Source organism: Homarus americanus, unplaced genomic scaffold (assembly GCF_018991925.1).
Source record: "Homarus americanus isolate GMGI-L3 unplaced genomic scaffold, GMGI_Hamer_2.0 scaffold47654, whole genome shotgun sequence".
Taxonomy (NCBI): Eukaryota; Metazoa; Arthropoda; class Malacostraca; order Decapoda; family Nephropidae; genus Homarus; species Homarus americanus.
Window position 1 is genome coordinate 60001 of NW_024720364.1, and position 67500 is coordinate 127500.

Genomic DNA, 67500 nt, shown 5'->3' on the forward strand with positions numbered 1-67500 from the left:
GAGAGAGAGAGAGAGAGAGAGAGAGAGAGAGAGGGGGAGAGAGAGAGAGAGAGAGAGAGAGAGAGAGAGAATGGTTGTCATGGGAACCGACCATAAACAAAGAAATATGTCAACACGAGACGAGACGTAATGAGGCCTAGGTGTCTCCTCCCCTCACCCCTCCCTCCCTCACCCTCCCTCCCCTCACCCCTCCCTCCTCACCCCTCACTCCTCCTCCTCCCTCACCCCCTCCTCCCCTCACCTCTACACCCCTCCTTACCTTCACACCTCCTCCTCCCTCTCCCCACCTCCCCACCCTCCTCAGTTGATAATGGAAGGCCATAAAATGGTCTTGTACCGGTGTCTCGAGCCTTACGACCACCAGAGCAGCAGGGGCCATATTCAGGGCCATATACCCATCATGGGCCTAACGTCTGGGGGCCATTACCTGCTCATGGACCATTATCTCTGTCTTCCAGGTGACAGTTGAAGGCCATTGTACATTTCTGGGGCCATTGTACTTATTAGACGCATTTCTAGGCCATTTTTATCTATTAGGAACATTTTCTAGGCCATTTTATCTATTAGGGAACATTTCTGGGCCATTACGCCATTAAGGGCATTACAGGAGGGCTATTAACTACAAGGGACCACTTTTAGGGGCTCTTTAATCTACCCAACAAGACCATCTACAACCCAGGGCTAAGACTCACGGGTTTTAATCCTAACCCAACCAAAACTCCAACTAAAACCCAACGTAACCCAACCAAAAACCCAACGTAACCCAACCAAACTCAACGTAACCCACATATCCTGTGAGTTAATACAAATCATTTCTATAAACATCTGTTGTTATCAATATAAATAATGAAGGTGGGTGATATTTTTTGAGTCTATTCAGGTGTGTAAATACTACCTGGTCAACCGTAGAGAGAGAGAGAGAGAGAGAGAGAGGGGGGGAGAGAGAGAGACCTGAATGAGATATCGTATTTGTGTTCCTCTCTCTCTCTCTAGGCATATCTTCCTTCCTCTATTATCATTCTATTCACCCCTCCTTCACCTCATTCTCTCACCTCACTCACCCTCATTCCTCACTTCACTTTCTCACCCTACCCCCCAATCCCGGATCTGCCACATTAGGTGAACCATTCTGACCATCGGCTTCTACAACACGAGCTGTGATTGGTGGAAAGTAACAGGTAGGGAGGAGTAGTTATGGGCTAATTGGGCAGGTGTGATGGAGGTAGGTGGTGGTGGTGGTGGTTGTGGTGGTAGCGGTGGTGGTGGTGGTTGTGGTAGTGATGGTGGTAGTGGTGGTGGTGGTGGTGGTGGCGGTGGTGGTAGTGGTGGTGTGTGGGTGGTGGTGGTGGTGGTGATGGTGATGGTGGTAGTGATGGTGGTAGTGGTGGTGGTGGTGGTGGCGGTGGTTGTGGTGGTAGTGGTGGCGGTGGTGGTGATGGTGGTGGTGGTGGTTGTGGTGGTAGTGGTGGCGGTGGTGGTGGTGGCGGTGGTGGTGGTGGTGGTGGCGGGCGGGGGGGTGGTGGTAGTGGTGGTGATGGTGGTGGTGGTGGTGGTGGTGGCGGTGGTGGTGGTGGTAGTGGCGGTGATGGTGGCGGCGGCGGTGGTGGTGGTGGTGGCGGCGGTGGTGGTGGTGGTGGTGGTGAGTGGTGGTGGTGGTGGTGATGGTGGCGGTGGTTGTGGGGTAGTGGTGGCGGTGGTGGTGGTGGTGGTGGTGGTGGTGGTGGTGGTGGTGGTGGCGGCGGCGGGGCGGCGGTGGTGGTGGTGGTGGCGGCGATGGTGGTGGTGGCGATGGTGGTGGTGGCGGCGGTGGTGGTGGCGGTGGTTGTGGTGGTGGTGGTGGTGGTGGTTGTGGTAGTGGTGGTGGTGGTGGTAGTGGTGGCGGTGGTTGTGGTAGTGGTGGTGGCGGTGGTGGTGGTGGTGGCAGGTGGTGGTGGTGGCAGTGGTGGTGGTGGTGGTAGTGGTGGTGGTGGTGGTGGTGGTGGCGGTGGTGGCGGCGGTGGTGGTGGCGGTGGTGGTGGTGGTGGTGGTGTGGTGGTAGTGGTGGTGGTGGTGGTGGTGGTGGTGGTGGTAGTGGTGGTGGTGGTGGTGGTGGTGGTGGTGGTGGTGGTGGTGGTGGTGGTGGTGGTGGTGGTGGTGGTGGTGGAGGCCAGTGACAGGTAATGGACAGTAGTTGAGAGACAGTGGCTGACTCACACAGGTAACCAAGACACATCATTAGCAAGACAGGTGAGTCGATAGGGAGACAACCCCCTTCCCTCACCCTCCCCCCTCACCAACCTCTCCTCTCCTCCTCTCTCTCCCTCTCTCTCCATATCAAAATTCATCCATATTCCTTAATTAATTATCAAAATCATAACAACCCCCTTAATTACTCAAAGGTAATTAACAAAGGCTCTACACAGGTGTCAGGTGGGGGAAGGTATGCACTGTTAATTGGCCACACTGCTGGATCACCTGATGGCCACAGCGTTACCAGGACAAGGGCGGTTCACTACTAAATTCCTCCGGTAATGTTTTTTTCTGGTAACTGTGAGAATGTGAAGACGTGTCCAATTATGGTCGAGTCTCTGAGAGGATTAGGGGCCATTTTGCAGCTCTATTTTTAATGATGTAGCTTTAGTTAGGAGGAAAACTTAACGTAGGAACCTTTGAGAATCCATCTTGTGTGGTAGCTTAAGTGAGACAGTTAGATACGTTCTCACATCACCAGTTAGAGGAAAACTTAACGTAGGAACCTTTGAGAATCCATCTGTGTGTACTATGAGTCAGTTAGATACGTTCTCACATCACCAGTTAGAGGAAAAACTAACGTAGGAACCTTTGAGAATCCATCTTTGTGTGGTAGCTAAGTGAGTCAGTTAGATACGTTCTCACATCACCAGTTAGGAGGAAAACTTAACGTAGGAACCTTTGAGAATCCATCTTTGGTGGTAGCTAAGTGAGACAGTTAGATACGTTCTCACATCACCAGTTAGAGGAAAACTTAACGTAGGAACCTTTGAGAATCCATCTTTGTGTGGTAGCTTAAGTGAGACAGTTAGATACGTTCTCACATCACCAGTTAGGAGGAAAACTTAACGTAGGAACCTTTGAGAATCCATCTTTGTGTGGTAGCTAAGGAGTCAGTTAGATACGCTCACATCACCAGTTAGGAGGAAAACTTAACGTAGGAACCTTTGAGAATCCATCTTTGTGTGGTAGCTTAAGTGAGACAGTTAGATACGTTCTCACATCACCAGTTAGGAGGAAAACTTAACGTAGGAACCTTTGAGAATCCATCTTTGTGTGGTAGCTTAAGTGAGACAGTTAGATACGTTCTCACATCACCAGTTAGGAGGAAAATTTTTGACTTAGCGACCCTGGACCACTCGGCCGCTACCCTAGACCACTGGACCATGGCCTCTGGGTATCAATCAACTATGAAACCCTGATTTAAGATTCCTGACAGCGGGAAATGCCACGCGAGGAATCTCAAGATTTTTTTTAAGTGGTCAACTAGTGTCCTGATGTCAGCCGCTGTCCTGACATCAGCCTGTGTCCTGACGTCAGCCGGTCATGATGTCAGCTAGTATCCTTATGTCAGCTTGCGTGTAGTTACGGTATCTAGTTAAGGTAGAGTCTCAGTGTTAAGTGAAGGTATCTAGTTAAGGTAGAGTCTCAGTGTTAAGTGAACGTATCTAGTTAAGGTAGAGTCTCAGTGTTAAGTGAACGTATCTAGTTAAGGTAGAGTCTCAGTGTTAAGTGAACGTATCTAGTTAAGGTAGAGTCTCAGTGTTAAGGTAGAGTCTCAGTGTTAAATTCCCACCATATTTAAAAATTTTCTTATACAATCATTAACTCAACCTTTTAAAAACAACCACACGTTCACAATTACAATTAAAAATAACAACAAATATTCTCACACGTTCACAATTACACTAAAAATAATAATAAACTCTAAAAATACGATCATTTGAGAACTCACACTTACATGAACTGGTGTTAAAACTGACCTGACAAGTTAAGGTAAAAGAGCCTGTTTTACGTCGTAGCTTAAGGCTGATTATAAGGTGTGTGTGTGTGTGTGTGTGTGTGTGTGTGTGTGTGTGTGTGGTGTGTGTGTGTGTGTCGCTGGAGGTTTACATACATAGGTACACATTGATATTTCATATGTGTGTGTACCTTTATAAATATATTACACTAAACATATGTACAATTATATGTATGTATGGTATAAATACACGTACATGTATATCTATAGGTACACACAGATGCACATATGTCTACACACACATATATAAACATACACAAACACGTTAGAAAAAATTATTGGTATTATTTTACACACACACACACACACACACACACACACACACACACACACACACACACACACACACACACACCTTCCCCCTCACACAGACAGGTCAAAACACTACTTCCTGTCACCTCCAGTTTCTAGACAGTCAGACAGTCAGACAGGTTTGGCCCCAGTCTTATTTATTGCTATAAGTTGGTTATTTAAAAAGTGGTTTATTTTTGGGGGTGATTTTTTGAAGCAGTTATTTACATGTTATTGATTAGCTGTGATTGGTTAAGGATTCGAGTCAGTTGGTGATTGAAGAGAGAATTACCTAACCTAACCCAACGTAACCTAACCTAACCCAACCTAACCTCTTAAGAAACAATTAGACATATTTTATTTACCTTAACAAAATCGTAAGACACAAATTTCTAAAACTTTCACCTAAAAATAAAATCAATTTATAAGATGATAATAAATTTTATTGGCCCAAAAAAAATTTAAATTATCGAGAAATATTAATTTTTAACCTGAGAAAGTTTAGTGATATCTGACGGAGAGAGAGAGAGAGAGAGACAGAGAGAGAGAGAGAGAGAGAGAGAGGTAGAGAGAGACAGAGAGAGAGACAGACAGAGAGAGAGAGGGGTGAGAGAGAGACAGAGAGCCAGATTTATCGTCCAATAGGTGTTTAGACAGGTGGAACTAATCAACACAGACACACACACCCGTAGACAGATAGACAGGTATCATAGACAGGGGAGGTCACAAACACCCCTCCAGAGCCCACCCGTCACCCCTAAAGAGACAGAAACACCCCCCACCCCTCAAAACAGACAGAAACAGACACTTACCGTCCAAGAGAAGGTGAATGGAAGATGAATATGTGCAGCTGGTGGTGACTGAGCCAAGGTGAACGACGAAGGACCTAGGACCTTCGAAGTATCCTCCCCGTAAGTACACCCTACTCTCCTGCTGCTCTGTGGCTCACTAGCGGGGAGGCCTTCACGCCCCCCTGCTGAGCCACACTCTGGTACTCCTTCAGACACAGAGCCACTACAGTACGGCATTGGGTAGGGCAGGGGGCCGTGTTTGGCTCCCGACGAAGGGTGTTGACCCTCCTGTAGTGAGTCCTCCACCTGTTCCACCCCCACAACAGTGACCTGATCGGATTTCTGAGCGAGGATTTTGTACTTCGACCACTTCCAGTTCAAAGCGGCCTGACCCAGAGGCCATCTGTGGGAGGAGGTTGTTAGGTCAGGTCAGGTCAGGTCAGGTCATTTGAATAATAATAATAATAATAATAATAATAGTAATAATTTTAATACTATTGCTACTTCTTAGATTAAATTTGGTTAGGTTAGGTTACAATAAATGACAACCACATTATCCCCACCACCACAACTACCACAACCACCACCACCACAACCACCACAACAACCGCCACAACCACCATCACCATCACCACCGCCACAACCACCACCGCCACAACCACAACTACCACAACCACCACCGCCACAACCACAACTACCACAACCACCACCGCCACAACCGTCACAACCACAGCTACCACAACCACCAACACCACACAACCACCACCACCACCGCCACCACCACAACTACCACAACCACCACAACCACCACAACCACCACCACCACAACCACCACCACCACAACCACCACCGCCACCACCACCGCCACCACCACCACCACAACTACCACAACCACCACCACTTGCACCACGCCACCACCACCACAACTACAACCACCACCACCACCACAGCTACCACCACCACCACCACCGCCACAACCACCACCACCACCACAGACTACCACAACCACCACAACTACCACAACCACCACCACCACAACCACCACAACCACAACCACCACCGCCACCACCACCGCCACCACCACCACAACTACCACAACCACCACCACCACCACAACCACCACCACCACCACCACACTACCACAATGTAAACATACAATACTTAGAACAATATTAAGAAACCTCATCAATACAACGAACTTGACTATAAACGGGTGATAAATTACCCAGGTACACACAGGCACACACCGGTACACACACACAGGTATACACACACACACAGGTACACACACACACACATACAGGTACACACACACCCACACACACACACACACACACACAGGTACACACACACACACACACACACACACACACACACACACACACACAGGTACACACACACACACACAGTTACACAGTCAGTTAAGCTACTCAGTTATCATTATTTAGTAAGATATCTTGTTCATTACACTTACAACAGCTGTTATCTTGAGGCCTGATAACACCTGTGTAATTAATGAGTGTTTTAGTACATGTTATCATAGTGTGTGTGTACCTTCCTATGTCTACATCAACCCACACACACACACATACTTATAATCCAAGCACTGTGTGTGTACTGGTACAGTATGTGTGCGTGGAGCAAGATGTACACACACACACACACACAGATGACGAAATCACATCCAGGTAAATTTTGGACCTGAAATCGTGTGTACGTTCATTAAGTATTCTTAGGTGTACATATATTGTGGTGGCTGGTCGATACGCACACACACACACAGACACATGCATACTCTGTACATATAAACGCCATCTACATACATACATACACACATACATACGTACATACACACACACATACGTACACACACACACATACGTACATACACACACACACACACACATACGTACATACACACACATTCATACGTACATACACACACACACATACGTACATACACACACACATACGTACATACACACAGACACATACGTACACACACACACATACGTACATACACACATACGTACATACACACACATACATACATAATACACACACACACATACGTACACACATACATTTCACTTAATTTCTTAATATTTTTACTTTTAATCCGAAAAAATTAATAATAATAATTTTAATAATTTTTAAGAAACTTTTTTTAGTTTTATTAAATTAATTTTTATATAATTAACTTACTTTTATATAATTATCTCAATTATTGGGTTTTATTCTAGTGAAAAAATTTAGATAAGCATAATAATAAATTAATTTAGTATTTTGGTAATTAATTAAGTTTTGTTATATAATAATAAGTCTATTAATTATTTACATCGTTATAATAATTTTCTAATCTCTAATCGGCCACAATTAATTATTCCAATCATTAATAATCACAACTAATCGCTAAGCTTTAGAAATTATTTATAATAATCAAATTAATCGGTAAAATATATAGACGGCTATTTAATATTTATTTACAATTTAAATCCCGATTAAATTTGTCGCCGATTAAATATTTTTTTTATTTCATCCGTAATAATTAATTAAAATAAGACAAATTATCTGTAATTAATTCCCGTAATTATTCAAATTTCATCATTCCTATAATTTTATTTTTAATGTGTGTGTGTGTGTGTGTGTGTGTGTGTGTGTGTGTGTGTGTGTGTGTGTGAATTAGTTGATGTGTACGTGTTCGTCTGTGTGTCTGTATCTGTTTCCGTGTGTGTGTGTGTGTGTGTGTGTGTGTGTGTGTGTGTGTGTGTGTGTGTGTGTGGCACTGTACATTTAAATCTAGCGACAGTGCCAAGAATCAGACAGGCTGAGCGTGGCACTGTGCCGGCGGAGAGAGAGAGAGAGAGAGAGGAGAGAGGGGGGGGGGGGGGGGGGAGAGAGAGAGAGAGAGAGAGAGAGAGAGAGAGAGACTGTTGTACTGTACATGGAGAAATGAAAATAGGAATGTTCGTTATATCGAGGGTCCGTTAGATGTGAAACCTCCAGATAACGGATTATATATAGAACGAAGTCCGCTGTATCGAGGTTCCGCTATGAACAAACCTTTTACACCTGTTTCAATAGTGCAATTATCACACCTGACTTAAACACCTGTTGAGTCTAATTAAACACCTGTAGAGTCTAATTAAAACCTGTAGAGTCTAATTAAACACCTGTAGAGTTTAATTACACCTGCAGAGTCTAATTAAACACCTGTAGAGTTTAATTATTACACCTGTAGAGTCTAATTAAACACCTGTAGAGTTTAATTACACACCTGCAGAGTCTAATTAAACACCTGCAGAGTCTAATTAAACACCTGTAGAGTTTAATTACACACCTGTAGAGTATAATTAAACACCTGTCGCCATACTGTATTACAGGTGTTAAAACTACTATAATTCTTAGCCAAAAAAACGCCTCTTTTAACACGTGTTTTCAAGTACAAACACACACACACACACACACACACACACACACACACACACACACACACACACACACACACACACGCCATAACCGGTAAACAAACAAAGTACCTATTTCAATTATATAGACAGACAGACAGACAGACAGACACCTACCTGTATTAAAGCAGTAACTACCATAACAGCCAATAGCAGTTGTGTAGATCCCCATGGTGATTCGGTAGTTAAGAAACCCATTGTAAGTTATCTCTCTTCACTTTAATTTGTAGAGATACTGTGTTCCTATCTCTCCATTATTCCGCTATTGTACTCAGGAGCTGATCTAGAGTACGTAATGTGAGATGGTACTGTACTCTAGTTTGAATAAGGCTTTTAGATTTTCCGTACTCTTGGTTGAGTACTTAATCACTGGAGATGGTACTGTACTTTAGTTTATGAGTACTAAAATGATTGGAGATTGTACTCTACACTGAATTGAGTACTAATCTATAGTCCAATTATGAGTACCATTTCTTGAGGTTCCAACCTTTCACTGATTTTCTATATAATGATTCACCTTTACCAATGTAAGATTAGTTCACTGTTCCAATCGTTCCAATCACCGGTACTCACTGTTCCAATCAAAGTTTCTAAATATTCAATACTTTTTCTAGCTAATTTTAAGGTAGTTTACTTTGCATAGTTGTTAATTGTCCAATGTTAATTACGAAGAAACAGGTATATGCTAATTAGGGTAATTAATACACCTGTAGATGCTCTTATCACTTCACTAGTTTGTCGGTTTTTTTGGTTAATTATTCGTTTTATTCATAATTTTATTCACAAAGTTTAGTTTTTTTTTCATTTTTCAATTTAAAACTTTTTCTCGTGTATATAAAAAAAAGTTCCAGGTGTTTTTTCACACGATTAAAATCCTCGTAAATTATTTTTTTTTAATTAATCAGTTTTAAAAAATTCCTCTAAAAAGTTCAAGAAATCCATTTAAAAAAAAGTTTCACAGTTTTTACAAAATGTTTCTCACAATTGTAAAGTTTTATTCGATATATTTTCTAGAACTTTCATCATGTCATAGTGGAAAGTTTTAAAACAAATCACTATTTCCACTCAAAAGTTCCACCAAAGTCGAATTCTCACAAAAGTTCGACATTTTCTCACTAATTCCTTATAGAATAAACTTGTAGAGCGAGTGAGCGAGATAATGAGCGAGATAATGAGAGAACTATGTAACCACCACGTTCCGGAGGTGAGAGAACGAGAGGATCAGTGAACGAGAAGAAAGTGAGCTCTCTCTTATAACAGGGAGGACGGTGCAGCTGCTCCCCCGACACAGGTTCAAGACCAACTGAGGCAAGCGGTAGACCCGACCCGAGGTAGTAGTAGCCTTGTCGGTGGCGCTGGGGGCACACACACACAACACACACACACACACACACACACACACACACGCTCACACAGACCCAGCGGCCGTTTTGCAGTACACACACACACACACACACACACACACAACCTTTGGAGTTTGATCGCGCGTTGTATATTTTTCTAGCCTGTGTGTGTGTGTGTGTGTGTGTGTGTGTGTGTGTGTGTGTGTGTGTGTGTGTGTGTGTGTGTGTGTGTGTAATATAGCGCATCAATGCACAAACCAGACCCTCCAAGACACTTCCACTACCCTCCCAGTCCCCTACAAGAACCAGCCAGACCTCCACACCCTCCCAGACCTCCACACCCCTCCCAGACTCTCCAAGACCTTCCCTAGACCCTCTCAAGACCCCCTCCAGACCCCTCCACACCCCCCCACACCCTCCCCAGACCTCCAAGACCTTCCTAGACCCTCCAAGAGCCCTCCAGACCCTCCACACCCCTCCCAGACTCTCCAAGATCCCTCTCCAAGATCCCTCCTCCAAACCTCCACACCCTCCCAGACCCTCCAAGACCTTCCAGACCCTCTAAGACCCTCCAGACCCTTCCACACCTCCAAGACCCTCCAAGACCCTCCAAGACCTTCCTAGACCCTCCAAGAGCCCTCCAGACTCTCCACACCCTCCCAGACCCCCTCCAAGATCCCTCCAAGATCCCTCCAAGATCCTCCACACCCTCCCAGACCCTCCAAGACCTCCTAGACCTCTAAGACCCCTCCAGACCCCTCCACACCTCCAAGACCTTCCTAGACCCTCCAAGACCCTCCAGACCCTCCCGACCCTCCAAGACCTTCCCTAGACCCTCCTCCAAGACCCCTCCAAGACCCTCCCAGTATAGTGTTACAGTGAATCAATTGTGTAGATGAGATGTCAACAATGAGACAGGTCACCCAGGTCCCCCTCCCCCAGGTCCTCCCAGGTCCCTCCCAGGTCTCCCTTCCTCTCTAGATTAATCAATATTAATATCATTGAATCTGTAAACAAAAATCCGCTATTAATATTTTGGTCAATAGGTTTAAGTTTATTTATTAGAATTTATTGATTTAAACTGATGCTCAATTATTTTCTGGTGTATTTTTTAGTGTTTATATCCATGATTTTATACCTTGCTGTGATTGGTCCATAGGACACACGTAAAACAAATGAACATCAGACAATACTTCGCTGTGATTGGTCGAGACACACGTAAAACAAATGAGCATCGGACATTACTTCGCTCTGATTGGTCCACAAGACACACGTCAAACAATTGAACATCAGACAATAGATAAACACAAAACAATTGAACATCAAACAATAGATACACACAGACACAAAACAAATGAAGATCAGACAATACTTCGCTGTGATTGGTCGAGACACACGTAAAACAAATGAGCATCAGACAATACATCGCTCTGATTGGTCCACTATTAACTCAGATAAACAGACCGGCGCCACAGTTTGTTGAGAAATAATAAACTGGTCAGTCATTCAGAGAGAAAGCTTGACTGGTGGAGTAACTGGATACTAATTTTAACTGTTTGGGGGAAATAACATTGATAATGACCGTGTACCTGTTTAAAGTACTAATTAGAGGTCAGGTTAGGTTAGGTTAGGGTTAGGTTATGTTAGGTTAGGTTAGGTTAGGTTATGGTTAGGTTAGGTTATGGTTAGGTTATGGTTAGGTTAGGTTATGTCAGTAGTGTTAACAGTCGGCCTCGTTGTCCGGTAACAGGAAGGCTATTAACCACCTCGTCTTCCTCTGCTCAACCAACCACTGTCCGTGTCTTCCTGTGACGTCATCATCGTTCTCCCAAGAGGTCGACTCCTGTACACATTGACTCTTGACATAAACGTCCTAATCCAGGTTTTGACCTCATATTTCACCTTAGATATTAAATTCTTGGTTTAATTTGAGTTTTGTGATGGTTTTAGATGATGATATTGGTTTGAGGAGGTTTATTATAGGGAAAGTTAGTTAAATATGGGTTTTTTTGATAGTGTAGTGGGCGGTCATGGTAAACAGAGCTACAGTTCGAGAGGAGACTGGTGGAGCCTATCCACACATTCCTCACTTCTCTGCAACACATCCCCTCACACCCTTCATTCCTACATCCCCCACACCCTTCCTCTTCCCTCCCCACTAAACTAATCAACAAAGGAAACTGTCAAAATACCCCTCCCCAGCTTACCTGCCCTCCCTCCCCTTACCTCCTCCCCTCACCCCCTCCCTCACCTGGCCATTGTTCCTATATACATTATTTATTATCACCTGTCTCTCTTATTTGTTACATCTACTTTATGTTACCTTTCGTACCTGTGTCTAATTACATTACCTTGTTACCTTATTATCTACCTGTGTTACCTACCTGGCCTCTGTTACCTGGCTTGTTACCTGGCCTCTGTTACCTGGCCTCTGTTACCTGGCCTCTGTTACCTGCCTGTGTTACTTTTGTGATTATTGTTATAGTAATTATCACATACTTTAATTATAGGTCTTTCAATTACTACTACTACTACCACAATTCACCACCACAATCCCCACCACAACCTACTACCATCCCCACTACCACCACCCCCACCTACCACAATCACCACCACCACCCCACCACCACCTACCATTCCCCACCACAATCCAACCAACCACTACTACCACCATCACCAACCACTACTACCACCATCACCAACCACTACTACCACCATCAGCTACCACTACTACCACCATCACCAACCACTACTACCACCATCAGCTACCACTACTACCACCATCACCAACCACTACACACCATCAGCTACCACCATTCCACCGTCATTATACCCCGCAACATCTTATTAACCCAGGGTACAACCACAATTCAGACGTGTGTATGTTGTGTGTGTGTGTGTGTGTGTGTGTGTGTGTGTGTGTGTGTGTGTGTGTGTGTGATATGCGTTTAATTGTCTGCACGTGTGGGTCTGTGTCTGTTGTTGAGTGATTTTAGACAGACAGACAGACACAGACAGACAGACAAACAGACAGACACAGACAGACAGACAAACAGACAGACAGACCAACCCATCCTAACCCTAACCTAACCAAAGCCGGAAGGAAAGATGTTCTAGGCAGTGAAATCATCTTACATTTGTCACCTGAGTTAAGATGTCTGGTACGTGTAGACGGATTTAAATAATTATTGAAGTAATAAGAGGAATATTGATACATCTCTCTCTCTCTCAGCGGCAGGTGAGTGAGGGAGACTAACACCTTTATATCACTACGTCATACTGGTGATTAAGACCCGCCAGGTGTGTTGGTGATTATAATGCTTCACCCTCTCCAACACATCTCCATCATCCTCCCTCCAACACTTCCTCCAACGCTAACCATCAGAGGCCCATTATAACTTGGACCTATTGAAACTGGGGCCTATTAGAACTGGGGCCTATTAGAACAGGGCCCTATTAGAACTGGGACCTATTAGAACTGGGGTCTATTAGAACTGGGACCTATTAGAACTGGGGTCTATTAGAACTGGGCTTATTAGAACTGGGGCCTATTAGAACTGACCTATTAGAACTGGGGTCTATTAGAACTGGGGCCTATTATAACTGGGACCTATTAAAACTGGATCTATTTGAACTGAGGCCTATTAAAACTAGGACCTATTAAAACTGAGCCTATCAGAACCGGGGCCCACTAGAACCGGGGCCCACTAGAACCGGGGCCCACTAGAACCCTACCACAGTCACAACAGGACCTAGTGAACCAGTCACCTGTTAATTAAGACCCACCAGGTACACACTTGCTCACCTGTAATCAAGAACACACACACAGGTAGACACTCGCTGGCATGCAGAGTGGTGTGAAGAGGAACGATTTAGTATTCACCTGTGTGGTGTTTGGGTTGTCTGAAGCACACCTGAGTCTACCTGCGGGTAACAGGTGTGTGGGGGAGGTGTTGTGAGGGGTGGGGGAGGTTGAAGGGGTGGGGGGTGTATGGAGTGTGGGTAGCCTGTACGAGTCCTTCATACATACATACATACATACATACATACATACATACATGCTACATACTTGTCTGTTACCCCCCTCACCCCTTCCACTTCACCCTCACTTTATCATCACCCCTCCCACACTCCTCCTTCCCTCACTCCCCACCCCTCACCTCAGCAGGGAGACAATGCCATCATCATCTGAGTTCAGTCTCTTGGAACCTCCAGTAGGTCATTCAGCTCAGCTCAGAGAAGACAAAAAATGGCCATCTCTCTTTTGTTATTCGCGTCCTGGGGGGTCATGGAGGAGGAGGGAAGGAGGGAAGGGAGGGTAGGAGGAGGGTGGGAGGGGAGGGAGGAAGGAAGGAAGGGTAGGGAGGAGGAGGGAAGGAGGAAGGAATGAGGGTAGGGAGGGAGGGTGGGAGGGAAGGAGGAAGGAAGGAAGGAAGGAAGGGGTAACACAACACAACACCCACGGAACTCAAATCAACATTCTTATCTCTCAGTAACAGTAACAACAGAAACAACTCAAACGTTCCCTAAAGTAACACTCTTAAACTCCGCTTCTGTCTCTCAGTAGCAGGAACAAGAACAACTCAAACGTTCCCTAAAAGTAACATTCTTAAACCTGCCTCTGTCTCTCAGTAGCAGGAACAGGAACAACTCAAACGTTCCCTAAAAGTAACACTCTTGAACCTGCCTCTGTCTCTCAGTAGCAGGAACAGGAACATCTCAAACGATAACCAAACTCCATCAACTAGTTTTTCCAAGTCAATTTGTATGTAAATCTGCCTCAAGGCTCCAGGCGGGCGTTAGCAACATGTCCCTCTGAGAATGTCAACTTTTCTGAGCATTTAATTTTTTTTTGTGGGAGGGGGGTTAGGATGCGGTCTAATGGGCACAAGTTAAGTGTGTGTGTGTGTAAGTGTGTGTGTTTGTGTGTGGCTTCTATATCTCTCTCTCTCTCTCTCTCTCTCTGTTTTCTCTAATGGCCTCCAGTACTGACAAACGCCCCCATATCCAACCTAACCACCGGAATGACAAGAGCTCAATGACCAGACTATCGAGGTAACGGGAAGATGCGACAAAACGCCATTGTAAAAGAAAATAGTTTAGTTACCCCCTTCAAGTTATTAAAGTGCAGTAAAACGGGGTTGTAGAGGCGGTGGAAGGGGTGATGGGCTGGGTATAGATGAAGGGAAGAATACCCCATCCTTTGTCTCTGTCTGTCTCTGTCTGTCTGTCTGTCTGTCTGTTCCAGTGAGATATTTTATTAGTATTTTTTTAAACTTTTTATATAGAGAAAAAATGATTTATTAGCAACATATGAATTGGTTAAGTTAGGTTAGGTTAGGGTTAGGTTAGGGTTAGGTTAGGTTAAGTTAGGTTAGAGTTAAGTTAGGTTAGAGTGTAGTGTAGTGTAGTTGAATGGAATGCACCGGAAGCACAAGTGTACCAAGACTGATAAATAAACAGAGAAGACTGTACTGAGTGTGTCAACAACAAATGAAATGGAGAGGGATACTGAGGTGAGAGGGGTGAGAGAGGGAGAGATAGTGAGAGAGGGAGGGTGAGGGGGGTGAGGGGAGGGGTGAGGGGTGAGGGGTGAGGGAGAGGTGAGGGTGGAGAGGGAGGGGTGATGAAGAGAGGGGTGAGAGGGTGAGAGGGAGGGGTGATGAAGAGAGGGGTGAGGATAAATAAGGGTAACTAAATTAACCTCCACTTCGTTATACCTAAAAAAATCATAAGACCTTTTAAAGAGCGATGATCCTCCTCCCCCTTCCCTCCCCAACATATTATGCACATTTGGGATATAATTCATAACTCACCTCAGCGGCCATGGCCAAAGCTGTCACCTGGAAACCTCACTTAAATGGCCATGTTACGAGAGGGAAGACTTGGTTAGGCTTGGTTAGTGTTTGGTTAGGTTAGGTTAGTGCTTGGTTAGGTTAGTAGTAGGTTAGGTTAGAGTATACACAGGTTTCAGTAGGGATTTAATGGTTTTTAGAGACAGACAGACAGACAGATATACAGACAGACAGAAACAGACAGACCCCCAACTGTCTCATAAACCACACACTGTAATTAGTCGTTAACACACCCTCCTTGGCTGACTGGTAACGAAGAGTCGACCGTAGGGTGTGAGTACCCGTGTTCGACTCTCCTGGGACTACGCCACATCTGTTGTCCTGGTGAGAGAGAGAGAGAGAGAGAGAGGAGAGAGCCACCATGACCCCTACACAATTTTAATAGGATGAGCCCACCAAATATATCACAGTTCAGTACCGTCTAATTTGCCTACCGTCCCATCTGTCCTGGTCCCGATAATCTGTCCCGATTACGACCTATAGTCCAGATTACGACTTTCTTCCCGATAATGTGTCTCCCGATTTTAATAATAATAATAATAACAATAATAATAATAATAATAATAATAATAATAATAACTCTAAACGCCTTGGTTGTTCAGGTGACGGGCAGGTCGAAGAGAATGATTGAAACTCTCCTTTTGACTCATTCAATATGTATTAATGTGGTCAAAACCTGCAGACAAGGCGTTCATTAGTAATCTATCCGATATATAACTACCTTATTGCTCTAGATAAGGCAGGAACGAGTAGGGATAATTAGTCCACAATATTTCAGTACTGAGGGCATGTCATCGCTTTGGCTGTACTTACAAGCTCGGGTCAATGAATAAGTATGGTGATAACAGTGACACTAATAACAATAATGTTTAAATTTACTTCAGGTCAGGTCAGGTCAGGTGGCCGGCTACTGATGGTTACCGTAACATCACTCAGGTGTTACAGAACCGGATATACCAGGCCAGATACTTCACGGCTGACCGGCCTGATGCATCGTCTCTCTCTGCTGCCCTGACTAACCTAACCTGACCCTAACCAAGTGACAGTAAAATGCTAAGACAAAAAGTCGAAATAACCATACACAGACGTACACACACACACACACGTACACACACACACACACACATACACACACAGTATTAAAGTTAATTCCCAGTAATATAAGTGTAAGAAACTGACGGTATGACAATATCTAAATCGGGTACAAAATTTATCTTAACTTCAAGATAAGTCACAATAAAACTCCCTAGACATTTCTTAACAAACTCGTAAGTAAAGATTATCCATTGATCTCATAATCCAATGCACCTGGGGCCTGGTAGAGGTGAGTAAGGTTACACAAATAACAGTATTAAGGTGTTCACTCTATCATCTTAGGAGGAGAATGACAAGACTAATCCCGGGCATCAGGAACCTTGAGTACAGAGACAGGTTAAAGCATCTTAATTTACACTCCCTTGAGAGACGTAGAGTGAGGGGCGACCTGATAGAGGTGTATAAATGGAAGTCAGGGCTAAACAAAGGTGATATTACAAAGGTACTCAAACTATCCAACCAGGAGCGAACTCGTAACAATGGTTTTAAATTAGACAAATTTAGATTTAGGTGTGAAATAGGTAAACACTGGTTTGTTAACAGAGTAGTGGATGAATGGAACAAGTTACCAAATATCATCATTAACTCGAATACGCTGGATAGCTTCAAAGAATAATTTACCTTTGTAGTATATGTTAAAAATAAGTCTATATATATATATCGAGCTATGTAATGTGTGTAAGCAAAGGCGTACGACAACTTAAAAGTTCAACAATTTTTCAACATCGTCGTCGTCCACAACACCGACTTCTCTGAACCCGAATCGATAAGTACAAATCCAACACCAAAACTCTGAACCCTTGAGTCGATAAACGGGGCAATATTTCTCAGTAATTAAACCTTATGTCTAATAATTTGTGATAATTATGTTAACTATGAGTATAATTATCCATGTGTAATTCAGCTGGACTTAGCAGACATGGCCACTGTAATTATTGGAGGAATTATTCTTGATTAACGACCAATATCTGCCATGTCAGGCAAAGTTTATTGAATTTTAATAATTATATATTATATTTATAGAATAATTACCATAATCGGTTATAAATCATATAAGCTTTACTCATCGGGTTCAGAGGTCGGTTTACTGACGTCATCAGCCGTTGCGGGTCGCTTAATAAATATGAGTTTTGGAAATACAAAATTAAGCCTGTTACTGGAATGAAGGAAGTTAGTTAATATTAATATCTTTCTTCTGCCAATATTTCTTCACTTAAGAGGCCAACCACTTGGAGAATTGACCCGACCACAACTGGGGTCATATAACGTTTGGCGAAAGACTTGTTATTTGTGTCTTTTAGAGATAATAATGTTAACTCGTTTTGTTATCAGTTGTACTTTAAATACTATCAAATTATTCCTTAAGATTCACATAGAAAAATAATATTAATTTAATCGTTAAATATTTAATTGTGATAAAATCCGCCAGAGAAAAAATATCGTACGCATCGCATCTAATGTTAGCAGTAATACCACGAACATCACTACCCAACCAATTATTATTGTGAGTCGACATTTGAGAATAAAAACATATTTAGATTAACCTAATACAAAATAATATAAGATTAATATGTTATTATAAGTCAAATTTATTTATTTTACGAGAGGTAAGTCATTAATGATGGTGTTCGGTAGAGTTAACAACATTAAACATTCGGGTTCGGTGTTAAAGTGACTACAGACGTAAGGAAATATCCTCTTATTTCACATTATTAATCCTTATTTCTCCTTATTAATTGTCGTTTTCATCTGATTTATCAAAATTATTTAATCTAAAACGAGTTATATAGAGGACATTTTCTTATTAGTGAAGGTTTAAATATTAAATAAAGGAGACAAAGTTACGCACTATTGAGAAGTACAGTTTTCTGGACCCGCGGCTTCTTTAACCTTGAGCTGTGACCTCTTATCTACTGGCGTTTATTTTCACTGGCGTTCATCTTTATTGGCGATCATTTTCACTGGCGTTCATCTTTATTGGCGATCATTTTCACTGGCGTTCATCTTTATTGGCGATCATTTTCACTGGCGTTCATCTTTATTGGCGATCATTTTCACTGGCGTTCATCTTTATTGGCGATCATTTTCACTGGCGTTCATCTTTATTGGCGATCATTTCACTGGCGTTCATCTTTATTGGCGATCATTTCACTGGCGTTCATCTTTACTAGCGATCATTTTCACTGGCGTTCATCTTTATTGGCGATCATTTTCACTGGCGATCATCTTCACTGGCGTTCATCTTTATTGGCGATCATTTTCACTGGCGTTCATCTTTATTGGCGATCATTTTCACTGGCGTTCATCTTCACTGGCGTTCATCTTTGTGGCGATCATTTTCACTGGCGTTCATCTTCACTGGCGTTCATCTTTATTGGCGATCATCTTCACTGGCGTTCATCTTTATTGGCGTTCATCTTCACTGGCGTTCATCTTTATTGGCGATCATTTTCACTGGCGTTCATCTTCACTGGCGTTCATCTTTATTGGCGATCATTTTCACTGGCGTTCATCTTCACTGGCGTTCATCTTTATTGGCGATCATCTTCACTGGCGTTCATCTTTATTGGCGATCATTTCACTGGCGTTCATCTTTATTGGCGATCATTTTCACTGGCGTTCATCTTTAGTGGCGATCATCTTTATGGCGATCATTTTCACTGGCGTTCATCTTTATTGGCGATCATTTTCACTGGCGTTCATCTTTATTGGCGATCATTTTCACTGGCGTTCATCTTTAGTGGCGATCATTTTCACTGGCGTTCATCTTTATTGGCGATCATTTTCACTGGCGTTCATCTTTATTGGCGATCATTTTCACTGGCGTTCATCTTCACTGGCGTTCATCTTTATTGGCGATCATTTTCACTGGCGTTCATCTTTATGGCGATCATTTTCACTGGCGTTCATCTTTATTGGCGATCATTTTCACTGGCGTTCATCTTTATTGGCGATCATTTTCACTGGCGTTCATCTTTATTGGCGATCATTTTCACTGGCGTTCATCTTTATTGGCGATCATTTTCACTGGCGTTCATCTTCACTGGCGTTCATCTTTAGTGGCGATCATCTTTATTGGCGATCATTTTCACTGGCGTTCATCTTTATTGGCGATCTTTCACTGGCGTTCATCTTTATTGGCGATCATCTTCACTGGCGTTCATCTTTATTGGCGATCATTTCACTGGCGTTCATCTTTAGTGGCGATCATTTCACTGGCGTTCATCTTTATTGGCGATCATTTTCCAGCGTTCATCTTTATTGGCGATCATTTTCACTGGCGTTCATCTTTATTGGCGATCTTTCACTGGCGTTCATCTTTAGCGATCATTTTCACTGGCGTTCATCTTCACTGGCGTTCATCTTTACTAGCGATCATCTTCACTGGCGTTCATCTTTATTGGCGATCATTTTCACTGGCGTTCATCTTTATGGCGATCATTTTCACTGGCGTTCATCTTTACTAGCGATCATTTTCACTGGCGTTCATCTTTATTGGCGATCATTTTCACTGGCGTTCATCTTTACTAGCGATCATTTTCACTGGCGTTCATCTTTACTAGCGATCATTTTCTCTGGCGATCATTTTTACTAGCGATCATTTTCACTGGCGTCATTTTCACTGGCGTTCATCTTTACTAGCGATCTTTTCACTGGCGTTCATCTTTACTAGCGATCATTTTCTGGCGATCATCTTTACTAGCGATCATTTTCACTGGCGTTCATCTTCACTGGCGTTCATCTTTACTAGCGATCATCTTCACTGGCGTTCATCTTTATTGGCGATCATTTTCACTGGCGTTCATCTTTACTAGCGATCATTTCACTGGCATTCATGTTTACTAGCGATCATTTTCACTGGCGTTCATGTTTACTAGCGATCATTTTCACTGGCGTTCATCTTCACTGGCGATCATTTTCACTGGCTGGGGTGGTTAATCTTCAGGTGAAATAAGCTGGGGTGGTTACTCTTCAGGTGAAATAAGCTGGGGTGGTTAATCTTCAGGTGAAATAAGCTGGGGTGGTTACTCTTCAGGTGAAATAAGCTGGGGTGAGTTACTCTTCAGGTAAATAAGCTGGGTGGTTACTCTTCAGGTGAAATAAGCTGGGGTGGTTACTCTTCAGGTGAAATAAGCTGGGGATGCACAGCATTCACAGCTTTGGGGAGGCAGCTTAACTTGAACCAACAGCTCAGGGGTGAAGTAACTATGGCATCTGTACAGCATTCACAGCTTTGGGGAGGCAGCTTAACTTGAACCAACAGCTCAGGGGTGAAGTAACTATGGCATCTGTACAGCATTCACAGCTTTGGAGAGGCAGCTTAACTTGAACCAACAGCTCAGGGGTGAAGTAACTATGGCATCTGTACAGCATTCACAGCTTTGGGGAGGCAGCTTAACTTGAACCAACAGCTCAGGGGTGAAGTAGCTATGGCATCTGTACAGCATTCACAGCTTTAGGGAGGAAGCTTAACTTGAACCAACAGCTCAGGGGTGAAGTAACTATGGCATCTGTACAGCATTCACAGCTTTGGGGAGGCAGCTTAACTTGAACCAACAGCTCAGGGGTGAAGTAACTATGGCATCTGTACAGCATTCACAGCTTTGGGGAGGCAGCTTAACTTGAACCAACAGCTCAGGGGTGAAGTAACTATGGCATCTGTACAGCATTCACAGCTTTGGGGAGGAAGCTTAACCTGGAAACCACCAGCCAGGTGGAAGTAACCATGGCATCTGCACAGCATTCACAGCTTTGGGGAGGCAGCTTAACTTGAATTCAACAGCTCAGGGGTGAAGTAACTATGGCATCTGTACAGCATTCACAGCTTTGGGGAGGCAGCTTAACTTGAACCAACAGCTCAGGGGTGAAGTAGCTATGGCATCTGTACAGCATTCACAGCTTTAGGGAGGAAGCTTAACTTGAACCAACAGCTCAGGGGTGAAGTAACTATGGCATCTGTACAGCATTCACAGCTTTGGGGAGGCAGCTTAACTTGAACCAACAGCTCAGGGGTGAAGTAACTATGGCATCTGTACAGCATTCACAGCTTTGGGGAGGCAGCTTAACTTGAACCAACAGCTCAGGGGTGAAGTAACTATGGCATCTGTACAGCATTCACAGCTTTGGAGAGGCAGCTTAACTTGAACCAACAGCTCAGGGGTGAAGTAACTATGGCATCTGTACAGCATTCACAGCTTTGGGGAGGCAACTTAGCCGAACCAACAGCTCAGGGGTGAAGTAACTATGGCATCTGTACAGCATTCACAGCTTTGGGGAGGCAGCTTAACTTGAACCAACAGCTCAGGGGTGAAGTAACTATGGCATCTGTACAGCATTCACAGCTTTGGAGAGGCAGCTTTAGCAATGTTGTGTGGCTTCCATGACATATTACAGCTAATGGTGAGGCCTGGCATATCTATTACAGAATGATTGTGTCCTGAAATGTAATTGGTGGGAGATCATCTAATTTAAAAAGTGTAATTGGTAAATATTGAGTTTTATTACTAAATTTAACCAAGTTTCTACCTTCCCATTCAGAGATGCTGTACAGATCTGCATTGATAGATGTAATGATGTCAGCTCTAGTTTGACAAGGGAATCACCTTATTATGGGTTAACAGTCTATATATTATTCATTATTTATACTGTAATATTTTCTATACATTAATATTATGTTTATTTCTTTAGTTATGGTTGCTTATGGTGACCCCCAGGCTGTGAGTATTGTGGAAATGATTTAATTCTCGGAGAACTTGTGTTTTGTTATTGTTTAAAGGAAGGTTATTTTAATTAACACCAATAGTTTCACCAGGTTAGTAGGAGAGAATTGACATTGGAATCCCAGAGTCTCCGAGAATTGACATTAGAATCCCAGAGTCTCGGAGAATTGACATTGGAATCCCAGTCTCCGAGAATTAATATTAGAATCCGTCTCCGAGAATTGACATTGGAATCCCAGAGTCTCGGAGAATTGACATTGGAATCCCAGTCTCCGAGAATTAATATTAGAATCCGTCTCCGAGAATTGACATTGGAATCCCAGTCTCCGAGAATTAATATTAGAATCCGTCTCCGAGAATTGACATTGGAATCCCAGTCTCCAAGAATTGATATTGGAATCCCAGAGTCTCCGAGAAACTATTTAATTCTCGGAGACGGTGCTCAGTAGTGTTTAGTAATATTTAAAGTAAAGTCAAGTTAACTTTCACCCCTTGTCACTTAAACCACATCTCAAGGTTCACATTTTGATAATCTTTCACCTTTAGTTCTGTTGTGTGTTAATTCTTCAGTAATTTCTCCAGTTAGGTTAATTTAGGTTAGGTAATAAGGTCAAAAGCACAACAGGGAGGAAATTGCCTCATTAACTTGGAGATTTTTGTAACTCTGCATAATTAAGACCCCAATATATTCTGAGTTATCAAGGCCATAAAAAATAGATACATCATATAGACTACATTTACGTGTACTGTAAATGACCGTACTGTTGTAAATCATTCCGTAAACGCAAACAAACCATTTTTACGTAAATATTGTAAATAACTCATAAATCGGGATCAAGAAAAAAACCACAGCTCACGAAAGACTTAGTTTATTCGTTTACTGAGCAGTGACAACGATGGGGGCGGGCTTGACCTTTGCCGCGGCCTTCATCTGAGCGGCTATACGGTCCAGATCTCTGTGGCCCTGGGAGGTGAGACGTCGGCCGCCGCTGGGAGCCTTCTCGACCAGTTTGAGGGTTTCCAGGGTCTGTAGAGCCTTGCGAGCTACGGCACCTGAGCTCTTGCAGAAGTGGGAAGGAGCGGTGCCTCGACTCTGACGTGCTGTAAAGGGATCAGGGGTGCTTTAGGGTACGTTGGGGTTAGGTTATTCACACACATACGTACATGAACATTAAGATACTATATAAGCATTACGCACACACGACAAATATTATCAGGTACTACGCACATATTTTACTTTACACACGCACACACAACAAACATCATGTTACTACATACATAAACCTTACGTACATAACCTTACTTTATGTACACACACACACGAACATTATCAGAGACTACATACATAAACCTTACTTTACGCACACACTATATCAAACAAGAAATCCATTATAATGAGGTTTTACTCTACACATTATATCAAACAAGAAGTTCATTATAAGGAGGTCTAACTATCACAATTCCCAGATTTAATTTCCCGAGGTTGTAAATAAATTATCCGATAACATCCCCCAGACCCCAAAGGAAGCGACATAATGCTGACTCACCGCCGAAGACCTTCTGGACGCTTCCTACGCCAACGGGAGAACGGAGGTAGATGTGGCGGGCAACAGCGGCCACACGCGTATAGAACCAGTCGTCATCGTAGGGGGCAAGCTCCTTGAATTTGGCCGTCTGGGGGAGTAGAGAAATTAGTGAGAGAGAGAGAGAGAGAGAGAGAGAGATATTCCCCCCCTCTCTCTCTCTCACACACACACAGCCAGTCTCTCTTTCTCACACACACTACCTGAATCACCCAATAATTACCTTAACGAGATCAGCCCAGTCTGGCACCTTGACCTTTCCTGACCTGAAATAGAGAGAAAGGTCACTTATTGACACAGATAGATAGATAGATTTATGGGATAGACACACAATAGCTATGTTAAATAAGTCAAATGTATATCAAGGAATTTCTTCAATGCTAGCTTAAGGTTAGGTTTGGTTAGATTAAGATTAGGTAAGGTTAGGTTAGGTTAGCATAAGGGTAGTTAATCTTCAGGTGAGCGTCTCCATTAATTAACAACATAACCACGTCGTTCGCCTCACTTTTTAAGGAACTCTGCAAAAGCCTTCGTGAAACCTTGCTGGTTAACGTCCTTTACGCTGACACTCGGCATCTTCTGCAAAACAACAACAACAGTAAACAACAACAACAACAGTAAACACATAACTATCAGTATTCAAGAAACAATAATATATGTTTGGTTAGGTTAATATTTTGCTAACCTAAAATTTAACCCAATATTAACTTAACCTAACAATCTATTTTAACTAAACCAAACATAATCTTAATTCTATTCTAAATGCAAATATAACCTAACCCAACCCCATCTAATTCAGTGTAACTAACTTAACACTAATGGTACTTAACCTAATCCTAACCTGACTTGACCCTAACCTAACCTGACTTGACCCTAACCTAACCTAATCCTAACCTGACTTGACCCTAACCTAACCTAATACTAACCTGACTTGACCCTAACCTAACCCTAACCCTAACCTGACCCTAACCTAACCCCCTGAGGTAGAAATAGGGTGTCTAATCATCATGTGAAATAAACTATACATACAGGGGTGACTAATCATCAGGTGACCCCATAATTTGTTTGTTCTTTATAATAGAAGAAATTAATGATTTAGTTCCTTCAGTTAATACAAAGAACAATTTATTCTGCCAAGGGTAAATTATCATTGATCACATACAAGGGAACAATGTACTCAACGCCTTGGTGTGTGTGTGTGTATGTATGGTGTGTGTGTGTATGTATGGTGTGTGTGTGTATGTATGGTGTGTGTGTATGTATGGTGTGTGTGTATGTATGGTGTGTGTGTGTGTATGTATGGGTGTATGTATGTATGGGTGTATGGGTGTATGTATGGGTGCATGTATGTATGTATGGGTGTATGTATGTAAGTATGTGTATGTGTGTATACTGTATGTTATATGTATGTAAGTACGTGTATGTATGGTGTGTATGTATGTATGGTGTGTGTGTGTACGTGTGTAATATCAAAATTAAACCCAAAATAACACATGGCTATCTTATTTAACTTATTTCTCCCTTATTTAAACTTATCCTCTCATAAATAATACCTTAAAACATACCTAAAACCCTTAACTCGATCCTTAAATCCTTAAAATATCCTAAAATAGTTAAATAAGACGAAAAATATCAATAATAATAAAATATTTCCCTTAACTCCATCCTGGACCATGTGGGGAGGAATCATCTCACATTACCATCTTATTTAACTTATTTCTCCCTTATTTAAACTTATCATCTATTAAATAATACCTTAAAACATACCTAATACCCTTAACTCGATCCTCAAATCCTTAAAATATCCTAAAATAGTTAAATAAGACGAAAAATATCAATAATAATAAAATAATACCATTAACGTGTTCCACCATCCTCGACCATGTGGGGAAGGCATCAACCCACATGACCATCTTATTTAACCAATTTCTCCCTTATTTAAACTTATTTCTCTATTAAATAAAACCTTAAAACATACCTAAAACCTTAAATAAACCAATCAATACCTTAAAACACCATAAAATAACGGAATAATCGAGTTTTTAGACATTAAATGAGGATTTTTGGGGGGACTTACGGCGTCTTGTTGATGATGTGAGGGAAGGAGTCAGGCCTCTCTATGACGTCACGTCGTAGGGGGACAAGTGACCATCGTCTTGCGCACCGATAGATAGAGGGATAGATGGATAGATAGATGGATAGATAGATAGATAGATGGATAGATAGATAGAGGAATACATTATATAGATGTTTATATATATTGATAAATGGATAAATTCAGGCGTATATAGATAGATAGATAGATGGATGGATAGATGGATAGATGGATGGATAGATGGATGGATAGATGGACGGATAGATAGAATAGATATATAGATAATTATATATATAATATTATTTTAAAACTAAAGGGATAACAAAATTTTCTGGTAATAATGAATGCTGTTAAACCTCTCAATATATTAATTTCCTCAATTATTTATAACATTATTAACAAAATAAATACCATAATTAATTATATATATTTTAATACACTAAAATAAAGCTTAAACTACGTAATTAATTAATGTTTAATATAATTTAATATATAAAATTACATAGGTATTAATAACTCAAATATGGTATTAATATAAGAAAAATTATAATAGATATAATTAGTGTTTAATAATCCATAAATTAAATATAAATATAGTGTTAAATAATCGATAAATTAAATAAAAATGATTAATTAATGTTTTTTTAGGTATTAATGAATTCTGTTTTTGGCGGGAAGAGTTTGTTTACATGGTGGAGGAGGAAGGTAACGAGGCCATGAAGACTAACACTAATTACCACCTTATTACTGAGTTAATTACCAAGAATATCAAAGGTTATTGTAAGTAATGTAAAGTATAAGTTTATATTAAGTGTCTGGGGTGATATTATTAGTGTAAGTGGCTGTTAAGTGGTTAAATGGGGTAGGGTAGGGGATGGTTGTTTGGTTGATACAAGAATTAGTATTTTTAGTTAATTTACTAAGATTATTTGAGGATATTGTATATTAAGTAAAGTATAAGTGTATTTAAGGCTTTTTTGTTAAGTATAAGTGTCTGTAAAGTAGTTAAACTGAAATAAAACCCTTAAATATGTATTAGTTGTCTCCTGGTTGGTACAGTAATTCATATTTAATTATTTTTCATGAATATTAAAGGATTTTGTAAGTAAAGCAAATTATAAGTGTATATGAAGTAGTAGTTTAAGTATTAGTTATACGTTGCCCTGTATAACCTAACCTAACCCCCACCAGGTAGCATTAGGTTAATTAATCACCAGGTAAAGCCAACTGGATAAAGGCGGATAATCTCCATGTGATATAATCTATATAATTTATGCTGTAATCTATATAATTTATGCCATAATCTATATAATTTATGCCTTAATCTATAATTTATGCCATAATCTATATAATTTATGCTATAATCTATATAATTTATGCTATAATCTATAATTTATACCATAATCTATATAATTTATGCCTTAATCTATGTAATTTATGCTATAATCTATATAATTTATGCTTATAATAATCTATATAATTTATGCCTAATCTATATAATTTATGCCTAATCATATAATTTATGCTGTAATCTATATAATTTATGCCATAATCTATATAATTTATGCCTTAATCTATAATTTATGCCATAATCTATATAATTTATGCTATAATCTATATAATTTATGCTATAATCTATAATTTATACCATAATCTATATAATTTATGCCTTAATCTATGTAATTTATGCTATAATCATTCCCACAGACACTGGCCAAGTGAAACAAGCACAACAGAGTCTATACGCCTGGGGTTTTAAGTGTTATCGGAGCGACGAGTATGAGGGGATTGCAGCCGATGTTCCTGGCGGCTTCTCTCAGGGTGCAGCGGAACCTCCCATTTATGTGTGTAAATTCGGAGCGGGTGCGAATTACGGCCACATATTGGTGTTAGCGAACGAGGATGGCCAGATTGGATTGAGGGACACTCGGAAGATTGGTCCCGTGTCCCCCGTACCAGGTAAGAATAGCTATGGGGTGTGTGTGTGTGTGTGTGTGTGTGTGTGTGTGTGTGTGTGTGTGTGTGTGTGTGTGTGTGTACTATAGGGTGTGTGGTGTAGACTCTTCTCACTTCAGGATTAACCTAATACTATCACCTAAATTAACCTTCCCTAGGGCCTCACCATTAGCTGTATATGTCATGGAAGCCACACAACATTGCTAAAGTTGCCTCCCCAAAGCTGTGAATGCTGTACAGAGGCCATAGTTACTTCACCCCTGAGCTGTTGGTTCAAGTATATAAGGGATTAATTGGTCCTTCCTTGGAGTACTGCTCTCATATCTGGGGTGGCTCTTCAACTGTTAGAGAGGCTGGAATCAAAGGCTTATTAACTCTCCTCCTTTAGTTGATAATCTCTCTTCTCTTCACCACAATGTTGCTTCACTCTCTCTCTTTTACAGGTACTTTAACGGGCTGCACCGTGGGCTGGTGTCTTGCTCCTATCCCCCCCTCTCCCCCTTAGGCCCCATTGTGGGTCAGTGATCTGTCCCCGGGCGAGTTATTACCCATAAAAACACTAGGACAACTGACTCCCTCAGCCATGTGTCATTATAAGTATTTTTAGTCCTTTATATAACTTTAATATTCTGTTGTAATGATAAACGTTACATCCAGGAATAATCAGTAATTACTTGAACTCTTTTTCCTTCTCTGAATATCACTGCTAAAGGTCAGATTTGAAAAACACACACAAGCTTTGATCAGCCATTTAAGCTTTTATCAGTCATCTAAGCTTTGGTCAGTCATCTAAGCTTTGATCAGGGAAAGACTAAAGTTCATTTTAATTCATGGGAAAACTATTCTACTTTTACAGTTTGAAACTTTTAAAGATTAAACTGATGTCACTCCTGAGATGTCATGATGTTAGTTAATAAATAATTTATCTTCTACCAAACTGATGTCACACCCCAAGATGTCTTTCCCGCTAGATAATAAACAAACTCCTGCCTCACCCTAGGCCAACAGATCCACGACAACGCCATCTTTGACGTGTGCTGGGTGCCCGGCGCGGCTGAATTGGTGTCGGTGTCGGGCGATCAGAAAACTGCTGTGTTGTCTGTACGAGAGGACGGCACTCTGGACGCAACGCTCGCTCTGATTGGTCACACGAGATCCGTCAAGACTGTACATGTTAATCCCTACGACCCTTGTGAGTATCTGTCTAGGGGTGTCTGTTAGTCTGTCTGTCTGTCTGTGTTGTTAGTTTGATTACTGTGTTAGTCTGAGTACTCGTGTGTGTGTGTGTTAGCTTGCATGTACTCTGTGTTAGTTTGAGTACTCTTTGTGTTAGTTTGAGTACTCTTTGTGTTAGTTTGAGTACTGTGTCTGTTAGTCTGAGTACTCTCTGTGTGTATAGGTCTGTTTGTTAATATGTAATGTTAGATTAGCTTATGTAAGGTTGGATTAGTTTATGTTATTTAATCAGTGAATTAATCTAGGCTGGTTAATTTTCACGATATAACTACATCTCTCTCTCTCTCTCTCTCTCTCTCTCTCTCTCAACAGGTGTGATAGCAACAGGAGCTCGAGACGGCAATGTTATAATCTGGGACAAACGCTGTAAACCTTACCACAAGGCTGATGAAATAGCTCCAGCCCACCATAGTATTGGTAAGTAGCCCACCATAGTATCGGTCAGTAGCCCACCATAGTATCGGTCAGTAGCCCACCATAGTATCGGTCAGTAGCCCACCATAGTATCGGTCAGTAGCCCACCATAGTATCGGTCTTTACGGTGATCATTTATGAACACCCTGTGGCCCTGTTAGCTGGAACAATTGGTCCAGAACACTTCCAGGAATGACACATTTCCAGATAACCAGACGACTCTCTCAAACCTGGAAAAATATCCCCCCCCCCGTCTCTGGAATTTTCCGGTTACGTACTGGGATAATTTTCTCAGAATTTTCAGTAAAATCGTTCCCAAATCCGGAATTTTTTTTTTAAATTACGGATTTGGGAACGACGAGAAAAATTAAATTCATGCTATTAGAGAATTCCGGGTCTGAGGGATTCATGATCATCACTGTATTATTCACCACTGTATTAGTCATCACTATTATTCATCACTGCATTATTCATCACTGTATTATTCATCACTGTATTAGTCATCACTGTATTAGTCATCACTGTATTAGTCATCACTGTATTATTCACCACTGTATATTATTAACCGTTGTTTATTTTACGCAGCCAACAGAAGCGTAGCGTCTCCGAGCTTCCGTAAAGGCGCGGTGACGGCGGCGGCCAACGCGGCGGTGAACAACAGTGTGACCGGTGTCGTCTTCCAGAAACAACACGTCGTTATATCGTCTGGAGCTTCCGATGGGTAGGTTAGGATTTGGTTAGGGTTTGGTTGGGTTAGGTTAGGTTATGTTGGGTTAGGTTATATAATTCCTGTGTAATTTTTAATCCTGTGAAGAATAGGGTGATTAATCTTCAGGAGAAATATAAACTTAACTATGGGGTGTTGATCTCCGAGTACAGTGACCCATAACCACGTCTCCGGCAGGCTAATCAAACTGTGGGATCTCCGCAAGACTCACGGAGGAGGACGACGCGGCCCCCAGTGTCAGAGTTTCCTGGAGCACAGCGGGCGGTCGTCACACAAGGGGTACACAGCTCTCTCTGTCTCTCCAGCTAGGGACGTTCTCTACGCCTCCTGTATGGATAATGTGATCTACGCTTACCACCTGGCTAATCCGACCCCGAAGCCAGGTATGTTTTTGACCCTAACCAAACCTAAACCAAGCCTAACCTAAACCCAACGTAACCTAAACTAACCTAATCTAACCTTACTGAACATAATCTGATCTGACTTAACCTAATAAATGTAACTAATTTAACCTGATCTAACCTACCCTAACCAAAACCCAACCTACCCTAACCTAACCTAACCCAACCCAACCTAACCTAACCTGGTAACATAAGGTTGTTTAGTAATCAGATGAAATAATCTGGGGGTGTCTAATCTTCATGTGATTCTACAAAATATGTTAGTAGATCATATTATTTTACTTGTCACACACCCCACACACTCTACATGTCACACTTTACACACCCCACACACCCTATACACACCCCCACACACCCTATACACACCCTATACACACCCTATACACACCCTATACACACCCCACACACCCTATACACACCCCACACACCCTATACACACCCCACACACCCTATACACACCCCCACACACCCTATACACCCACCCCACACACCCCACACACACTCCCCACACATTGTTTACATCGTCGGTAATAACTAATATCCCGTTGACAGTCGCTGAATACACAGGCCACAAGAACCTGACGTATTTTGTCAAGTCATGCATCAGTCCCTGCGGCTCGTATATACTGAGCGGCTCCAGCGATAACTCGGCTTATATATGGTTGACTGATCGCCCGGGGAACCCCATAGCAAGACTCTCGGGACATTTTGCCGAGGTTTCGTCCGTCAGTTGGTGTCCCGAGGATGATGGGAAGGTAGGTAGGGTTAGCTTAGGGTATGGTAGGGTTATGTTAGGTATGGTAGGGTTAGGTTAGGTAGGGTATGGTTGTAAGAGGGGGTTGAAGGCTGTTTCATTTTAGTTATTATATTATTTTTATCTAGCTGTGTAAGATTGATTTGAGGTGTCATATTTTCTTGTGTATATTAATAATTAAATTTTTTAAGTCTTTCTTTCTATAAGTATCTATCTTATATTTCTTTAGTTATTTTCTATACTTTTATCTTATATTATTTAAGTTCCTCTATATTTATTCTTATCATGGCTTAGTTATTCTTACTATACCATTTATGATACTTACCACAGTAGCCACTCAGACTTATCAGAGTTTAACACAACTCAGTGATGTGTCAGGTAGAGTGGTAGACTCAACCTTTTGGCAGGTGAATTATAATGAATATTTTCTGAGAACCAAATATTGTAAGGAATAGAGCGGTGATACTCGACGTTTACTAAATCAATATTTATTAGGTTAAGACCGGATAAGGTGTCAGTTTAACACACTCAGCTAAGACTAGAGCCTTGGGTCTTACTTTACAATTCATAAAATAAATCTTCAATTCTTGGTTACAACTTTAAACAATCATTATATTACTTCACTGCCACTACAGATGGTTATATGACACACTTGACAATATCCCAAATTAACTTATTATTTATAACATCGTGTTATTTGGGAACGAACAACATGGCACTTTTACTAGACCTCAGTTGGTAGTATTAATAATGTACTCACAACCCACATGACAAACATTACTGGTACTGTCAATATTTATGGGTTCACTACTCAACAACTATATGTCTGGTAGTTATCCCCAACCAGGTACACCAATACTGTTTGGTACATATAACTGTGAGCAGCACACCAGTCACTGTGCTACACCAACAAATGGAGTGTGCTGTTAGGGTCAGTCCCACACTCCGAGAGGGAGCTCATCCCACGGGTTTAGTTCCCAGGGTGCGAGAATCTTGTAGTTTAATCGTGACGAATTAACGACATCCTGTAAGATAGCCAGTCCCCGGTAGCTGCTGACACCCACTCTGTGCCTGGAGGTGCGTCGAGGAATAGTCGCAAGCGTGAGTCTTCCTCGTATATTTGTTTGTATACGGGCAACTGAGCCATGCACCAGACACGCCAGAAGGGCTTATCACACAATGACAGAAACTACATTTAAATCAGCTGTTGTTGGCTACACCAGACACGCCAGAGGGGCTTATCACACAATGACAGAAACTACATTTAAATCAGCTGTTGTTGGCTACATTTAACTATGAAAATCAATGCCACGGGTCAGGTGAATTTATTATGTCTGTTGTTATAATCTAATCAGAGTTTGAGCTTCTCAGGAAAAGGTGAAATGGGCGTCAAATACACACACTGACAACACCACTTGTACAGGCTCGGCAACACTACACACAAGGAGCCTCTATAGTGATATACAGAGTTTGACAGATTATTGTCAGGAAATTAATTGCTTTCTTCAATAGACAACTGACAAACTACAAACCTTAGATTCTTTGGGCATTAAAATAATCTAACATCTGTAGTACTTGGAAGCTGATGGCTGTTCCCCACTGATGGTATGAGATGCCATTCTTACTGGCAGACTCGACGCTCACTTATTTGACAGATTTTACCAACAATAAAGACAGTTGAAGCTTTTAACATCACTCACAAGAGATCTTCTATGTTTCATCTGTAATCAGACATCTTTAATTTGACTTAACATATACAACTACAGACGCAATTTAAAATTTTGACTCGAGCCGCTGGATACTAAGGAATAACTGAGTCTCGGACGCACTCCAGGGGTGAGAGAAAACATACGCCTCAGATGGGAGACTCAGTAAAGAAAGCCTCGCTACGTGTTTTGTGGGCTATTGAGCGTAATGTGAACCGTCTGATTTTACGTTAACTGACGTGTACGACCGTGGTCATTACATGGTGAAGTAGGGTTAGGGTAGGATAGGGTAGGGTTAGGTTAGGGTAAAGTAATGTAGGGTTAGAGTATGGTTAGGGTAGGGTTGGGTAGAACAGGGTATGGTTGGGTAGGTCATGGTTAGGTTGGGTAGAACAGGGTATGGTTGGGTAGGTCATGGTTAGGTTGGGTAGGACAGGGTATGGTTGGGTAGGTCATGGTTAGGTTGGGTAGGACAGGGTATGGTTGGGTAGGTCATGGTTAGGTTTGGTTTGTTATTTGTCGTTTGTTTCTCATATTATTGTCTCTAACAGCTGGTAACCTGCGCCGACGACATGAAAGTCCGCATCTTCCGGCGGAAAAACTGCGACATGGACGACTTCGACGAGAAAATAAACATCCGGGGAACATCCGAGCCGTACGGAGAGGAACGCGGCGACGGGGAGACCGGCGGTGTGGCGGTGAGTCGAGAGAGAGTGCTGTCAGAGTGCCAGGAGTCACTACCCCCGCGGCCCGTCACCCCGAGCACGTCCGGGATACGACCGCCCGTCACCCCGTCCAGCACCAGAGGACGGGGCGGTCCGGGGGCGTCGGGTAATTCTCAGACGCCCCGGAACAGGAAAGGGGGTAAGACCACCCCGTGTACCCCTAAGACCAACGAGCGTAACACGTTACTCCAGTGGCTGTCGCTGGCCAAGACCCCCGGGTCCCAGGACTCTCCCAGGACGGCCGTCAGCGAGACCAAGAAGGCCGGTCTGAAGCGTAAACTGACCGACCTCATCCGCGAAGACCAGGAGAACGTCAAGACGGAGACCGAGCCCAAGTCTCCGAACTACGGTAAGAAAAATGTCCTTTGTTCCGCGGCCGACTCGACCAACCGGCTCTCCCCGCCGCCGAGTGCCGCCAAGATGCTCAAGTACGGCGACGACTCGGACGCGTCTCCGGGCCGTCGGGAGAAGGAGAACGACGGAGAAGTGACAGACAGCGTGGAGCCCATCGAGGCCCGAGACAAGGTGGTACTCGGGAACGGCTTCAGGACCCCGGTGACGAACGTTTCCTCCAGACTTGCGGAGAAGAACGCGGTCGGCGGCGACGCGAAAAATGATGCGGTCGTTAAATTGCCGGATCCCCTCGTTAGTAAACAGACCGTTTCCCCTCCCGAGCCATTTAAATTCGGACGTCTCTCGTCCCCGACGGCAAACCTACCCAACTTTATCGTAGACGGGCGTTCCCCACACAGCCGACCAGAGACCAGAGTCGAAAAGAAACGCAACACCGACTGGCTTACGTCCCTCGGCCACCAGAGGAAACTAAAATTCACGAGAACGCCGGACAAAGTCGTTAAAGAGGTAGCCACGCCATTAGGCTCGTCCCCACACAAACACACCGAGAGGAAGAAGGTCTTACAGATCAAACACAAAAAAGACTCGACCTCAGACGCCACAAAGGTTCCGTCGCTGGTAAACGATTCGTCTCGCTCGGACACAAACGTCAACTAGATCAAGAATTACAACGTCGGCTGTAAATACCAAAGGTCCATAGTCACTGTAGCTGTAGTTCCTGTAACCTGTACCTGTACCATAGCTGTAACCTGTACCTGTACCATAGCTGTAAACTGTACCATAATTGTATATCTTTGTAATTCTTGATTTTTATTGTTTACCGACTAAGCTCCGCCCACTTGTACCTCCCCAGTAGTGAACCCTAAGCAACGATGACTGCTTAAGGCCGTGAACTGGGGACAGAGGCCGCGTGTATGTGAGATCTCATTGGCCGTTAAGTCAGCAGTGGGCGGAGCTTTCTGTAGGTATGTTGATTATTTTTAGCGTTTAAATGGCGGCCATCAACAGTGGAAGTTAGCTGTAGGGACGGTGGCCATCATCAGTGGAAGTTAGCTGTAGGGACGGTGGCCATCAACAGTGGAAGTTAGCTGTAGGGACGGTGGCCATCAACAGTGGTAGTTAGCTGTAGGGACGGTGGCCATCAACAGTGGAAGTTAGCTGTAGGGACGGTGGTCATCATCAGTGGAAGTTAGCTGTAGGGACGGTGGTCATCATCAGTGGAAGTTAGCTGTAGGGACGGTGGCCATCAACAGTGGAAGTTAGCTGTAGGGACGGTGGTCATCATCAGTGGAAGTTAGCTGTAGGGACGGTGGTCATCATCAGTGGAAGTTAGCTGTAGGGACGGTGGCCATCCATCAATTTACACCCACGAGAGTTGTATAAGAACCTTTAACCATCAATTAAAGGTTAAATGACAAAATTAGCTTTAGTTAGTATTACCAGTAGCCATAATACTTCATAGTACTGTCTTGAAATTCTTCTATATGATTACATCTTTTATTTTAAGAGATTTTTGTAAACTGGTCAGTGCTTATTTATTATTTTACAAAGATTTTTTTTTTTTTTCAATTTTTAATGTTTTTTATGAAGTGGAAATTATTTGTTTTAATTAATGAATGGAAACATCTTTAGATTAGTCACCCCAGTGGTAACCTAACCTACCCAAACTTAATCTAACTTAACCTAATCTACCCTAACTTAATCCATCAACCATTAGGGTGTTCAATCATCAGGTGTGTGTAATCTTCAGTTAAATAAGGAACATTTTAACTCCATACAGATCTATCACTCAAATAAGTTCCTCTTATTAGTTTAGCTTAATATAATCCCACTGTAATCCTGAAATCTTACTGTAAGGGAAAGTAAAATACAAAGATACTACAGTACTGTAATATAACTGCTCAAGGGACTGTAATATATGGCTAAAAACATACACAGGCATTTCAGATCTGTATTTTGTAATTTATAAAAGGATTTCAGATCTATTTTGTACCTTAGTGGGATTTCAGCATTATAATTCATAGTACCATAATGTATCGTGTAATTTCTGTAGTTCGTTTACAATACAGTACTAATTTTATGTCTAGGTACAGTAATACATCATCACTGTATTTTTTAGGGGGATGAAAGATTTTTATTTGTGATTTGTCAATAAATTTTACTTTATATATTTTTTGTCGTTGTCCTTTGAGAGAGATGAGAGATAATGGTGGTAGTTAGAGATAGTGGTAGTGAGGGATGGTGGTGGTGAGGGATGGTGGTGGTGAGGGATAGTGGTGGTGAGGGATGCAGGTTGAAGATTGTGGTGACAACAATCGTACACACACACACACAGACACACACACACACACACACACAGACACACACACACACAATGGCTAAAAAAACCCATATTATTTTCATTATCAATTCAATTATAAACAAACAAATCCAATATAACTCAGAAGATTATACAAAAACATTTAAATCATCAGAAAAAATATCTATAATTAGACTTTGAATTATATCACAGATTATCGCTATATAATCAAGGCTTCTTATAATTATTGATAGATAATTGTGTTTAGTCAATTATTTTATGTAAAGTATTTAATTATGGTCCCAGTTAATAATAGTAGTAGTAGTAATAATAATCTTACAGGTATATAAACTACACAGGTAAACTTCATTATTATTATCATTATTATTTGAACATTACTTTATATTTCACTAACAACATTGTAAAGTATAAGTAGTACATTGTATATAAGTGTAAATTAGTAATGAATCTTTATCATTTAGTTGCCAGTTAAAGGCTAATCACATGGAACTTGCAACTGCATATGGTGGGACTTGCAACTGCATACAATGGTAGATTTCTAACTGCGAACGAGCTTGATGGGAAACGTCTCAACTACCAGATGATCATTGTCGAAGATGATAACGACGTTCAGCTCAAATTCTGTGGGGGAACGGAATACGAATTGTTAGTTTTTTGTTGCTAGTTATGGAAGGTGATTGAAACATTTACTAGTGTTTATCGATGGTTATTAACGCAAGCTGAAACACTTATCAACGCTGAAACACTCGCCAACACACCCCAACACACCCTAACACACCCCCCAACACTCACCAATCTTAAAACTGGGTGCTTCAGTGGTGCTACAGGTAAACAGGCGAGGAAACACCATGTACAGAGGTATGGCCACTCCCCTGCACACATCTCCTTCTGCGATCTGAATGTTCTGGATCTCTGAGGCTGGAAAGTAGGATAGTGTTAGGTGGATAGAGGCTCTGAGGTGGATGGATAGAGGCTCTGAGATGGATGGATAGAGGCTCTGAGATGGATGGATAGAGGTCGAGAGGTGGATGGATAGAGGTCGAGAGGTGGATGGATAGAGGTCGAGAGGTGGATGGACAGATGGATAGAGGTACTGAGATGGATAGATACAGGTCGAGAGGTTTATGGATGGAGGTCGAGAAGTGGATGGATAGGTAGATAGAGGTTCTGAGATGGATGGATAGGCAGATAAATAGATACTGTAGATATGTATATAGAATAGACAGATAGATTAATGGATAGTTATAACACCTATTCTCTCTGGGTTAATATTTCATCCGTGTATCACGTCAATAAACACGAATCAACGGACAAACTTACCCTCCCTGGTGTAGCCCTCGGTCGAGCCACACGTCTCGACACGGACCAGTTGGAGTTCGATGCTGCTTATACCTCGTTCGCACTCGCACACCGTTAGCTGTAAGTCGAGCGATAGTTAGTTTGTGGTCGTCAGAAGATCTTTTTTTTATTATTATTATTAACATTATTATTTATCGACATTCTCCGTGTGGGGTCAGGTTAGGTTAGATGTGAAACCTCCTTGTAATGAACTATATAGAGATGAAAGTCCATTATATCAAGGGTCCATTATATGTAAAACCTCCATCTAATGAACTATATAGAGATGAAAGTCCATTATATCAAGGGTCCATTATATGTAAAACCTCCATCTAATGAACTATATAGAGATGAAAGTCCATTATATCAAGGGTCCATTATATGTAAAACCTCCATCTAATGAACTATATAGAGATGAAAGTCCATTATATCAAGGGTCCATTATATGTAAAACCTCCATCTAATGAACTATATAGAGATGAAAGTCCATTATATCAAGGGTCCATTATATGTAAAACCTCCATCTAATGAACTATATAGAGATGAAAGTCCATTATATCAAGGGTCCATTATATGTAAAACCTCCATCTAATGAACTATATAGAGATGAAAGTCCATTACATCAAGGGTCCATTATATGTAAAACCTCCATCTAATGAACTATATAGAGATGAAAGTCCATTATATCAAGGGCCCATTATATGTAAAACCTCCATCTAATGAACTATATAGAGATGAAAGAGATGATGAAAGTCCATTATATCAAGGGTCCATTATATGTAAAACCTCCATCTAATGAACTATATAGAGATGAAAGTCCATTATATCAAGGGTCCCATTATATATAAAACCTCCATCTAATGAACTATATAGAGATGAAAGTCCATTATATCAAGGGTCCATTATATGTAAAACCTCCATCTAATGAACTATATAGAGATGAAAGTCCATTATATCAAGGGTCCATTATATGTAAAACCTCCATCTAATGAACTATATAGAGATGAAAGTCCATTATATCAAGGGCCCATTATATGTAAAACCTCCATCTAATGAACTATATAGAGATGAAAGTCCATTATATCAAGGGTCCATTATATGTAAAACCTCCATCTAATGAACTATATAGAGATGAAAGTCCATTATATCAAGGGCCCATTATATGTAAAACCTCCATCTAATGAACTATATAGAGATGAAAGTCCATTATATCAAGGGTCCATTATATGTAAAACCTCCATCTAATGAACTATATAGAGATGAAAGTCCATTATATCAAGGGCCCATTATATGTAAAACCTCCATCTAATGAACTATATAGAGATGAAAGTCCATTACATCAAGGGTCCATTATATGTAAAACCTCCATCTAATGAACTATATAGAGATGAAAGTCCATTACATCAAGGGCCCATTATATGTAAAACCTCCATCTAATGAACTATATAGAGATGAAAGTCCATTATATCAAGGGCCCATTATATGTAAAACCTCCATCTAATGAACTATATAGAGATGAAAGTCCATTATATGTAAAACCTCCATCTAATGAACTATATAGAGATGAAAGTCCATTACATGAAGGGTCCATTATATGTAAAACCTCCATCTAATGAACTATATAGAGATGAAAGTCCATTATATCAAGGGTCCATTATATGTAAAACCTCCATCTACTGTATGATACCCACCTCTCCTGTCAGTGGCTGCGAGAGGGAGTAAACGGCCGTGTCTAGATGACCCGTGACCAGGAAATGCGGGATGCGTGCCCGGTCGCGGACGTTCTGTAGGGTGTCTGGGCGGATCTCAAACCTGACGGGTATTGTCTCTTCAGGGTTCCTGGGCTGAGTGCAGAGATGTGATTGATTGCTTGATAGTTATGTAGATAGGTTAGGTTAGGTTTGATACACATAGACATATAGATAGATTGATTGCAAAACATATGTGGACAGATTGATGAGAGATTTATTCAGTAAAATCACCATACAAGTTTACACTGATTTAGCTTGTAACCTAGACAGTGTACCTAGACAGTGTAGGTATATAGTGTACCTAGACAGTGTAGGTATATAGTGTACCTAGACAGTGTAGGTATATAGTGTACCTAGACAGTGTAGGTATATAGTGTACCTAGACAGTGTAGGTATATAGTGTACCTAGACAGTGTAGGTATATAGTGTACCTAGACAGTGTAGGTATATAGTGTACCTAGACAGTGTAGGTATATAGTGTACCTAGACAGTGTAGGTATATAGTGTACCTAGACAGTGTAGGTATATAGTGTACCTAGACAGTGTAGGTATATAGTGTACCTAGACAGTGTAGGTATACAAACAGTTGTAAACAGTGAAGCAATTAAATAACTTTATACAATTTAATACAGTACAATACAAAAAATATAGTCCAGAGAATACAATACTCACTTTGTATTCCACGATAAATTCCTGTAATTTGGTGATGTCTTTTGCTAGAAGACTCCGCTTAATGTCGCACCTCAGAGAGTACTGGACCGTGACGTACACCCCATGGTAAGTCTCGTACAGGACCTTGGACGACGAGCGGGGAACGAGGGGAATTTCGAAGGGTATTTCAGTCTGGCCTGTTGGTATTTTTCCTGACTTAACGACCTCCACTGATTGGTTGATGATGGAAATGGGCTGTAATGTAGAATTAGATTTTTGGGGTTATTCAGAATCTTCTAATTCAACGACCTTCTGTGATTGGTTGATGATGGAAATGAGCTGTAATGTAGAATTAGATTTTTGGGGTTATTCAGAATCTTCTAATTCAACGACCTTCTGTGATTGGTTGATGATGTAATGGGGCTATAGAATTAGATTTGTTGGGTAATTCAGAATCTTCTAAATTTAATTCCTAGTAAATTTAGAAACATGAATCTTTATAATACAATATTGGATATAAAATACAGGTATGTATTCTACTGTAATAATCTATAAATCTTTGTAGTATTGTATTAATTAATCGATAAACTTTACCAAAATAAAACCTCTATGGAACGGAAAGTCCATTATATTGAGGGCCCGTTAGATGTAAAACCCCCGTATAACGAACAACATAGAGAGAGACATTCCTGACCCCATAGCTACAAAAAATATCATTCGTCCTGACCTTAGACGAATTAACGATCGATTCGATAAGGCCGGCACTCCTGGGGGACAACTGGACGCTAACTATCCCATCCATCGTCAGAGTTATGCCGTCGTGCCGCGCCTCGGAGCGACTGTCGAGCACCAACACCCCGGCGACCTTTTCCTGTAAATAAACAAATATGTACGATCGTCCGGGTAACACTTTAGACGTGTGAGTCGCGAGAAGGAAGCACTTTAGGGTAACTCTGGGGGCATGAGGATAGGTTAGGATAGGCTAGATTAGGTTAGGATAGGCTAGATTAGATTAGGTTAGGTTAGGATAGGATAGGCTAGGCTAGGCTAGATTAAGTTAGGCTAGGCTAGATTAGGTTAGGATAGGCTAGGCTAGGTTAGGATAGGCTAGGCTAGATTAGGTTAGGATAGGCTAGATTAGGTTAGGATAGGCTAGGTTAGGTTAGGATAGGCTAGGCTAGATTAGGATAGGATGATTTTATCTATATCTATCTGTATCTATCTATCTGTCTGTCTATTCATCAACCTATCTATCCTTCCATCTATTAGCCTATCCATCTATCAACCTCTATATCTATCCATCTATCCATCTATCATACGAGACAACATCAACTCACCCCTTCATGGTATATTTTACTTGATCTCTTTAACTGTATATCCACGGAGAGAGACATGACTGACACTCAAGGCTGACACTCAAGACTGACACTCGAGGCTGACACTCAAGGCTGACACTCAAGGCTGACAGTAGGTGAAGAAAATACAATAAATAAGTTATTTTTTCTCCCGTCAGCTGAGGAGGAAAACAAGATGGTGGATGTTAGTTAATAATACCACGGACTTTATATCTAAATACTTAATTAATTCTCTATATGATCATCCATAATTAATCTCATCTTATTAATAATTAAATACTAATATAATTTAATTTTCTTATATATTATAGGAAATTAATTTGTTTTTTATTAATGGGGAAATTAATTAGTTTTAGAGAGGGTGCGGTCGTGGTAATTACTTAACATGGTGTGTTGTTATGAGTGACGCCCCCTCTATTGTGTTGGTCACTTTAAGTTAGGATGAGGGAGGGAACTTGGCCCGTTATCCCTTGTGGTATTTTTCTCTTTACATGAAGATTAGACACCCTAGTTTATTTAAATTGATGATTAAACATGATTTTAATATAAGTTAGTATAATATAATTTAATCTAACTTAACTATCTCTCTAAACTAATCTAATCTAAGTAAATGTTTTTCTTAGGTCCCAGCATTGGTGTTACCCGGATATTCACACGTGTCAACTCCATGTCACGCCCCTACGCCCTTGCCAACACCTCAACGCCCGTGCCAACACCTCTTACGCCCGTGCCAACACCTCAACGGCCGTGCCAACACCTCTTACGCCCGTGCCAACACCTCAACGCCCGTGCCAACAGGTACATAAGGGTAATAATTGCAGTTTTCTTTGTCAGGAGCTTAAAATAGCAGTTGAGAATCCACTTGTAAACACGGAAGTCTGGTCAGCTGATTTCACGACCCCACCCACACATACCCACCCACCACCCACCCACACCCATCCATACCCACCCACACCCATCCATACCCATCCACACCCACCCATTTGTGTCAGCCATCCATCTATCCACTTCCTGACTCTTACCTATGCAGCCTATCCACCTACATGTGTCAACTACCCAACTATCCACCTCCTGACTCCTACGCCGCCCTCTATATGAACCAGCCACCCACCTGCTTCTTGGCACGTGTCTCCGCCGCCCCTTACACGTGCCACCCATCTGATAGTGCCACCCATGTACTTCCTGACTCGTGTCTACGCTCACCTCACATGCCACCCACGTCTGCCACCCTATTGTAGCACTATAGTTGCCACCACCTGTACCCCACGTCTGCCACCACCTGTTCCCGTCACCACCACCACTATTGTAACACTATAGTTGCCACCACCTGTACCCACGTCTGCCACCCACCTGTTCCCACGTCAGCCACCACTATAGTTGCCACCACCTGTTCCCACCTACCCACCCACCTGTTCCCACGTCTGACACCCACTATAGTTGCCACCCACCTGTACCCACGTCTGCCACCCACCTGTACCCACGTCTGCCACCCACTATAGTTGCCACCCACCTAACCTACCCTAGAGAGTGTAGTGAACCTGAGGTATAAGTCATTAACCTTTGGTCACTGAGCCAAGAATCTCTATAGTACAACCCTGATACAGCTACCACCTGTTGTTAGTTCAGTGTTGCCATGGTTGTCTTTAACCTAACCTAACCACGTTGATACAGGCCAGCAAACACGTGGATACAGGCCAGCGAACACGTGGATACAGGCCAGCAAACACGTGGATACAGGCCAGCAAACACGTGGATACAGGTCCAAGCACGTGGATGCAGGAGCTACGTGGATGCAGGCCAGCAAACACGTGGATACGGGCCAGCAAACCCACGTGGATACAGGCCAGCAAACACGTGGATACAGGCCAGCAAACACGTGGATACAGGCCAGCAAACACGTGGATACAGGCCAGCAAACACGTGGATACAGGCCAGCAAACACGTGGATACAGGCCAGCAAACACGTGGATACAGGCCAGCGAACACGTGGATACAGGCCAGCGAACACGTGGATACAGGCCAGCGAACAAAGTGACTGGCGAAGGGCTAAATGGTCGCTTATTACACTGTTACAGAGTTGATCTTATGGTCTGGTAGTGGATAGATAGAGAGGTGGATAGAGAGATAGAGAGGCGGATAGAGAGAGAGAGAGACGGATAGAGAGATAGAGAGACGGATAGAGAGATAGAGAGACGGATAGAGAGATAGAGAGAGAGAGAGACGGATAGAGAGATAGAGAGACGGATAGAGAGATAGAGAGACGGATAGAGAGATAGAGAGATGGATAGAGAGATAGAGAGAGGGATAGAGAGATAGAGATAGAGATGGATGGATCTATATAATTAATTAACAGAGAGAGACACGGTGGAGTTCTCTATGATTGTGTTGATGTGGGTTAAGTGCTCCGGAATAACCTGATAAGGTAAAGGGGGCTATTATTAAGTGTGTGGCCTTGGGACAAATGTGATGGCTCTCTCTCTCTCTACCCTACCTCTCTCTACCTCTCTCTCTCTCTCCTCTCACTCACTCACTCACTCACTCATGTCTCCTCTCTCTCCTTTCCTCCTCCTCCTCTCCCTCTCTCTCTCTCTCTCTCTCTCTCTCTCTCTCTCCTCTGTCTCTCTCTCTCCTCCTCCTCTCTCTCTCTCTCTCTCTCTCTCTCTCTCTCTCTCTCTCTCTCTCTCTGCTCCCCACTCCTTTCCCACTCACTCACTCACTCACTCACTCACTCTCTCTCTCTCTCTCTCTCTCTCTCTCTCTCTCTCTCTCTCTCTGAACTGTGATTGGATATAAGATGTCACAATTACTAGCCAATCAGAGCCTGGCTGACGCTCTCTCGCTAGACACAGGTGGTAGACAATAATTAACTTGATATTATTGATAATTTTAGGTTTATAGAGGTGAATATAATGACTTAATTAGTGATATAAGATTATAGTCCTTTTGATATAAGGAGATAGAGGTCATTTTAAACGTGATTATTTATTTATAATTTACTGCTAACGGGATAATTAATGTTAAATGTCCTACAACGAACTTTACTACAAAATATTTGATTGTTAAAGTAAATTACACAAAATATAACCTAATATAACCCAATTTAATTATAATGAGATAGTTTTTGATATATTAAGAAACATTTATTAGGTCTATTTCCTCTTTAGAAAGATAGATTTGGTTTAAGTGAAATATATATAATAATGATTAATTTATTATTTATCAGTAGTTTAAGTATATAATAGTAATATATTAATTATTTTAGTAATATTATATAGGTTAAGACGATATAATTATAACCTAAATAGCTAAAATTATTAAAAATCAACAAATAGGCACGTGATGATGTTCGTGGTAAGGTCTGTAACATGAACCATCTTAGCAGGAAGAGGCCGTAGTCCCTTTAACCGAGTCACAACAAACCCGACCACCGACGAGAGAGGACGTGTCTCTTCCCTTCCTCATCAAATTACCTTCATAATCACCCAATTACCGTGAATTAAGTGAACGTTAACGATGTCTACGGTGGTAATGAAGACAGTTAAGGGAGGTAGAGCCGTGTGTGTAGCTGTTAATGGCACTGTAAGATATAAACATACCCTTGGTGAGTAGTATTAATAGTGTTTTTTTACCATAGGAATAAAGTAAGGAAGATGTAATGTATTAAAGGGAAGAAACAGGTATATTTTGATAGTTTATTCACTAGTAATATAGCATGGTTCATTTATCAAAAGGAGCAGTTTTAATGATAAAGCTGTGAATTCTAGACTTTTATTCTTTGCCTTTTTTAAATCATAAATTATAGTCTTTCCAATGTCATATGTTTCCATTAGATCAGTGTTGCTCACACCACGTTCTAGTGTCTTAATTATTTCAAGTTTGTCACTCAGTTTCAACGTGTTCTTCTTTCTCTTGACACAACCAAGTTTATCTACTTTAGGAGCCATTATTATGGGCTTGTACAGTACTCTGTACATGGAAAGAGTAGGACTCAAAATATTGTTATATTATAATGGTATTCTATTCATACTGTGCTTGATATAATACATTCACGGAAATGTAATATTTTTGCTGAAATGACGTACGTATTACAGTGGAAAGTGGGATAAAATTGTGACGAAAACAATGACTTTCGCTTTGTTTCGTTCAAAAGATGTTAACGTAATCACTTTTTAAATGGTTTAGTTAAGAAACTGTATTACAATAATATTCCCTCCTAATTGACTTGAATAAATATTTGAATGGAAATATACAATATTTTTGTTGAAACTACACGCGTTTCAGTGTAAAGTGTCGTAATAATAAATGGTAAACAATTTGCCTTCGGCACTCGTGTTTCAGGCACGGCGAGCCTCGGTTTATAGGATGTAGTGTTTTTACTGAAGGTTTTGTTGTTCCATTACCCTCAGTAGTGGGGAAATTTCTTGAATGAATTATAGCAGATAGCATCCGATCGCATCTAGAGGAAAGCAAATTAATCTACGACTCTCAACATGGGTTTACAAAGGGAAAATCTTGTCTAACAAATCTGCTGACGTTTTTTAGGAAAGTCTTCGAGGTAGTAGATAATGACGATAATTACCATGTTATTTACTTAGACTTTAGCAAAGCATTTGACAGAGTACCGCATCAGAGGCTTCTGAGAAAAATTAAGGCTCACGGTATTGAGGGGAAAGTTTTAAATTGGATAAAATCATGGCTCACCGATAGAACGCAGAGGGTCAGCGTAGATGGTGTTAAATCTGAGTGGGGCCGTGTAACCAGTGGGGTTCCCAGGGGTCAGGGCCCACTCTTGTTCATAATCTACATAAACGATCTAGATACTGGGATCAGCAGTGACATAAGCAAGTTTGCGGATGACACCAAAATAGGGTGGCAGATTAATTCAGGGCAGGATGCAAATGCACTACAGGAAGATTTAAATAAACTGCAGGAGTGGTCTGAAAAATGGCAATGAAATTCAACACCAAAGCAAGGCAGCGTACTTAATATTGGAAGAACAAATACTGGTCAATGTATACAGCCTTAACAAGACTACAACCTAGAGAAGCTGACTTGTGAAAGAGACTTAGGGGTACTTGTAAGCCCGGACCTACGGCCTAGAAAACAGTGCGTTAATGTTCGAAATAAGGCAAACAGAGTATTGGGTTTTATATCTAGAAGTGTAAGTAATAAGAGTGCAGAGGTCTTATTGCAACTACATCTTGCGCTAGTCAGGCCGCACCTCGATTATGCGGTTCAGTTCTGGTGCCCTTATTATAGAATGGATATCAATTCACTGGAGTCGGTGCAGCGAAAAATGATGAAAATGATTCCGGGACTTAGAAACCTTCCATATCAAGATAGTTTAAAGAAATTAAACTTGTATTTCTAGAAAAGAGACGGAAGAGTGCGGGGAGATGAGAGAAGCATTTAAGGGTGAAAGGAATCAATGTGCTGCTTAGATAAATTTTATAAGGATAGGACTCAGAGTAAACGGATTTGCTGGATAAGTTTGGATGGAGATATATGAAACTGTCTACAAATAGGGTGGATGGGAACAATGGCAACTTTGTAGTAAATAAAGGTGAAACGCCGAAAGTTTTAAAAGGAGGCTAGATAGGGTAGTGGACGAGTGGGGACAAGCTTTAGCAACTTTGTAGTAAATGCTGAACGCTGGAAAGTTTTAAAGGAGGCTAGATATAGGGTGGTGGACGAGTGGAACAAGCTTAGCAACTTTGTAGTAAGTGCTGGAACGCTGGAAAGTTTTAAAAGGAGGCTAGATAGGGTGGTGGACGAGTGGAACAAGCTTAGCAACTTTGAAGTAAGTGCTGGAACGCTGGAAAGTTTTAAAAGGAGGCTAGATAGATTCATGGATGATAGAGAGTGGTAGTAACTCTCGACAGGAGCTGCCATGAACAGGCCAACTGCCCTATTGCAGACTCCTTATGTTCTAATACATCAAATAAATTAACCTGATTTATTAATACATCAAATAAATTAACCTGATTTATTAATACATCAACTAAATTAACCTGATTTATTAACTACATCATCAAATAAAATAAATCCCATTGTTAAAATGTGTAGCAGTCGACCCCAACAGGCCACTCACTCTATGGTCCACTTGGCACGAGGTGAGACCACATGTTGTGTCTTGTACCACTGCCAAGTGAGGACAAGAGGTGAGGGTAGCAACGAGGACCAATTATAACCCCCCCCCCCCTAAGCTTACTCACTACTCTGGGGGGGTAAGGTGTTTATTGCCCCCTACGCTCGTCTGTACTGCAGGTGCTGGGAACTCGTGGGATGTATTTTTAAATCGTTCGAGGGAGTTAAATCGTTGACTTTTTCTTCCCGTAGTGGTGTAGAAATTCCGATGTTTTTTGGTGGTGTTTTTTCTTTAAGGGGCGGGGTAGCGTTTGTGGATTTACGATTGGTTGGTTTAATTGCGTGTAATGTCGTGATTGGGTGATGATTAGAGACCCTGGTTTATTTTACCTGATGATTATGGTGTCTAATCAGGTGACACGTTGAGGTGACACATGCTGACACCCTGCTGACACATGCTGACACCCTGCTGACACATGCTGACACATGCTGACACCCTGCTGTCTCTCTCTCTCTCTCTCTCTCCTTCCTGAACTCTCTCCCTCCTATCTCCTACCCCACCTCACCTTTACCCCACCTCACCCACTCCTAATTCACCCCCTTACCTCACTCCTACTCCTACCTCAATTTTCAATTTACCCTTTACCTTTTTAGCATTTTGACTTCTTACCCTAATTACCCTCAATTTATCTGTATCCAATGAACCTCCCTTAAAGATACACGAAATATAGATACTGTTAATAGATATAGATACATAATCAAATAAGTAGATATAAACAGTAATTAAATACAAATAATAACCACCATTTCTTTATTTAATGTAATAGACGTGAATTTTTGAAGACGTTTTTGTAAAGAAAATTTCGACTTTACTAAAAAAAAACGATAAATGGCGAATTTTTTTATTACTTAGACGATGATAAAATATACTGTTGCATTATCTGGGTTTGCAATATTGGGGTGATGGGGTCGTGGGGGGGGGGAGGGGGGTGTTGTGTTGCATTTTTAAGTTTGCAATATTGAGGTGATTGGGTCAGGAAGAGTCATGGGGGGAGGGAGGTGTTGTGTTGCATATTTAGGTTTGCAGTATTGGGGTGGAAAGAATCGAGGGTTTAGGTTAAGTTAGGTTAGGTTAGGTTAGTCACCTCCAGTGTTCACATGGACCAATATAACCCCCTCAAATAGAAACACAACATCAGTCAGTCAGTCAGTCAGTCACTTAGTCAGCCAGTTAGTCATGACCGAGGAACACTGCCAAGTGAAGGGTCTGCATTGGTATCTGCCACCTGCTGCCTCTCAGATCACCTTGGCAGATCTCCAGGTTGTTTACTGACAGAGTTGTACCCTTGCATAGTGAGACAGACAGACAGACAGAGAGAGAGACAGAGATTGACAAATACATACATAGATATCCAATAGAATGATCGCACAAGCATACATAGATTCATACATACATACAGTACAAGTATTCATACATACATACCACCACTAACCCCCCCCCCTATAAACACAAATTGTATTGATGGTATTTATCTCGACAGAACAACAACAACAGCAACAACAGAAGAAGCTGCATCACCAAGTCAGCGGCACAACGACAACTGCAGCTGCTTTTATTTCGATGCCGGCCAATGTTGAGGAGCTGAGTGCATCACATAAGGTAGATAATTGGCTCGTTAATCGGGTTTTTTCATGTCTAATTGGCTCGTTAGATGGAGGTTTTACATATAATGGACCCTTGATATAATGGACTTTCATCTCTATATAGTTCATTAGATGGAGGTTTTACATATAATGGGCCCTTGATATAATGGACTTTCATCTCTATATAGTTCATTAGATGGAGGTTTTACATATAATGGACCCTTGATATAATGGACTTTCATCTCTGGACTTCATCTCTATAGTTCATTAGATAGGAATTTTTTATATAAGCCTGGGCCACTTGATATAATGGACTTTCATCTCTACTTGGATTCATTAGATGGAAGTTTTTGCCTAATAGACCCCTTGATACCAATGGACTTTCATCTCTATATAGTTCATTAGATGGAGTTTCCATATATAATGGACCCATGATATAATAGAACTTTCATCTCTATATAGTTCATTAGATGGAGGTTTACATATAATGGGCCTTGATATAATGGAACTCATCTCTATATAGTTCATTAGATGGAGGTTTACATATAATGGGCCCTTGATATAATGGACTTTTGTCTATATAGTTCATTAGATGGAGTTTTACACATATAATGGGCCCTTGATATAATGGACTTTTCATCTATATAGTTCATTAGATGGAGTTTTTGCCTAATGGACCCTTGATATAATGGACTTTCATCTCTATATAGTTCATTAGATGGAGGTTTTACATATAATGGACCCTTGATATAATGGACTTTCATCTCTATATAGTTCATTAAATGGAGGTTTTACATATAATGGGCCCTTGATATAATGGACTTTCATCTCTATATAGTTCATTAGATGGAGGTTTTACATATAATGGGCCCTTGATATAATGGACTTTCATCTCTATATAGTTCATTAAATGGAGGTTTTACATATAATGGGCCCTTGATATAATGGACTTTCATCTCTATATAGTTCATTAGATGGAGGTTTTACATATAATGGACCCTTGATATAATGAACTTTCATCTCTATATAGTTCATTAGATGGAGGTTTTACATATAATGGGCCCTTGATATAATGGACTTTCATCTCTATATAGTTCATTAGATGGAGGTTTTACATATAATGGACCCTTGATATAATGGACTTTCATCTCTATATAGTTCATTAGATGGAGGTTTTACATATATTGGGCCCTTGATATAATGGACTTTCATCTCTATATAGTTCATTAGTAGTTAGGACAAGTTAGGTCAGGTCAGGTCAGGTCAAATAATCTCAATAAACACTAAACTCACACGGACATAACAATCATCCCCTTCGTACTAAACCATCGTTACTTTCAGGCTCGCTTCTCTCCTCGACGAACCAGGGACGTCTCCTCAAAGCTGACCCAAGTGGGATCCCTCTTTGGGTCAGGGTTCATGTCAGGTCAAGGGACACAGGGCGGAACCTTTAACAGTGGGACTCAGCCGATCGATTCCCACATTGATGTTTATGATTCTCGCATCACTGTCTCTCTCTCCTCGGTGAGTTAATGATTTTCGCATCACTGTCTCTCTCTCCTCGGTGAGTTAATGATTCTTGCATCACTCTCTCTCTCTCCTCGGTGAGTTAATGATTCTCGCATCACTGTACGTCTCTCACTGCTACTTGCATCACATAGATAGTGCTGGGGTGTAAGCTTGAATGAGACAAAAATACTAAAATTTAAGCTTGATTGAGACAAATACAGTAATTTTCAGCTTGAATTAGACAAATATATTAAATTTAAGCTTGAATGAGACAAATATAGTCAAATTTAAGCTTGAATGAGATAACTAGAGTAAAATTTGAGCTTGAATTAGACAAATATAGTAACATTTAAGCTTTGATTAGATAAGTTATAGAAAGCTTAAGCCTGATAGATTTATTTGAGTTCTGAAAGGTTAAACGATCATCATCAAAGGGTTAAACCATCATCAAAGGGTCAGAATTTGTCCTCAAAGGGTTAAACCAGTGTCAAAGGTCCAGTCAAGGGTCAGAATTTGTCCTCAAAGGGTTAAACCATCATCAAAGGGTTAAACCAGTGTCAAAGGGTTAAACCATCATCAAAGGGTCAGAATTTGTCCTCAAAGGGTTAAACCATTGTCAGGGTCAGAATTTGTCCTCAAAGGGTTAAACGATCATCATCAAAGGGTTAAACCACCATCATCATTAAAGGGTTATAATTACCTGTTATTAATGTATCATAATTACCACAGGTGATGCAGACTAATGTGCCCAAACCTTACGAGATCTCCGCAGGCTCCAGTGCACCTCAACATGCCCGGAGGCCAGTGGGCGCAGGACGACAAGTACATCTCCGCCGACCTCCACGACCACCACCCCATGACCGTCTCCTCCGGGAAGAAACCAGGTATCTCCAACGCTCCCTTACCTCCCCCCCTAGTCGGGATGTGGCCCTCGAACGCCGCGGCCGAGGGTAGCGGATGTCCTTAGCGGTGGCGGATTTAGTCGGGTGACATCCGCTCGTGGGCGGGCTAGACTAGACGGCGTCGACGCCCCGCGGGTATTAATCCGCTTTAACAGTGTCGCCGCCCTTGCCTAACAACGCCGCAGCATGTCGGCCGAGTGTGTGTGCCCGACGGTCGTTCAGTCACGGGAGGTCGTTCCACCGGTGTTCCGTCGTCAGCGCCCGGGCCGGAGAGAGCGCGGAGGCCCGACTGACGTCGAGGCAGAAGCTACGCCGGGCGGTGAAGGAGTACGGGGCTACGGTCGTCATCTTTCACGTAGCCATATCTCTGACCTCTCTGGGTGTCTTCTACTTATTGGTGTCTAGGTGAGGTAGTCTGTCTGTCTGTCTGTGTCTGTGCATGCTTTAGGTGAGGTAGTCTGTCTATCTGTCTGTGTCTGTGCATGCTTTTGGTGAGGTAGTCTGTCTATCTGTCTGTCTGTGTGGTGTTTGTCTTCTGTGCATGCTCTTGGTGAGGTAGTCTGTCTATCTGTCTGTCTCTGTGTGCATGCTCTTGGTGAGGTAGTCTGTCTATCTGTCTGTCTCTGTGTGCATGCTCTTGGTGAGGTAGTCTGTCTATCTGTCTGTCTCTGTGTGCATGCTCTGGTGAGGTAGTCTGTCTATCTGTCTGTGTCTGTGCATGCTTTAGTGAGGTAGTCTGTCTATCTGTCTGTGTCTGTGCATGCTTTAGGTGAGGTAGTCTGTCATCTGTCTGTGTCTGTGCATGCTTTAGGTGAGGTAGTCTGTCTATCTGTCTGTGTCTGTGCATGCTTTAGGTGAGGTAGTCTGTCTGTCTGTCTGTGTCTGTGCATGCTTTTAGGTGAGGTGAAGTCTGTCTATCTGTCTGTGTCTGTGCATGCTTTAGGTGAGGTAGTCTGTCTATCTGTCTGTGTCTGTGCATGCTCTTGGTGAGGTTAGTCTGTCTGTCTGTCTGTGTCTGTGCATGCTTTAGGTGAGGTAGTCTGTCTATCTGTCTGTGTCTGTGTGCATGCTCTTGGTGAGGTAGTCTGTCTGTCTGTCTGTGTCTGTGCATGCTCTGGTGAGGTAGTCTGTCTGTCTGTCTGTTCTGTGCATGCTTAGTGAGGTAGTCTGTCTATCTGTCTGTGTGTGCATCTCTTGGTGAGGTAGTCTGTCTGTCTGTCTGTGTCTGTGCATGCTCTTGGTAGTGTCTGTTCTGTGTCTGTGCATGCTTTAGGTGAGGTAGTGTTTGTCTATCTGTCTGTGTCTGTGCATGCTTTGGTGGGTAGTCTGTCTATCTGTCTGTGTCTGTGCATGCTTTAGGTGAGTTAGTCTGTCTATTTCCTGTCTGTGCATGCTTTGGTGAGGTTTATCTGTCTGTTGTGCATGCTTTAGTGAGTAGTCTGTCTATCTGTCTTGTCTGGATGCTTTAGGTGAGGTAGTCTGTCTATCTTCTGTGTCTGTGCATGTTGGGTGGGGAGTCTGTTATCTGTCTGTGTCTGTCATGCTCTTGGTGGGGTAGTCTGTCTATCTGTCTGTGTCTGTGCATGCTCTAGGTGGGGTAGTCTGTCTATCTGTCTGTGTCTGTGCATGCTCTAGGTGAGGTAGTCTGTCTATCTGTCTGTGTGCATGTGCTCTTGGTGGTGTCTGTCATCTGTGTCCTTGCATGCTTTTGGGTGAGGTAGTCTGTCTCTCTGTCTGTGTCTGTGCATGCTAGGTGAGGTAGTCTTCTATCTGTCTGTGTCTGTGCATGCTTTAGGTGGGGTAGTCTGTCTATCTGTCTGTGTCTGTGCATGCTTTAGGTGAGTTATCTGTCTGTGTCTGTCATGCTAGGTGAGGTAGTCTGTCTGTCTGTCTGTGTCTGTGCATGCTTAGGTGAGTAGTCTGTCTATCTGTCTGTGTCTGTGCATGCTCTTGGTGATGTTAGTCTGTGGTAGTTGTCTATCTGTCTGTGTCTGTGCATGCTTTAGGTGAGTAGTCTGTCTTCTGTCTGTGTCTGTGCATGCTTTAGGTGAGTAGTCTGTCTATCTGTCTGTGTCTGTGCATGCTTTGGGTGAGGGTAGTCTGTCTATCTGTCTGTGTCTGTGTGCATGTTGCCATCGCTTCTGTATACAGGTGCTCTAAGCTTGACGATTCACGTTCCTGAGGCTCGTTGTATGATCCAATTTGACTCTTGTGGATGCCAAAGATATTGTAAAAAATGTAATGATTATTTATATTTAGTAGAGCTATGCCTCTTTAATACAGCCTTGAGACCTGCTCACTCTTCTAGGTAATGTTTGTTCTATCTGGAATTATCTTCAAAATAATCAGTCTCATCCACATTAAACACCTGTTCTGGCAGGTAACCCCCCCTCCTCCAGTGATGATGCTTTATCTCTTAAAGTTTGTAAGTTGAACGTTCATAAGTAGAAGAACACCTGTACACTTTGTTGAACGTTCATGTGAAGACACATGTACACTTTTTGAACGCTCATAAGTAGAGGAACACGTGTACACTTTGTTGAACGTTCTTAGTAGAGAACACCTGTACACTGTTGGTGGTTGGGTTTTTGTTTTGTTGAACATTCTAAGTAGAGGAACACCTTACTTTTTGAACGTTCTTAAGTAGAGGAACACCTGTACACTTTGTTGAACGTTCATAAGTAGAGGCACACCTGTATACCTCTATCCACCCATTCTATAAGTTACACCACAGAGGCATCCATTAATATACAAAACGTCACTGTAGAGCTCCTGTACAATAGATCGCTCTATGCTAAATGACGTACCAGATTCTGTAGTGATAAGCGTTCAGATACTTCATTAATATTGGAAATTCTTTTGTCTATTAAATTCCTCGACAAAAATCACAATTCCTCAGGCTTTAATAAGACTTTAAATGTGTTAAATGGATAAAGAAACACACATCTTGATTTACTGGGCTGATTAAGACTTTATTTTGAGTTTGCAGTACAATAATTAGACTTGGTGTTGTGTATGGGAGTATGGGACTTATTGTTGCTGTACCTAGATACTATATTGGCTTAAAGGCTTAGTAAAAGTTTGAAGGGAAAGTTGTAGAAAGTTTATATCATACTTTTAAGACTTTTATTTGATCTTTCTTGAAGTTTTATTTAGTAAAAGTTTGAAGGAAAGTTGTGAAAGTTTATATTATACTTTTAAGACTTTTATTTGATATTTCTTGAAGTTTAATTAGTAAAAGTTTGAAGGAAAAATTGTAGAAAGTTTATATTATACTTTTTAAGACTTTTATTTGATCTTTCTTGAAGTTTAATTAGTAAAAGTTTGAAGAAGTTGTGAGTTTATATCACAATTTTAAGACTTTTATTTGATATTTCTAGTTGATTAGTAAAACTTTGAAGGAAAGTTGTAGAAAGTTTACATAGCACTCTTGAATATTATACATCAAACTACAAAAAATATTGGATTATTTTTTAAAGAGTATTTGTTATATATTTATTATTATGAGTATTTAATCGGCTTTGTTGTGGAGGCTAAGGTAACGACTCGTGTTATTCCTTCAGGCTTGTTTACGTTAGTGTGTTTTTGTTTACAGCGGAGTAGATATGACGGGAATAATCAAGGCCCTGGGCATCAACGTGGGAATGGTGACGGAGGAAGGAGCTGCTTCTGGGGTCGGAGATGTCTCCGGACGGTGGTCGTCCGGTGGAGCGATTAGCGACTGTCGTGGCGATCGTCCAGACTACTGAAGAACCCAAGCTAGCTGACAGCGCGGAACATAAACTTCGAAAGCCGCAGGAGCCGCGACCTGCGTGGTAGCGTCACGCGTCACAAGGTCATTAGCTCCGTGAGATCGCCACGACCCTCTGGCGAGCCTTTCATCGTCAGACACTTAAGGAAAATTGGGTTCCTGAGGCCCCCCAAAACCTAAGTTAAATTAATCTCTAAGGTAAATTAATCCACAGGTTAGATTGTTATTATTATCGTCGCTTTAGGTCGCCTCAAGAATCACCACCCTAGTTTATTTCACTTAAAGATTAAACTAACCTAACCACAACCCAACCAAACCTAATCTAACCAAACCTAAGCTCAGAAACAGCATTAGGATGATTAATAAGGTTAAATAAGCTACGGTGGTCAGGTCAAGTTGGTTAGGTCAGATTACTCTTAAGGTTAAATGAGTTAGGATGGTGATTCTTGAGGTCACTGATCATTGTTACAATATATCTATAAAAAATGATTTATTATAATACTTACTAACAAGAAAGACGTTAATAAGTTATTAATGAGAAGATAAGAATTATTGACAGTTCTGGCTCCTCCTCCTCCTCCTTCCCTGTAGTCAATTTAGAGATATAATTAAGCTTATTTGAGAGCTTTAATGTAATGCTTTGTGCACCAGAATATAACTGTGTTGTTTTATATACGAGAAGCTTGCCAAGATGTAAACAAACGGATGAAGCTACACTAAACGGCATTAAACTTAGTCAATATTGAAGTGAGATTAAGACCTTCAGTTTAACGACGTCGTTTCTCGTGGTTTAATTGGTTTACGACGGGTGATTTTATGCAGCTCGGGCTTGCCCTACAAAGGGGTTATGGTATAACGAATTCATCTCAACCTCCTTGTTGATCATTCTCGCCCGGATCGACTCTCGTATATTTTAATAACCTTGAGGTTGCCACAGCACCTTGGGGTAGTAGCAACCATGTGCGGTGAAACCTCAATATAACGAACTATATATCGATGAAAGTCCATTACATCGAGGGTCCGTTAGATGTAAAACCCATCTACGGATCATTTTGAAAAGTTTCCGTTATAAAGAGGTTTACCATAGACAGGGGACTGTACCTAGGCCATATGACCAGCCCCTGTAAACACACTAATGAGGACTGTACCTAGGCCATATGACCAGCCTGTAAACCTAGTGGGGACTGTACCTAGGCTATATGAGCCAGCCCTGTAAACACACTAGTGAAGGGGACTGTACCTAGGCATGACCAGCCCCTGTAAACACACTAGTGGGGGACTGTACCTAGGCCATGTGACAGCCCTGTAAACACACACTAGTGAAGGGGACTGTACCTGGCCATATGAGCCAGCCCCTTGCACACTAATGAAGGGGACTGTACTAGGCCATATGACCAGCCCTGTAAACACACTAGTGAAGGGGACTGTACCTAGGCCATATGACCAGCCCTGTAAACACACTAGTGAGAGGGACTGTACTTAGCCATATGACCAGCCCCTGTAAACACACTAATGAAGGGACTGCCTAGGCCATATGACCAGCCTCTGGTACACTAATAGAGGGACTGTACCTAGGCCATATGACCAGCCCCTGTAACACACTAGTGAGGGGACTGTACCTGTTGCATGACCAGCCCCTGTAAACACACTAGTAGAGGACTGTACCTAGGCCTTATGACCAGCCCCTGTAAACACACTAGTGAAGGGGACTGTACATATTATATCCAAACACCAGTGTACCACAGACACCCAGCGTCGTTTGAGCCACCTCCAATCAATTCACTGGTCCCTGTTTTAATATATAATTTACTAACAATTGTGTATCTTTTTGTAATATATTTTGTAGTTTTTAGTTTAAGTATTGATCTTTGTAATGTACTGTATATAGTGAGTTGACTTAGACAAACTGTACTGTTAGATTAATGTAGTGAGTTGACTTATACAAACTGTAGTGTTAGAGTAATGTATTAGTTATTGAATTTATCACCTGTTCATCATCTCAAAGGTGTACTGCTATAACTAATGTCATGGGTAAATAAGACCCCACACTCCATGGGTCTTGTGTATAACCCATGATCCCATAAGCGTATAGTAAAGGTGATGCGTCGGAATGTCAAGTGAGATGTGTCGGAAAAGGGGAGCTGTTCGAACCTGACGGAGGAATGGATTTTGAGTGTTGATGAGTTTAATGTGTATTGGGGTTAGTTTGGTGTGTGTGTATGTGTGTGTCTGTGTATGTATGTATGTGTTGTGTGTGTACTTGTGTGTATGTATGTATGTATGTGTGTATGTCTTTGTTGTGTGTATGTCTGTGTGTGTGGTTACAGATGACATTAAAGGTTAGATTAATTTAGCTATGGTTAGGTTAGGTTATTAATACATATTGAAACACTTTATTTAGCCAGAAAAACACAGTGGATAATAATATTGATATGGCTGATTATTATTAAGTTGGGTTAGGTTAGGTTTTGTGGGTGGCCGGGCTTACCACACCCTAGTCGATATTGTTTATAATTATTCGAAGTATCTGACCAATATGTAAACAGAATGAGAACGTCACACAGAGGAGTAACGATAATGTACCTGTGATTCATGTCATAAAATCGTTTACTCCGTCAGATTCAAATAACCCGCGGTGTTTATATTACGGTATTTAATTAGTTTTCGCTCTGTTGATTATTTGGATTATTCTGGGTCTTTGAAAAATATTTATATGCTTACTAATCGAGTTTTTTTAGTGACGATCTTGTAAATGTTCATGGTCAAACGGCAACATTGTCCCGTCTTGGCAGCTCAATTAAAGAACAATGTTGACTATCTTACACAATCATTCACACAATCAACACAAAAGACAGCGTTAGAGGTTTTTTCCGACAACCCATAACCTGTTATTACGATATATTCTACTCACTGAACCCCGAGGCTTCGTGAGGGGTGTGTCCCCTCGGAGCGTGGGGCCGTCGTAACAGAAGAAACGTGCAGTTAATACACCGTGCTTTTTACCTGGACGTGAGGTAAATATTAGTGTGTTTATTTCCACAGTGGACAAAGTATTCCCCCCAGCCACTTGTTGTTGTATAGGGTCTTGATGATATGAGATTGGTGTACGTGGTCCTGACGAGGCCTTCATGATACTATTGTAGTTTTAGCTTTTATGGCTCACCCTGAAGATTACAACCTTCAAGTTGCTCACCTGAAGATTACAACCCCCCCCCTCAAGTGCTCACCTGAAGATTACAACCCCCTCAAGTGCTCACCTGAAGTCACCTCTTAACAATCAACATATTATCCCCCCAAACTATACATCATAGGGCAGCTAATTGTGACTTTGTTCATAAGAGCTAAAGCATCAAATTGGGTCGTTCGTGTCATCGCCAGTGTAACCAATCATGTCTCGCCATTTATGCGTAAAGACTAAAATACCTTAGGTTAAATATAGCTTATAAATATATATATATATATACACAGTTTTATAATGTATAATAATAAAGAGAATAATATTAATTAATTTATTTATTTATTTCACGTTAGCTAAGTCGTCCGAGTGTCTCCATATCACGGCCTGAGTTCGTGCCCTCGCCCCATACAGATTTGAGAGGGCAGTTAGGTAAGGAGGGACCCTGTAACATGGTGTGGGCCCAAGAAAGGTAACCAATATTTGTTGACTATAATGTGCCCCACAACTGTAGGTACCCTCAGGTGTTCCCAGTAAGAAACATTTCAGCTAAAACTATTGAGCTCTTATGTTATCTACAGTAGTTTCGTGTTTTTGTTTAAAGTTAGGCATTAAACACACATCCCAGGTAGAGATACAGGAGATACAGCACCAGTACCAGGCTTGAGTTTGGTTTTGGAGGAAGGAATTCATTTCATGCTCTTTGGAAATAGAGAATGTCGACAAGAACCACTTGGATGTTCACCTTCTAGATGTTGTATGGTCGTCATTGAAGAGGACCCCTTAAAGCAAGGAAGAGGACCCCTTAAAGCAAGGAAGAGGACCCCTTAAAGCAAGGAAGGACCCAAAAGCAAGTAAGAGGGACCCCTTAAAGCAGTAAGAGGACCCCTGCAAGGGAAGGGACCCTTAAAAAGCAGGAAGGGCCCTTAAAGCAAGGAAGGGGACCCAAAAGCAAGTAAGAGGACCCTTAAAGCAAGTAAGGACCCCATTAAAGCAAGGAAGAGGGCCCTTAAAATAAAGGAAGAGGACCCTTAAAGCAAGGAAGAGGACCCTTAAAAGCAAGGAAGAGGGACCCTTAAAGCAAGAAGAGGGACCCTTAAAGCAGGAAGGACCCTTAAAGCAAGTAAGAGGACCCTTAAAGCAAGGAAGAGGACCCTTAAAAGCAAGGAAGAGGACCCTTAAAGCAAGGAAGAGGACCCTTAAAGCAGGAAGAGACCCTTAAAGCAAGTAAGAGACCCTTTAAAGCAAGTAAGAGGACCCTTAAAGCAAGTAAGGACATAAGCAAGTAAGAGGACCTAAAAGCAGAAGGACATAAAGCAAGTAAGAGGACCCTTAAAATATATATATATATATATATATATATATATATATATATATATATATATATATATATATATATATATATATATATATATATATATATATATATATATTCTTACCAAGATACTAATGTTTGGAAAGGCAGTTGTCAAAATACCATCTTTGGACCTCAGCATAGTGGAGGTGTTTGTCACTGACCTGTCAGATGCAGAAGACAAAATGTCTTTAAATTGCATAAACTCATCTAGAAACTAAACAGCTTCTTTATTTCTGAGTAGGCATTCACTCTGTGCTCTAATTCATTCCTAAGGCAATCTGATATGGTGTAGAAATTGTCCACCTTGAACTTCTCACGTGGATCAAGTTGAGTTTCAGTGCCAACTGATTCATCAAAGAAATGGTTTTCTTTTTGTTGTCTCTGTGTAGACAGGCTCAGCCAACCCTCGCCTGATCTTCTGTTTCATCAAACTGACCCTGTCTCATTTCTGAAGAAGGAGATCAAACTCTCATACAGTTTCACAACTGACAGAAGGTCGGTCTCAACTTTTGAAGTGATGAGCTGGTGCATTAAACCTTGTTAAAATTTTAATACCACATAACAGTAAATGCTTTCAAATGCTTCCATTTGTCTTATGAGGCCTTCACCTTCAAGCCACAGTTTGTCTACTGTCAGAACATAGTTCTCCAGTGCTGACTTTATCTCAGGTAATGTAAAAACACTGCTTTAACAGCATCAGCCCTCGCCTCCAGCCAGTTTCTCAAAGGGATTTCACTACAATCCTTCAGCAGGTAGTGCAGCTGATCCCATCTATATGTGGAGGCTGAGAAGAAGTTGTATAAGGCTTGCAAAAATCTGGAATATGAAACAGACCCAAGGCAACTGGTGGCAGCTGATGTTCCTCAAGGTTCAAGGAGTACCTGCACAAGGGACATAATATGTCAGGATTCATAGTCTTTATTCTGGCTTGGAGACCAGTGTAAATGCCTGACATATTGGCGCATTGTCACACTCTGCCGTCTCATGTCCTCAAATCAGACCAACATCTTTAATAAACTGTACAACAGTTGAGGCCATGCTCTGCACCATGGTCATTATGTCTATGAACTTTAGAAATCGCTCAACACGTTTGTCAGGTTTGACATAACGAACTATGAACGTAAGTTGTTCAGTATGACTAACATCCGGTGTGGAATCTACACTAACTGAATAATATTTGGCTTGTTTCACTTCACTTATGATAATTGGTGAGTTTCTTCAAGGATCAGATTGACCATTTCCTCAACGTCTTTTGAGAGATATAAGTCTTCCCGTTACCTACAATACTTCTCCAGATGAGTAAGAAAGGGTCAAAGTTTGCCAGGAGTTCAGTACTCCAGGGTTTCCTTATTAGCAGGGGCCCCATACTCTGGGCCCTATACTTATTGTACGGGGCCCCATACTCTGGGCCCTATACTTATTGTACAGGGGCCCTTACGGTTGTGAATATATTATATAATGAAATACTGTGTGTACCCTTGAAACAAGGTTATACGCTGGCACGCTGCACGACAAATTAGTTTGAGTGGCCCCCAGATACCGGTGGGCCCTAGGTCAATGGCCCTGACTGCTAGACTAAACTCACACTGCTAGACATCTTTGCCAGCTACACATACTCACCTAGTAAACCCTAGTATTAAGTGACCAATTAAAGGGCAGTATAACTTAGCCATGATGTGTCCCAAACATAAATATCTCACAGAATTATTATTATTACACACATCAGAGCCCATATATCTATATTACTAACAAGAACACAATCACGGTCTATTATTGATTAATTTAAAAATACCAATAACAAAAATATTCATAAAAAGACAGAATATATCATAAGGTATCTTTAGGTCAAGTCATTTTTACCATAAAATAAATAAACAAATAGGCTTTATTAGATGTGTTCGTGTTTGTATTTTAACATAAAGTACTGATGTGGTGTATTTTATAATAAAGTACTGATGTGTTCGTGTTTGTATTTTCTATAAAGTACTGATGTCCAGAAGGGCGGGAGGTGGAGGCAGCGTCAGTGTTAGCTAGACTGTGGTGGGGTGCACGTCTCTCTCTCTCAGTGCTTATATTGGGATACACTATTGATCAATTTCTTCTTCTTTCATTAACTTTAAGGTAAATATTACAACACTTTAAGTCACCCGGTGTTATATTAAACTTGGACAATTTTACAGTTATAATCAATAGTTTAGACACTTTTATGACGTTAATCTCACAAATGACCTGACCTGACCTAACTTGACCTGACCTGACCTGACACTTTCTTGCCTGTGGCCAGACGGTTTACTTAAGAGAATTGGAGTATTTTTGACACCTGACAAAATCTAAACTTATTTTACCTTTTTAATTATTTTACCTTATTTTAATTTATTTTAATTTATTTTACCTTATTTTAATTTATTTTACCTTATTTTAATTTATTTTACCTTATTTTAATTTATTTTACCTTATTTTAATTTATTTTATCTTATTTTAATTTATTTTACCTTATTTCAATTTATTTTACCTTATTTTAATAAAGACGCTACCGCCGCCCCTCCCGCACTAGATGTAGCCCCCCACACCTGCAACATCTGTGATCGACTCGGCCATGTGTGTACTGTGTGTGTGTGTGTGTGTATCTGTGTGTGTGTACTGTGTGTGTGTATCTTATTTTCTTATATAGCCTCTCTGTCTATCTGTCTATCTGTCTGTGTCGATATAAAACATTATAGTTCACCCGTACACAAACACCTGTCTATGTGATATAAACACAAGGGGCGGATCCAGGAATATCAAAAGGGGGTTGGGGGGAGGCACAACGACCCCCACCCAGCTAGGGGGTGGAGGGGTGGGGAATACAACGACCCCACCCAGCTAAGGGTAGGGGTGTGTCCAGGTCTTCCCTTATAATGACCCCTTCAGTATAGTGTAGTTTACCCTCCGTCAGCTGGAGAGAAAACGAAGGTATGAAGGTTTAGGGGATGACTAAGGTAGAAATGATGTTAAGGGGGGTGGTTGTGGTGGTTGTGGTTGGGATCGTGGTTGTTACTGTGGTTGTGGTTGGGATCGTGGTTGTTATTGTGGTTGTTAAGGTGGTGGTTGTGGTTGGGATCGTGGTTGTTATTGTGGTTGTTAAGGTGGTGGTTGTGGTTGGGATCGTGGTTGTTATTGTGGTTGTTAAGGTGGTGGTTGTGGTTGGGATCGTGGTTGTTATTGTGGTTGTTAGGTGGTGTTGTGGTTGGGATCGTGGTTGTTATTGTGGTTGTTAAGGTGGTGGTTGTGGTTGGGATCGTGGTTGTTAAGGTGGTTGTTAAGGTGGTGGTTGTGGTTGGGATCGTGGTTGTTAAGGTGGTTGTTAGGTGGTGGTTGTGGTTGGGATCGTGGTTGTTAAGGTGGTTGTGGTTGGGATCGTGGTTGTTGAGGTGGTTGTTAAGGTGGTGGTTGTGGTTGGGATCGTGGTTGTTATTGTGGTTAAGGTGGTGGTTGTGGTTGGGATCGTGGTTGTTAGATTAAGGTGGTGGTTGTGGTTGGGATCGTGGTTGTTAAGGTGGTGGTTGTGGTTGGGATCGTGATTGTTATTGTGGTTGTTAAGGTGGTGGTTGTGGTTGGGATCGTGGTTGTTATTGTGGTTAAGGTGGTGGTTGTGTTTGGGATCGTGGTTGTTAAGGTGGTTGTTAAGGTGGTGGTTGTGGTTGGGATCGTGGTTGTTATTGTGGTTAAGGTGGTGGTTGTGGTTGGGATCGTGGTTGTTATTGTGGTTAAGGTGGTGGTTGTGGTTGGGATCGTGGTTGTTATTGTGATTAAGGTGGTGGTTGTGGTTGGGATCGTGGTTGTTTAAGGTGGTGGTTGTGGTTGGGATCGTGATTGTTATTGTGGTTGTTAAGGTGGTGGTTGTGGTTGGGATCGTGGTTGTTATTGTGGTTAAGGTGGTGGTTGTGGTTGGGATCGTGGTTGTTAAGGTGGTTGTTAAGGTGTGGTTGGTGTGATCGTGGTTGTTATTGTGGTTAAGGTGGTGGTTGTGGTTGGATCGGGTTGTTAATGTGGTGGTTGTTGTTGGGATCGTGGTTGTTGGGGTGGTTGTTAAGGTGGTGGTTGTGGTTGGGATCGTGGTTGTTATTGTGTTAAGGTGGTGGTTGTGGTTGGGATCGTGGTTGTTAAGGTGGTTGTTAAGGTGGTGGTTGTGGTTGGGATCGTGGTTGTTATTGTGGTTGTTAAGGTGGTGGTTGTGGTTGGGATCGTGGTTGTTATTGTGGTTAAGGTGTGGTGGTTGTGGTTGGGATCGTGGTTGTTAGGTGGTGGTTGTGGTTGGGATCGTGGTTGTTAAGGTGGTGGTTGTGGTTGGGATCGTGGTTGTTATTGTGATTAAGGTGGTGGTTGTGGTTGGGATCGTGGTTGTTAAGGTGGTTGTTAAGGTGGTGGTTGTGGTTGGGATCGTGGTTGTTATTGTGGTTGTTAAGGTGGTGGTTGTGGTTGGGATCGTGGTTGTTATTGTGGTTAAGGTGGTGGTTGTGGTTGGGATCGTGGTTGTTAGGTGGTGGTTGTGGTGGATCGTGGTTGTTATTGTGGTTAAGGTGGTGGTTGGGGGATCGTGGTTGTTAGGTGGTTGTTAAGGTGGTGGTTGTGGTTGGGATCGTGGTTGTTATTGTGGTTGTTAAGGTGGTGGTTGTGGTTGGGATCGTGGTTGTTATTGTGTAAGGTGGTGGTTGTGGTTGGGATCGTGTTAAGGTGGTGGTTGTGGTTGGATCGTGGTTGTTATTGTGATTAAGGTGGTTGTGGTTGGGATCGTGGTTGTTAAGGTGGTTGTTAAGGTGGTGGTTGTGGTTGGGATCGTGGTTGTTACTGTGTTGTGGTTGGAATCGTGGTTGTTGTGGTTGTTTAACACAATGTTATATAGATTAAAGCCTGTTAATACTGGGGTCTGTTAATACTGGGGTCTATTAGAACTGGGGTCTATTAGAACTGGGGTCTGTTAATACTGGGGTCTATTAGAACTGGGGTCTGTTAATACTGGGGCCTATTAGAACTGGGGTCAATACTGGTTCATAGGACTGGGTCCATAGAACTGGGCTGTTAATACTTGTTAATACTGGGGTCTATTAGAACTGGGGTCTGTTACTGGGGGTCTATTAGACTGGGGTCTGTTAATACTGGGGTCTATTAGAACTGGGGTCTATTAGAACTGGGGTCTATTAGAACTGGGGTCTGTTAATACTGGGGTCTTTAGAACTGGGGCCTGTTAATACTGGGGTCTATTAGGACTGGGGTCTGTTAATACTGGGGTCTATTAGAACTGGGGTCTGTTAATACTGGGGCCATAGAACTGGGGTCTGTTAATACTGGGGTCTATAGAACTGGGCCTGTTATACTGGGGTCTATTAGGACTGGGGTCTGTTAATATCAGTCTATTAGAACTGGGGCCTGTTAATACTGGGGTCTATTAGAACTGGGGTCTGTTAATACTGGGGTCTATTAGAACTGGGGCCTGTTAATACTGGGGTCTATTAGAACTGGGGTCTGTTAATACTGGGGTCTGTTACTGGGGTCTGTTAATACTGGGGTCTATTAGAACTAGCCTGTTAATACTGGGGTCTATTAGAACTGGGGTCTATTAGAACTGGGGTCCATAGAACTGGGGCCTAATACTGGGGTCTATTAGGACGGGGGCCTGTTAATACTGGGGTCTATTAGAACTGGGGCCTGTTAATACTGGGGTCTATAGAACTGGGACCTGTTAATACTGGGGTCTATTAGAACTGGGGCCTGTTATACTGGGGTCTATTAGACGGGGGCCTGTTAATACTGGGGTCTATTAGAACTGGGGCCTGTTAATACTGGGGTCATTAGGACGGGGCCTGTTAATACTGGGGTCTGTTAATACTGGGGTCTATTAGAACTGGGGCCTGTTAATACTGGGGTCTATTAGGACGGGGGCCTGTTAATACTGGGGTCTGTTAATACTGGGGTCTGTTATTACTGGGGTCTATTAGAACTGGGGCCTGTTACTGGGGTCTATTAGGACGGGGGCCTGTTAATACTGGGGTCTATTAGAACTGGGGCCTGTTAATACTGTCTATTAGAACTGGGGCCTGTTAATACTGGGGTCTATTAGAACTGGGGCCTGTTAATACTGGGGCTCACTGGGGTCTGTTAGAACTGGGGCTGTTAATACTGGGGTCTATTAGAACTGGGGCCTGTTACTGGGGGTCTATTAGAACTGGGGCCTGTTAATACTGGGGCCTGTTAATACTGGGGTCTGTTAATACTGGGGTCTATACTGGGGTCTATTAGAACTGGGGCCTGTTAATACGTCTATTGGACGGGGGCCTGTTACTGGGGTCATTAGAACTGGGGCCTGTTACTGGGTCTATTAGAACTGGGGCCTGTTAATACTGGGTCTATTAGAACTGGGGCCTGTTAATACTGGGGCCTGTTAATACTGGGGTCTATTAGAACTGGGCCTGTTAATACTGGGGTCTATTAGAACTGGGGCCTGTTACTGGGGTCTATTAGAACTGGGGCCTGTTAATACTGGGGCCTGTTAATACTGGGGTCCTTAGAACTGGGTGTTATCGTAACTGGGGCCTGTTAATACTGGGGCTATTAGAACTGGGGTCTGTTAATACTGGGGTCTATTAGAACTGGGGTCTATACTGGGTCTATGAACTGGGGTCTGTTAATACTGGGGTCTATTAGAACTGGGGCCTGTTAATACTGGGGCCTGTTAATACTGGGGTCTATTAGAACTGGGGCCTGTTAATACTGGGGTCTAGAACTGGGGCCTGTTAATACTGGGGTCTATTAGAACTGGGGCCTGTTAATACTGGGGTCTATTAGAACTGGGGCCTGTTAATACTGGGGTCTATAGACGCCTGTTAATCTGGGGTCTGTGACTGGCTATACTGGGGTCTATTAGAACTGGGACCTGTTAACTGGGGTCTATTAGAACTGGGGCCTGTTAATACTGGGGTCTATTAGGACGGGGGCCTGTTAATACTGGGGTCTATGAACTGGGGCCTGTTAATAGGTCTATTAGGACGGGGCCTGTTAATACTGGGGTCTGTTAATACTGGGGTCTATTGAACTGGGGCCTGTTAATACTGGGGTCTGTAGGACGGGGCCTGTTAATACT

General features: G+C 41.8%; 4 protein-coding genes across 4 annotated transcripts; 2 read left to right on the plus strand and 2 right to left on the minus strand.

The window, feature by feature from the left end:
• Positions 1-23445: 23445 nt before the first annotated feature.
• On the minus strand, positions 23446-26326 carry LOC121860512 (40S ribosomal protein S19-like). The gene is made up of 5 exons (XM_042357673.1): positions 26253-26326; positions 24681-24754; positions 24399-24441; positions 24140-24266; positions 23446-23693 (listed from the first exon to the last, which is right to left on the minus strand). Exons 2-5 carry the CDS (start codon positions 24749-24751, stop codon positions 23470-23472), a joined length of 465 nt encoding a protein of 154 aa, XP_042213607.1. The 5' UTR covers positions 24752-24754; positions 26253-26326; the 3' UTR covers positions 23446-23469.
• Positions 26327-26922: 596 nt separating this feature from the next.
• On the plus strand, positions 26923-35621 carry LOC121860513 (protein lethal(2)denticleless-like). Its single transcript, XM_042357674.1, has 8 exons — positions 26923-27050; positions 27978-28229; positions 29227-29418; positions 29775-29879; positions 30462-30597; positions 30781-30986; positions 31557-31759; positions 34016-35621. The coding sequence occupies exons 1-8, from the start codon at positions 26960-26962 to the stop codon at positions 35198-35200; spliced, it is 2370 nt and encodes a 789-aa protein (XP_042213608.1). The 5' UTR covers positions 26923-26959; the 3' UTR covers positions 35201-35621.
• Positions 35622-36936: 1315 nt separating this feature from the next.
• LOC121860514 (vacuolar protein sorting-associated protein 26C-like) lies at positions 36937-42139 on the minus strand. Its single transcript, XM_042357675.1, has 7 exons — positions 41941-42139; positions 41331-41474; positions 40625-40858; positions 39893-40045; positions 38184-38280; positions 37656-37781; positions 36937-37484 (listed from the first exon to the last, which is right to left on the minus strand). Exons 1-7 carry the CDS (start codon positions 41995-41997, stop codon positions 37402-37404), a joined length of 894 nt encoding a protein of 297 aa, XP_042213609.1. The 5' UTR covers positions 41998-42139; the 3' UTR covers positions 36937-37401.
• Positions 42140-45356: 3217 nt separating this feature from the next.
• LOC121860515 lies at positions 45357-55849 on the plus strand. The gene is made up of 5 exons (XM_042357676.1): positions 45357-45559; positions 49587-49705; positions 51031-51213; positions 51928-52082; positions 55696-55849. Exons 1-5 carry the CDS (start codon positions 45472-45474, stop codon positions 55847-55849), a joined length of 699 nt encoding a protein of 232 aa, XP_042213610.1. The 5' UTR covers positions 45357-45471.
• The last annotated feature ends 11651 nt before the right edge of the window (positions 55850-67500 follow it).

Coding starts and splice junctions, on each gene's coding strand:
- LOC121860513 (XM_042357674.1), top strand. CDS start 26,960: ATGGTGGAGGAGGAAGGTAACGAGGCCATGAAGACTAACACTAATTAC. Junction 29,880..30,461: donor TCCAGCCCACCATAGTATTG/GTAAGTAGCCCA, acceptor TATTTTACGCAG/CCAACAGAAGCGTAGCGTCT. Junction 31,760..34,015: donor GTCCCGAGGATGATGGGAAG/GTAGGTAGGGTT, acceptor TGTCTCTAACAG/CTGGTAACCTGCGCCGACGA.
- LOC121860515 (XM_042357676.1), top strand. CDS start 45,472: ATGTCTACGGTGGTAATGAAGACAGTTAAGGGAGGTAGAGCCGTGTGT. Junction 49,706..51,030: donor AGCTGAGTGCATCACATAAG/GTAGATAATTGG, acceptor CGTTACTTTCAG/GCTCGCTTCTCTCCTCGACG. Junction 52,083..55,695: donor CTCCTCCGGGAAGAAACCAG/GTATCTCCAACG, acceptor TTTTGTTTACAG/CGGAGTAGATATGACGGGAA.
- LOC121860512 (XM_042357673.1), bottom strand. CDS start 24,751: ATGCCGAGTGTCAGCGTAAAGGACGTTAACCAGCAAGGTTTCACGAAG. Junction 24,267..24,398: donor ACTGGGCTGATCTCGTTAAG/GTAATTATTGGG, acceptor CTACTCCCCCAG/ACGGCCAAATTCAAGGAGCT. Junction 23,694..24,139: donor CGTCCAGAAGGTCTTCGGCG/GTGAGTCAGCAT, acceptor ATCCCTTTACAG/CACGTCAGAGTCGAGGCACC.
- LOC121860514 (XM_042357675.1), bottom strand. CDS start 41,997: ATGTCTCTCTCCGTGGATATACAGTTAAAGAGATCAAGTAAAATATAC. Junction 41,475..41,940: donor GTAAAATATACCATGAAGGG/GTGAGTTGATGT, acceptor GTTTATTTACAG/GAAAAGGTCGCCGGGGTGTT. Junction 40,046..40,624: donor AATTTATCGTGGAATACAAA/GTGAGTATTGTA, acceptor CTCTGCACTCAG/CCCAGGAACCCTGAAGAGAC.